The sequence below is a fragment of the Leucoraja erinacea genome, chromosome 28 (assembly GCF_028641065.1).
Source record: "Leucoraja erinacea ecotype New England chromosome 28, Leri_hhj_1, whole genome shotgun sequence".
NCBI lineage: Eukaryota > Metazoa > Chordata > Chondrichthyes > Rajiformes > Rajidae > Leucoraja > Leucoraja erinaceus.
In genome coordinates, this window is record NC_073404.1 from 21,204,110 (window position 1) to 21,265,506 (window position 61,397).

Genomic DNA, 61,397 nt, shown 5'->3' on the forward strand with positions numbered 1-61,397 from the left:
AGTCCATTCATTCTGCTCTACCATTCGATCATGGGAAATATATTTTTCTTCTTAACCTCGTTCTACTGCCTTCTCCTCATGACCATTGATCCCCTTACTAATCAAGAACCTATCAATTTTCACTTTAAAAATGCCCAATGACGGACTCCACAGCTATCTGTAGCAATGAATTCCACAGATTCACCACCCTCAGGTTAAAGAAATTGCTCCTCATCTCCATATCAAAGATACATTATTTTAGTCTGAGGCTGCGGCCTCTGGCCCTTGACTCTCCTACTACTGGAAATATCCTCTCCACATCCACTCTAACTAGGCCTTTCATTATTAGTTTTAGATGAGAACACCCCTCAATATTGGGATCATGAAATTTTCATTCTCCATTATCCTCTTAGGCACCAGGGCTTGTTTCAAGAGTGGCCATTCACTTTCAATTTCCTTTTTGTTCACAAGTGATCCAGAAACTATTTTAGGAGCATTTTCTGGTGAGCATGGATTCTTGGATTGGGGCTGGCAGGTGCTGTAAGTAATAGTTACAATGCTGTCGGATTGAAAGATAAACAAATGTGGACAGGTTTTAGAATGAGCAAACAGCGTAATTTAGTTGAAACATCCTAAAACAGGCACAGAATGTGTACCACAGAATATACATTTATTGGAGCCCTACTATATTTTGGCAGGTTGCCTGGACAATGAAAATTTGCCCATCACCATGCATCATTTTTCATAGTGCAAAATTTAGAGATCTTTTGAGATTTTGTACTGGAAAGCAAGTTGAATTTATTTCATTCGGTAGAAAGTGATCACATTTGGGAACAACACCAAACTAGGAGGGGCAATGGTATTAGAGCAGCCAGCTCAGAATCTACAGACGATTTGGGCATATTTCATATGTGGGTAAAATAATGACTGTGCAATGCAGACTAGTATAAATTATAGCAATTGCAATCAAAAATGTAGTGCACACCCACCACAAAAGATGTTGAAATAATTAAGGACGAACCAGAACAAAATGTATAAGTCACAGCATATTCAGCATTTGTCAGATCAGAAAATTAAGCAAGTCCATAGAATGTTAAATTATCCAGCCAAGATCTGTATCAGAGGATGTCTTAATTAATTCAAAAGCAAACAAAAAATACTGAATATGATGGAAATCTTAAATTCTAAACAAATTATGTTGGAAATACCCAGCTACACAGGCTGTGGAGAGAGTTAATGTTTCAAGTACCTTTATTGGTTCAACTGTGTGAAAGAGTAAGAAAGAAAAACTTAGTTAAATCACACCTTAATAGATTATCTCATTTCCCAAAGTGCTTTACAGTCATACATAGTTTTGTGATGTATTTTATACTGAGAAAGGGCTGCTCCAGCAAAATGTATCCTTCCAGAAATGATGCCAGCTCAAAATTTCCATCGACATCAGCTGCAAAGTGATTGTGTTTTGGAAACATTGGAATAAGTAAAGTCGTTAAGGTCATAACAAACATGCTTCTGAATGTGCACGTTAAAAACTGGATGGATATGTTATAAGCAGAAAAGGGAGAACTCAATAAACTGCTGGGAATGGGGATATTTTGATTTGAGGTAATCTAACCTGCTTCTATTGTTGGATGCGATCTTTACAGTTTCCCTTTGTTCTCCATTCTTCACTTCTTTAGGTGTTGTATTTACAACTTCAAATTACTCAAGAGGCACTTGACAACCCCCCCCCCCCCCCCCCCCCCCCCCCCCCCCCCCCTCCCTCCAATTGTAAAGGCACAGTAGATGCTGGCAATTTGATTCAAATCTTTATTTTCTCCTTGATGCACCTGGTCTGCTGAACAATTCCAGCATTGTTACTTCTCTTTCTCATCCGCTGGGAACTTGAGTGTTTAGCTGATGCAGTGATGTTTACCATGCAGGCCACTGGCCACCCAACAGTCTCGAACTAGGTCCATGTGCAAGTGCCTTTTGGCTGTTCATTTATTAACCACAGCTCTGGGTGTATATGTAGAGAGCAGGGAGAACGCAAGAGTACCTGGCAACTCGTTCCTATGATTTGTTGACACCATGCAAAATGAAATAACCTTTATTTTTATGTTGTATGTTGACATGTTGTGAAAGTGAGAAAATGAGTGATATTACCAATTCCAAACCCCCCACAATCTACATCTAGGGACATCATTGTTGACCAGATGGCTACAAGAGCGCGTCATCCCTTGACACCCTAAAGGCTTTTCCACCATGTACAAGAAACAAGTCAAGACTTCCTGGGAAAGTCTCCACTTTCCTGGAAACATGCAACTCTATAAACACTGTGCAAGCTTGACACCATTGGGACAAGGCATTCTGCTTCTTTGGCTACTGACCAACCAAATCTGTGGTCTATCCACCAGGTGGAACAAGGGCACCACCTCGTAGGCACATCATGACCTGCACATTTCCTTCCAGTGTCACATAATCCCGGCTTGGAAATAAGGTCATAAGGTCATTAGGGATAGGAGTAGAATTAGGCCATTCAGCCCATCTAGTCTACTCCGCCATTCAATCATGGCTGATCTATCACTCCCTCCTAACCCCATTCTCCTGCCTTCTCCCCATAACCTCTGACACCTGCACTAATCAAGAATCTATCTATCTCTGCCTTAAAAATATGCACTGACTTGGCCTCCACAGCCTTCTGTGGCAAAGAACTCCACAGGTTTACCACCCTTTGACTGAAGAAATTTCTCCTCCTTCCCAAAAGAACATCCTTTAATTCTGAGGCTACGACCTTTAGTCCTACTCTCCTATGTGAAAATATCCTCTCCACATCAACTCTATCCAAGCCTTTCACTATTCTGTATGTTTCAATGAGGTCTCCCCATCATTGTTCTAAACTCCAGCGAGTACAGGCCCAGTGCCGACAAACGCTCATCATAGGTTAACCTACTCATTCCTGGAATCATTCTTGGAAAATAGATCTGTATTCCTTTATCGTTAAACATTCTCTGTTCATAAGATCCCTCACCAACAACATTGTGGGAATAACATCAATAGAAGAAATGTACCATCAAGAAGGTGGCTCACCGCCACATTCTCAAGGTGCAAATCAGGATGAACACTAAATCCTGCAAAATATACATTAGTGGCATAAGATTCTTCCTAGCATTCTCTCCCAACTATTTGCTGTTTCTGTTATGCTGCTGCAAGTAAGAATTTCATTGTCTATCTGGGACATATGACAATAAAACACTCTGGACTTGATATTCAGCCAGTACCTTTGAAACATACATACATGATGATTTTCTTGAAAGTGCTGCCAGCTAGTGGCTGCACCTGCAGATGCAGTAAAACTATTAAACCAGGATTGTCAGATCAGCAGATTTTTGGGGAACTGCGTGCATTACAACTAATACTCTAAAACACTGATAATTCTCTTTCCCTTTAAATGTTAATCAGTGGTATAATAAATCTTCCATGCACCCAATAGGTTTAAAGGGAGACACAAAATGCTGGAGTAACTCAGCAGGTCAGGCACCATCCCTGGAGACATGGACAGGTAACGTTTGGGTCGGGACTTTTCTTCAGGAGCATAGGAACAACTAAGTGAGTTTAAATTGAGCACTGGAATCCGGGACCTGCTGCGTTTGAAGGGACCACAGGAACCAGTAAATTTCAAGGGAGCACTGGAACTGGGCACCTGGTACATTAAACTGAGTGTGTTAAAGAAACCATAGGAATTAGCAGATGCCAAACCATCAGGATTTCTGAACATAAACACAAAATGCTGAAGTAACTCAGCGGGACAGGCAGCATCTCAGGAGAGAAGGAATGGGTGATGTTTCGGGTTGAGACCCTTCTTCAGACTGAGAGTCAGGGGAAAGGGAAATGAGAGATAGAGGCAGTGGTGTAGAGAGATATACTGGTTGGTTTAAACCAGCATCTGTTCCTTCCTACACAGAATTTCTGAACAATTGGATCTGTTTTCATGTCAAAAGCCGCACTCAGAAGATGCAAGATATCTGAAATAAGAATCAAAAACAACTGCTGAAAACCATTCAATGTTTGATAGCATCTAAGGAGAGACAAACAATGCCAACATTTCGCGTTGTTGACTTTTTTTATAGTTCAGTCAAGCAAAGGAGGATGAGAGAGATGGTGGCAAGGGGGATGGGTTGTATATGTTGTGATGAAAGGATCTGTATTGATGGGGATAAATTCGGATTCGGATGAAAGGCTGGCAGCCTGATACATTGAGATGTACTCACCACAGATGCCTGCTTGACCCACAGAGTATTTCCAGCATATGCTGGTTTTAATTCATGTGAACAAGTATGTCCATAGAATAGTATAGCACTGGAATAGGTCCTTCAGCCCACAATGTCTATGCCAAACATGATGCCAAGTTAAACTAATCTCCTTTGTCTGAGTGTGTGATCCATATCCCTCCATTACCTACACCTCCATGTGCCTATCTAAAAGCATCTTAAAGGTCACTATTGTATCTGCTTCCACCACCATCCCTGGTAGCACGTTCCAGGCACTCACCACCCTCTGTGTAAAAAGAAAACTTGCCCTGCACATCTACTTTAAACTTTTACCCTCTCACCTTATTGGTATGCCCTCTACTTTTTCACATTTCCACAATGGGAAAAAAGGTTCCAACTCTCATTATTTAATATATTTCTATCAGGTCTCCCCTAAAACTCCATTGCTCCAGAGAAAATGATCCAATTCTGTCCAACCTTTCCTTGTAGCTTATACCCTTTCATCTAAACAACATTCAGGTAAATCTCTTCTGCACCCACGTCTGCCTCCACGTTCTTCCTGAAATGGGACTACCAGAAATGTACGCAGAACTCCAAATATGGCTTAACTAAAGTTATATGAAGAAGATAGAGACAAAATGCTGGATGAACTTAGCAGGACAGACAGCACCTTTGGAGAGAAAGAATGGGCGACGCTTCGGGTCGAGACCCTTCTTCAGACTCCGTTTCTGGTCGAGACTCTTCTTCAGTTTTATAAAACTGCGACTTACATAGAAACATAGAAAATAGGTGCAGGAGTAGGCCATTCGGTCCTTCGAGCCTGCACCGCCATTCAATATGATCATGGCTGATCATCCAACTCAGTATCCCATACCTGCCTTCTCTCCATACCCCCTGATCCCTTTAGCCACAAGGTCCACATCTAACTCCCTCTTAAATATAGTCAAGGAACTGGCCTCAACTACCTTCTGTGGCAGAGAATTCCACAGATTCGCCACTCTCTGTGTAAAAAATGATTTTCTCATCTTGGTCCTAAAAGACTTCCCTCTTTATCCTTAAACTGTGACCCCTTGTTCTGGACTTCCCCAACATTGGGAATAATCTTCCTGCATCTAGCCTGTCCAACCCCTGAAGAATTTTGTAAGTTTGACTCGACTTCCTGTCTTTTATACTCAATTCTCAGTGACCAGAAATGTGTGCAATACATCCAATGTGGCCTAACCAAAATTATTTTAAGCTGTCACTTATATTCAATGCCCCATGTAGGCATCATTGTTTTCTAAAAGAAGACATATGGGCAGGGTGGAATTTGTTTTTCTAGAAAAGAGAACAACCGCAGATGGGCAGGGTGGAATTTAAAGACATTTAGACATAAATGGAACCGCAGATTTAGGATTTTTAAAGGTCACTGGAGCGTAGAAACCCACGTGACCAAAATTCTCAAGTGGAGGACACTCGAGGGTTCGGTACATGTTAGTGGATGGGAAAAAACGCATTTTCCCACCCGTTAAAAACATAGAAAACGGCGAGGTTGTGAGCTGCAATTTACTGTGCCAGTCGGGGTGATGAGGCACAGCTACCTAGACAGGAAAAAAAAAAGATAGCAAGTAAGGTAAATTCAAGAGGGAACTGAAGGTGCCAAACCGGCGGAAATGAACAGCCGACATTTGCCGTGGAGGTTTAAAGATCCAAAATATCGGGAATTATCGCATTTGCTCGCTGAATTTTATCAAAAGTACGGCATTATTAACTTACTTTTGAAGGGTCTCGACTCGAAAATGTCACCTATTCTATTTTGGACCTCTAGATCCACGGCAAATGCGGCTGTTCATTTCCGCTGGTTTGGCACCTTCAGTTCCCTCTTGAATTTACCTTACTTGCTATCTTTTTTTTCCCCTGTAAATCTAGGTAGCTGTGCCTCACGGTCACCCCGACTGGCACAGTAAATTGCAGCTCACAACCTCGCCGTTTTCTATGTTTTTAACGGGTGGGAAAATGCGTTTTTTCCCATCCATTAACATGTACCGAACCCTCGAGTGTCCTCCACTTGAGAATTTTGGTCACATGGGTGCGGATCTACGCTCCAGTGACCTTTAGTGAAATCACCCTATAAGTGGCATTTTCAAGTCACCAGTTTGAAGAAGGGTCTCGACTCAAAATGTCACCTATTCTTTTTCTCTAGAGAAGCTGCCTGACCCGCTGAGTAACTCCAGCATTTTGTATCCATCTTAGACAAAGACATGGATAGGAAGGGTTTAAAATGAGTGGGGGACATGGGTTAGAGGTGAAAAGGGGCAAAAAAAATTAGATGGAGTATTAATTCGTGGAGGGGGGGTGGGGGGGGAGAGGGGTACAAAGGTAGGGGACGAGAGGAATGCTAATAGGAAAATGGGGGGGACGGGGTGGGGGAAATGGGCGCAGCCGGGTGGGAGGGTGATAGAGGAGGCTTGGAGGGTATAATGTGTAGGAAGGAACTGCAGGTGCTGGATCAAACCTAAGATAGACAGTCTGAAGAATGGAGAAACTCAGCGGGTGCAGCAGCATCTATGGAGCGAAGGAAATAGGCAACGTTTCGGCCCGAAACGTTGCCTATTTCCTTCGCTCCATAGATGCTGCTGCACCCGCTGAGTTTCTCCAGCTTTTTTGTGTAACCTTCGATTCTCCAGCATCTGCAGTTCCCTCTTAAACAGTCTGAAGAATGGTCTCGTCAGACATTCCTTCACTCCAGAAATGCCTGCCTGTCCCGCTGAGTTACTCCAGCTTGTTTGTGTCTGTCTTGGGGAGTAGAATGGAGAACTCACCCCAGCGGGAGATTCAGATGTGAGAGACACAGTTGGGCAGTGGAGTCATCAGACGGCGCCGGGAGGAGGAGGAGGAGGAGGAGATGATGATGATGATGATGCCGACGCGCCGGCTGCTGCTGCTGAGGGGCGGCCGCTGGGCCTGGGCCAGGGCGCTGGGGCGGCGGGAGGACAGTGGGGCAGCCGAGGGCAGGTGGGTGGCCGGCGGGGGGCAGGTGGGAGAGGGGAGGGATCTCGGTCAATGCGCCTCACGACTGGGCCGCGATGGGCCGGAGCGGGTGTCTGTCTGTCTGCAGGCAGTTGTGGGCCCACCTTTGAAGTGGCATCCCAACGCTGGAGTAACTCAGCGGGTCAGGCAGCATCAAAGGTTATAGAGGAGCTATAATCTTTGGGCAGCATCTCTGGAGAAAGATGGTCGAGACCCCCCTTCAGGCTGAGGGCCAGGGTAGAGGGAAACTGAGAGGTATGAAAAGGTACACAGATAGAACAAATTAGTGAAAGATGTGCAGAAAGACAGACCAAAGCCAGCAATGTTGATCAAAGAAAGGTGGAGCCAACAATGGACCACAATGATCTGGTATAAACATGTCCACCGTCCACACCAACCGTTGATCACCCGTTCACAATAGTTCTGTGTTATCATCCCACTTTCATATCCACGCCCCACATACTAGGGGCAATTTACAGAGGCCAATTGACCCACAAACCCACATGTGTTCGGGATGAGGGAGGAAATCGGGAGCATCCAGAGGAAAGCCACAGCGAGAACGTGCAAACTCCACACAAGCAGCACCCAAGGTCAGGATTAAATCTGAGCAGTTGCTCTATCATTTGTGCCACTGTGCCATCCCATTAACGTGGGACTATCCCATTGTTTATGAAACAGACAAATATATGGATAGGACAGGTTTGGAGGGGTTTGGACCAAGCGCAGGCAGGACTAGTGTAGCCGGGACGTGTTGGGCAGAAGGGCCTGTTTGCACACTATCACTCTATGATGTGAATGCTTATTCTCATTCCCTGTCTGATTTTGGGCACCATATCTGAAGAAGGATGTGCTGGTTCTGGAGAGTCCAGATGAGGTTTACAAGAATGAACCCAGGAATGAGTAACATATGATGAGCGTTTGAGGGCATTGGGCCTATATTCACTGGAGTTTAGAAGAATCAGGGGGACCTCATTGAAATGTATAGAATAGTGAAAGGAATAGAGTAGATGTGGAGAGGATGTTTCCCCTCGTGGGAGAGTCTAGGACTAGAGGTCATTACATTATTTAGGAAGAAGAGAAGGAATTTCTTTAGTCAGAGTGTGGAGAATCTGGAATTATTTGCTATAGAAATCTGTGGAGGCAAAATCAGTGGAAATTTTAAGGCAGAGATAGATAAATTTCATGATTTGCACGAATGTCAGCGGTTATGGGGAGAAGGCAGGAGAATGGGGTTAGGAGGGAGAGGTAGATCAGCCATGATTGAATGGTGGAGTAGACTTGTTGGGTCGATTGGCCTAATTCTACTTTTGTCACATGATCTTATGATTATAATCACACAGATTTGTGAGGTCTCCCGTCCAATGCTGTTTTCATGGGCTTGAAGTATCAGCGGATATTACGTTGTGTGATAGAGAATCCTTGCACAAGCATCAGTGAAAGTGATTGTCAGTATCCAAAGCAACTCTCTTAAGTGGCCTTGCGTGGTGAAATGGCGTTAGTGAAATGTTCTTAAGAGATAACGAAGTCTGATTACTATTGGGCAGTTATGTGTGAACTGGCTTTTAATTCCAAGACAGGTTCGAGTTTAATGATATTTTTGCGAGATTGTTCATATGTACAGGTGTCTGGTGTTTGTCATCTGGGGAGCTTCTAAAAGCCTCTTAAATAGCACTATCGTATCTGCCTCCACCACAACCCCTGCAAAGTGTTCCAAGCCCCATCTTGCAACAAAAAAAACTTGCCCCATTTAACTTTGCCCTTTTCACCTTATAGCTATGCCCTCTCGTGTTGGATCTTTCCACGCAAAGATTCTGACTGTCTACCCTATCTATGCCTCATAATCTTATATACTTCTATCGTCTTCCCTCAACCTCCAATGTTTCAGAGTAAACAATCCATGTCCATCCAACTGACTGCACCGGATGCTGGCATAGACCTGAAGGGTTGAATGACCTCTGATTAGCACATTCTTGTATTGTTGACCAGATGAATTTGGAGGATTAATTTGACTAAGAGGTTTGAGGAGCAGTTATTAGTTTGTAAAAAGGATTGCCAGTGTGCTGGGGTCCAAGTATTGGTATGGATTTGGCAGGCCTGTACAGAAGGTTTTATTTCTGCAACTCTCTAACAGCACATGCAGTATTTCTGCTTTATTCTGTTGATACATATTAATATATTGAGAACCATTTTCTTGCAGATTTTCTGCATGTTAACCGTATACTTATTGTTCTGTGTATTGTAGACCCGTGGACCTTTCCTATAATCTACTGGACGGCAGAAACACAGACACTCCCCTGGTCTTCCTGCATGGACTCCTTGGCAGTAAATCAAATTTTTATTCGATAGCCAAAGGATTAGTTCAGCGGACAGGCAGGACGGTGAGTTATGTGAGTTCTGAATTCAGTACTCTCACATTATTCATTTTTCCATTATAATGGGCAGCACGGTGGCGCAGCGGTAAAGTTGCTGCCTTGCAGCGCGAGAGACCTAGGTTTGATCCTGACACCAGGTGCTTGTCTGTACGGAGTTTGTTCATTCTCCCCGTGACCTGCGTGGGTTTTCTCCAGGAAGATCCCGTTTCCTCCCACACTCCAAAGAGGTACAGGTTTGTAGGCTAATTGGCATGGCGTCAATGTAAATTTTCCCTAGGGTATTTAGGATAGTGTTCATATGCAGGGATCGCTGGTGCGGACTCAGTGGGCCGAAGAGTTGTTCCCGTGCTGTGTCTCTAAACTAAACTAAATTAAATGAACCATCTTTTGTTCTAAAAAAACTTGCACTGAGACCTTTCAGTCTAACAGAATGATTTAATTTTTTAAATTGTGATTTAAGCAGTAAGACTAGAGCATTTCATCTCGGCAACTCCTAACCATTTTCTGTTATCCAACCAGGTGGTGACAGTGGATAGCCGTAATCATGGTGATAGTGGACACAGTCCAGTGATGACTTATGAAGCAATGAGTTGTGATCTTCAAAACCTGCTGGACAAGTTGGAACTCCCTAAATGTATTCTAATCGGACACAGCATGGGTGGCAAGACCGCAATGACAATGGCACTTCACTGGGTATGTTTGGTTGAGAGTGGGGAATGCAAGCAATGAGCTGTTTACCATTTTATTTTGTGTGTTAGTGGGAGTACAAGTTGTTCCAATGACTTAATGTGGGCTGACTCTGATCACTGCAACAATGAACTGTACAGAAATTCTGCCAAGTTATCTGATCTGGGCTGGTTTCTATTGGATACTTGGATTTGGAGGTCAACAAGAACAAATCAGTTGAGCTTTATAATCGGGAAAGGTGTGGTTGCCAGATGAAGTCTGATTTAGCGGGCTGGTTTACCGTGAAATGCACATACCTGCACTCCGCCATGGGGTCGTTTTTTTGTACTCATTTGGGACAGCGCTGCACACCGCAGTCACTATATTTACCCACTAACCTGTTTAATGTAGCTTAGGGGCTACAACGTGGAAGTAGGCCCTTCAGCCCATTAAGTCCACGCCGACCATCGATCACCCAGTTATACAAGTTCTATGTTATCCCACTTTCTCACACACATATGGGCTATTTTACAGAGACCAATTAGCTTACAAACCCACACGTCTTTGGGATGTGGGAGGAAACTGGAGCAATGAGAGGAAACCCACATGGTCACAGGGAGAAGGTGCAAATTCCTCATAAACACCACCCAAGGTCAGGATCGAACCCGGATCTCTGGAGCTCTGAGGCAGCAACTGTGTCACTGTACCACACTGTTGGAGGCAAGGGTCATCTTGAGGGTGTAAACCACAAACGGTAACAATGTTTGTTATCTCCACACAGCCGGGAATGGTGGAAAAGCTTGTGGTGGTGGACATCAGTCCGAATCGGTCCGTCTCGAGAAGAGTTTTTCCAGATTACTTTGCTGCCATGAAAGCAGTAACCGTGGACGCTGACTGGTCAAGGTCCACTGCACGCAACCGAGCTGAGCAACAGCTTCAACCATTCATTGAGGTAAAACACTCCATTCAGATTTAACTACTACAATCTACATTTAAATGCGACCAAAGGATAGGTTGGAATAGCAGAAAAACATTTCACAAGCATGGCAAAATAGACACTTCCAGCATACCTCATTGGTAGGTTTTGGATTACAAGTGATTGATGAATATTATAGAGACATGGTCATACACCACGGAAAAGGGCCTTTCGGCACTTTGAGCCTGCGCGAGCCATTGAGCACGCATTTATAATAATCCAACACAGATCCATTTTCTCTGCATATCGGCACCAATTCTATACCCCCCCCCCCCAGATTATACCACTTAACTACATATCAGGGACAATTTACAGTGGCCAGTTAACCTACCATCCTGCGCATCTTTGGGATCAGGTAAGAAACTAGAGCTTTAGGGGGAAACTCGCACGATTACCGAGAACGTGAGAATTTTACTGAGGCAGCGCAAGAAGTTAGGATTGAGGCCGGGTTGCTGGAGCTGTGAGAGTGTGACTTTACTAGATGCGCCGCTGTATCACCCTTATTATGCCTCACCTGCTTGTAAATAATGCCTGTGGCTGTTTCCCGCACAGCTTGTTTGCCTGAATCGGGGTGGGTTATTGTTTCATTTCAGTGGCCCCTATGCCCAGGATGTGGCCTTTCTTCTCCACAGTAGTTTCTCTTCTTTTGGTACATGCTGATTGCTGTACAATTTCACTGACATTGTTCACAACCTCACCTGAATGACTGTTCATCTCACTTGTTCCAGGAAGTGACAGTTGGGTGGTTATTTAAGAATCTGTAAACCTCTGAGTTGGGCTTAACTGTGGATCATTTGCCTGGCTCACTCGTGTTACCCCAGGGTTTGTGCATAAAGAATGACTGAAAGGCTGGGTATTGTAGAGCGCGCACCAGGCGAGTAATGGTCTTCTGATTAAAGTTATTGCCTTCCGGAGAATAGGGTAGATAAAAAATGCACCTCATGCGTGAGTGATGCCTGCATTTATCCTAGAAATTCTGTCAGAAATTAAGCTTTGGGAGATTAGTTTAGTTTAGAGATACATACCAGAAACAAGCCCTTTGGCCCACAGAATCCGCACCGACCAGCGATCCACACACGCCAGAGCTATCTTACACACATGAGCGACAATTTACAATTATACCAAGCCAATTAACCTGCAGACCTTTACACCTTTGGAGTGAGGAGGAAACTGGAGGTACCGGAGAAAACCCACACAGGTCACGGGGAGAACATACAAACTCCATACAGACAACTACCAGTAGTCCGGATTGAACCTGCATCTCTGAACCTGTAAGGCAGCAATTCTAACAATGCTTACGCAGTTAAAAAAAATTTTTTAACGTTGCTCTGGTGCCTTTCAATGTCATCAGAGTTATAACTAATGATAGATCACTGGTTTACTCACGTTTATCATCACCGTTCTGTCATTTATAGGATGCCCACACCCGGTGGTTTATCTTGAGTAATCTGGTGGAACGTAATGGCCGATATGTTTGGAGAGTTAATATAGAAGCTGTAACAAACAATATGGAGCATCTCATGGGCTTCCCAGAATTCAACACTCCTTTTACTGCCCCGACTATCTTCCTGGGTGGCGCCAACTCTCCATACATTAGGTAAGAAATTTGAATCGTCTTAACAATTTGTCAATGGCCAAGTTAATCGGTGGACTATACTTTGTTATGTAAGTCCTACTTGCATACCCTTGCTTGGGCTCTGAAAATTGATAATTTTAAGGATATTGATATAAAGCCTGTAAGAATAATAAGTTTTGTATGGTTGTGTAAATGTATAACATTATCCAATGCACTTTGCCATGAAGAAAGGAAGCAGGGAATCTTCCATACATAGGGTATCTTTAAACCAACCATCCAGTTTGAAACATGAACAGTGGGGTATACCTTTACATTCTTCGTAAATGAATGTGCAGCGTTTGAGAGTACAGGTGAGCCCGCAATACAGCCATTCATATTACAGAAATCCACCACCTGGAATTCACGAATCACCACCCAGAAATCTGAGATACTTATGCCCCTGTCCCACTTAGGAAACCTGAACGGAAACCTCTGGAGACTTTGCGCCCCACCCAAGGTTTCCGTGCGGTTCACGGAGGTTTTTGTCAGTCTCCCTACCTGCTTCCACTACCTGCAACCTCCGGCAACCACCTGCAACCTCCGGGAACCGCACAGAAACCTTGGGTGGGGCGCAAAGTCTCCAGAGGTTTCTGTTCAGATTTCCTAAGTGGGACAGGGGCATTAGTAAAATTTGCACTTGCAGATCTTCAAGAGTGTCTAATTGGCTGAAACAGAACAATGAAATTGTAATTTTTTTTTAAACATATATATATTCTTGCATGGTAGATTAATTTTGTTGACTAGCAGTTTTTCCCCCCCAAGAATCTTCAAGGTGATTGAAGTAGGGCCAGCAAGTTTAAATGCAGGCTGTAAACTTGAACGACCGTTGTTATTTGTTATAAGTTATATCATTAAATATATTTTACCTGTAATTGATATGCATTTAAATGTGTATGTCTCCTTTCTAATTGAAGGCTGGAAGGTGCCGAACATCTGCAGTTGCTTGTTACTAAATGCAGCTGCTAACCACTTACAAGATTTGTTTTGGAAACTGAGAAGCCAATCTCTTAAATGTCGTGTGTCCTCCTTGCTGTCATGCAAGATGTAAAACAGTCCCTAATCTAAATGGAGATGGACTGCAGAAAACTGCAACACAAGGGATTTGGAGTCCTCAGTTATGAAACAAAGAAATCTAATGTCCAGATAAGCAGCAGAAAATGAGCAAGACGTATAGAATGCTGGCTTATATTTCCCGGAGGCTAAATATAAAGCTGGTAAAGTCCTAGAGATGTCCAAGGTGCTATTGAGACCACATGATGAGAACTGGTTCCAGTTCATTCCCTTATTTAAGGAAAAATATTTTATCATGGCAATTCAAAGAAGGTTTCTAAGGGTAAACCTGGGATTGGAGTTACTTTTTTACGTGAAATGGTTGCGCAGGTAGGTTTGTATTGATTAGATTTTGGAAGAAGGAGAGGTGATTTTGCTGAAACATACTGGAAAGGTTGGGCAAGGAATGACAAATGGCATTTAACTCTAACAAGCGTGAGGTGCTTTACTTTGCCATGTCAAATCAGGCAGGACTTGCACATGTTAGCGCCTTAGAAGGTGTTGTGGAACATAGAGGTCTGGGAAGTCAGGTGCATTGTTCCCTGGAAGTGGCAAGTCAGATGGACAAGGAAGGGAATTGAGTACAAAAGTTGGGACATAATTATGCAGCTGTACAACTTGTTGGTGAGACCACACTTGGAGTACTGTGTGTAGTTCTGGTCACCTAACCATAGGAAGGATGTCAATGTTGGAAAGGGTGCAGGAAAGATAAACCAGGTTGTTACCTTGACTTGTGGGTTTGAGTTATAGGGAGAGGCTGGACATTTCTCTTTGGAGCACATGAAGATGAAGGGTGATTTTATTGAAGCATGCAAAATCTCTTGGCCATGGATAATGTGTTCACGCTGTTTTATTTTCCCAGGGTAAAAGATTTAATACTAGAGGGTATATGCTTAAGCTGAGTGGGGAGTGATTTAAGAGGGACCTCGGGAGCAATGTTTTCACTCTGAGGGTAGTCGGTATCTGGAATATATGTATTGTAAGATATATGGATAAGAAGAGTTTAGAGGGATATGTGCAAAATGCAGGTAAATGGGTCTAGCCCAGAATATCAACTTTGTCAGTATGTATGGATAGGTGGTCAAAGGGCCTGTTTTCATGCTATATTATTCCGTGACTCGATGACTCTAATTCCTAGAGGGTTTTACAGGTTAGCGATAGGAGGATATTTTATCCTAAGGGAATGGTCTAAGGCTAGTGGATATGCTCTCTGAATAAGGGGACATTCATTTAGGATTGAGACGAGGACATTTTTCTTCCTTCAAAGGAAGAAGTATCTGAAATTGTTTGCACCAGAAAGCTGTGAATGCTCAGTTCTTGAAAATAGTGAAAGCTGATTTTTTTTTTTTTTTAATTCAGTAAAGGAATCATGAGGATAAAATGGTAAAGTATACTTGAAAAAGTTGAATCAATTAACCTGACAGTCTCAAAGCAGACTCTGAGGGGTAAATGGTCTCACCAGTTGCTATTTGCTTTAGTTTTAAACATAGCTGAACCAAAAATTGGGATGCTGTATCAGCAGAAAATAAGACTTAAACTGGTAACATTTAGTCATAATTTCTTGCACCTTAGAGTAACGCTGGTGGTGTACTCTACGTAGAACATAAAGCACGTATATTAACAATGCTAACATTAGCTTCTCCATTAATTATTAATTATTCTTTTGTACTCTTTTCAAAGCCCCAAGGATTATCCTGAGATCAAGCGACTGTTTCCTAATTCTATTATTCAACATGTTCCTGAAGCTGGTCATTGGGTCCATGCTGAAAAACCTCATGACTTTATAAATGCCATCTGTGCATTTCTGGAAACCAGTTAGCAGACAACAATGGACAAAATAAAAACTCCCCGTGGAGATCTTCACCAGATTGTGATTTCTGCCAACTGTCCTCCCTGACGCTGTTTCCAAAGTCCGTTTTGCACTTTGTACAACTGATGTAAGTTAATGCGGAATAGAATGATAACTCCAAGACCATACTGTAACTTAATTACATGTCATGTGTTTGAACACAAAGAGGTGTGTGTGTTTTAAAAGGTTCTAAATGCAAGAAGTTGTTCACAAGTGGTCTGGACATACAGAAGCAGTAATTTAAGCAGATGCTGATATTTCCTTGCAATGAAGAGCTGCCTATGCTTGCTTCTTCCCCAATATGTGGTGTACACTTAACTGGAGTGACAATTTCCTCCAAAAAGCCAGCTCACAAGTAGTTGGCCAGATACCACACAATACAAGTTCTTCCAGTTATAAATAACATCAGACAGCAGGTTCAGAACAAACTCTCCCTTCACAGTGTCTTGAAACCGGTGAAGCAACAACCCCTGGCTGTTGAACTGTCTAAAGGTCTACGTCATCAACACATGTTCGCAAAAATAAAAAAATTCTTCACGTATTAGAAATGGTGACAAAATCTGGGCCTGTATCCAATTCTCCTAAACAGGCGGGAAGGAGCAGTAAAAATCATTGATCCTGAAGAATCCTGCCTGCCAGGTTAAGCAGGTTGTCAGTACCTTTTTGCTTTGTAGTTAGGGAATGGTGATCTTAGTGGAGACTGGGCTTGGGGTTTAAAGGGTAAGAAGTGTTGGGTTGAGGCATTGAATCCTTCGGCCCACCGAGTCCAAACTGACCAGCGATCTCCACACATTAACATTATCCTACATACACGAGGGACAATTTTACATTCATACAAAGCCAATTAACCTACAAACCTGGACAACTTTGGAGTGTGGGAGGAAACTGAAGATCTCGGAGAAAACCCATGCATGTCACTGGGAGAACACACAAATTCTACACTGGTAGCATTCGTAGTCGGGATCGAATCCTGGGTCTCCAGCACTGCTAGTGCTGTAAGGCAGCAACTCTACCACTGCGCCATCATGCCGCCCTTGTTGAGGAGATTAGAGGTTAGGAGTTTGTAGAGAGAATGATTTTAAGGAGTGGAACAGAGACGAGGAAACACTTTTTCTCACAGAGAGTTGTGAGTGTAGAATTCTCTGCCTTAGAGGGTGGTGGAGGCTGGTTCTCTGGATACTTTCTAGAGAGAGCTAGATAGGGCTCTTAAAGATAGCCGAGTCAGGGGATATAGGGAGTAGGCAGGAACAGGGTACTGATTGGGGATGATCAGCCATGGTCACATTGAATGGCGGTGCTGGCTCGAAAGGCCGAATGGCCTACTCCTGCACCTATTATCTATTGGTTAAAAATGGAAATAGGATAAAGTGTCCAGAGTCGGGATTAAGTTTGTCGGGGAGTGACTCCGGATGGATGATTTGAATGAAGAGGGGCACCAGGGCGGAGTGAGAGCAGAGGAAGTAGGAGTTGGAATGAAGTTAACAAGAAACATGAGCTGATTCTCAAAGAACAGTGGAGATGGATCTACATTTGAGTCAATGCTAGGGTTGGGGTTTGGGATACTGTGGCTGGAGAGTTTGGAGAGTAACATGTGGCACCATCAGAAATAAGGTTGTTTAAACAAGGCAAGAATAAACCAAGAAGATCACGATGGGAAATTATTTGGGAGAAGGTTATCGGATATAGACATCAGAGAGGGAGAGGTTGGGATGAATTGATCAGGATAAGAGAGTGGGTATAGGGATCAATGGAGGAAGTATGCCAAAATTAAGAGGCTGCACAAGGTTAACCTGGGAGTAGGAGATTGGATGTTAATTAAGAAAGAACTGAGTGTCAGGAAGTGCACAATAGGACATTAGGACACCTGCTTAAATGTTTATGTAACAGCTCCAGTCTGAAGAAGGGTCCCAACACGAAATGTCACCTATGCATGTTCTCCATAGATGCTGCCTGGCCCACTGAGTTACTCCTGCATTTTATTTCCCTGTAAAGTTAATCAAGAACTGGGTTGGAAGTGCAGATATTAGGGAAAAAATGACTGATTTGAAACCATGGAAAATAATGATTATAGTATGAATTAATATGAGCTATGACTTCAACTTGGGCAGGTTAGGATGGTTCATTGGTTTGGAAGAAGTTGGTGACCGGATCATTAAAAAAGGGAGATTAAGTTTTAAAGAAAGTGTTCACGGAAAGGACAAAGCTGGGAATGATAAATCGGATTAAGAGCTTTATTCAGTGAGCTATCTGCAGCATTTGTCAATTGCTTATTACAAGCTCAAATGGGAGGGATTTCTCCCGAATGCAAAATTGGAGTATGATGATTGAGGACTCAGAAGCCAAGGACAAGACTGCTAAATTAAAGTGCTGAATGTACAGAACAGATGGCTTGATTCTAACTACACAACACAGCGGCTGTGCGTGACATGGCGAGGCAACTTCAACAACCTGGGCGAGAGTAATATAATCAACTGGCGGGCGTCTCTCCCCTCGCTGACCTTTTATGACCCCGAGTCTAGAGGCACTACAAAGGCACGGTCCTCCCCCGCACTGTGTTGAATGCTACTCACGGTGGGCCGTTTGTTCTGTAGCCCCGGGCTTGCGGTATTTACCAAAGTGCCTTGATTGAGAAAGTTAACTGTTATTGAGCGCTCATAAAACCAGGAGGAACTACTGGATTATTAAAATCAAGCACCATTCAGAACCTCAGAAAAGGGACAGGCTTTCCCACTGGTTGAGTAATACAGCAGCCAAACTGGTCCAGGTATTCCCAAAACGTTAGGGAGTTTATATATTCTCATCAAACCTTTGAAGTCAAGTTTATCACTTGAATCCAGTCTACTCACTAATTTTTCCAATTTCTCTACCCCGCAAGGCAATGATACGTGGGCTCAAAAAGGTCCCTATTTCTGCGTGTGTTAAGACAGCGAATCAGCAGATAATTTCATGGACAGGTTATGACTGCTAAATCTTATTGCGTCTTATCATCACGTTTCCAGCCATAATAGATCACACTGAGCTCTGCAGTCTGCAGTTAAATACTGATTTCACTTGAGGCAAGTCGTGTTTGTACGTATTTCTGAGTGAAACCATTCTGATTGTGTAATTGTCTCAGGCGCTTATGGCCCCAATCCAATCAGCGGTCATATACTTAAGGCGAGAGGGGCAAGACATAATAGAAACCTGAGGAGCAACTTTTTCACTCAGATGGTGGTGGGTATATGGAATGAGCTGCCAGAAGAGGTAGGTACTAAAACAGTGTTTAAAAGACATTTGATCAGGTACATGGATAGGAAGAGTTTAGATGGATGAAGTCATGATGCAGCTTTAAAATACTTTGGTTAGGCCACATTCGCTGTATTGTCTGCAGTTCTGGTCGTCCCCATTACAGAAAGGATGGGAGGCTTTGGCAAGGGTGTAGAATGATGCTTGGATTAGGAGGTATTCGTTGCAGGGAAAGTGTGGAAAGAACTGCAGATGCTGGTTTAAATCAAAGGTAGACAAAATGCTGGAGTAACTCAGCAGGGCAGGCAGCATCTCTGGAGAGAAGGAATGGGTGACGTTTCGGGTCGAGACCTGTCTTCAGACTCTAAATGGGTGGCATTTCGGGTCGAGGCCCTTCTTCAAACTCAGTGATCCGAAACATCACACATTCCTTCTCTCCAGAGATGCTGCCTGTCTTCTTGAGTTACTTCAGTATTTTGTGTCTACCTTCGCTACAGGGAGAGGTTGGACTGACTTGGATTGCTTTCTCTGGTACTCCGGAGGGTACAAGGAGACCTGACAGAAGTATATAAAATTATGAAAGGCATAGAGATAGGGTAGATAGTCTGAACTTTTCTCACAGGTTTTCCAGAAATTTCAAATACTACAGGGCATAGCTTTTAAGTGAGAGGGGCAAAGTTTTAAGGGGAAGTGCCGGGCACGTTTTTATTTACACAGAGTGGTGAGTGACTGGAACGTGCTGCCAGGGATAGTGGTGGAAGCAAATACGATAGTGATGTTTAAGAGACTTTTGGGTAGGCATATGGATATGCAGTGAATGGACCGATGTAGAGTCATAAAACATGGAAACAGGTCCTTTGACCCAACTTGCCCATGCCAACCAACCCATCTACACTAGTCTTATCTGCCCGCGTTTGGCCCATATCCCTCTAAACCTTTCCTATCCATGTACCTGTTCAAATGTCTTTTAAATGTTGTTATAGTTTTTGCCTCAACTATCTCCTTCGGCAGCTCATTCCATATATCCACCTGTCTCTCATCCTATTAAATCTTTCCACATGTCATCTTAAACCTGCATCCATTGGTTCTTGATTCCCGTACTCTGAGTAAAAGACTGTGCATCTACCCTATCTATTCCAACACATCTGTAAAATCACCTCTCGTCCTATGCTCCAAGGAATACAGTCTTAGCCTGCCTAATCTCTCCCTATAGCTCAGGCCCTCAAGTCGTGGCAACATCCTCGTAAATCTTCTCTTCACTCTTTACAGCTTAACATTTGTCCTATGGCAGGGTGAGCAAAACTGAACACAATACTCCAACTGTGGCCTCATCAGTGCTTTGTACAGCTGTAACATAATATTCCAACTTCTATACTCAATACCCTGACTGATAAAAGCGAACATGGAAGGAAATGTATTACACTCTGGCAGATAGCAGTAGGGTTTAGCATCATGTTTGGCATATATATTGTGGGCCAAAGGCCCTATTCATGTATTGTACTGTTCAATGGGATATGGGCGAAATGCAGTCAAATTTGACTCGTTTAGATGGCGCATCTTTGTCGGCATGGATGAGTTGGGCTGAAGGGCCTGTTTCCGTGCTGCCGGACTCTATGACATCAATCATTATGCCATGCAAATTTCAGCCCACAAAAAACGTTAATTGAAGCTCAGAGCTCCACATGTTGACTACCATGATGTGACAATTAGGAATATTTAATGCAATTTTTTTTAGATTTAAAGGGACATTGGGACATTTGCAGGATATCTCTGAAGCTGACTGGAAATGACCCGTACACATTCCAGGATGTTCAATCTGTGATTAAAATTAACAACATACTTTTTTTTTGGGGGGGGGTGTAACATAACTGAGGGGATAGTAATGTTATGTTTGGCTCCATGATCATCGCACATGTAGCACAAGTGTGGAGATGGATGTGTGGACCAATATAGAAGTGTCTTTGCAGTTGTACATCTGGGAAGGGGATATGGAAATACATGATTGTGAACTCCCACTCCCACAGCCTCTTTTGGTCCATTGCAGACCATGCTACTGAAGTCTGCCCGTCGTGGGGTATCTTTAAGGACTGAGAGTCTTTCCCCATTGCTGTACGGGAAACTAGTGGCAGCAGTTTTACAATGATATTGCTCACCTTGGAAACATTGCATACACCACTTGGAGTGAAAACAATGAGAACAAATGTCTCCTCATATTTGTTTTTTCCAATGCTGAGATTTTTTGTAATGAATCCCTCTTACCACCAGAGTTACACAGAACAACGCTCGAGCTCACTGGAAAATATAGAATCAATGTTTCTAGACTAATGCATTTCAGCAGATTTCTGAATAGCTGTTAAGACAAGTACACACATTATAGATTGGCCTGAGGAGTTTAATTTAGTTTAGAGATACAACATGGAAACAGGCCCTTCAGCCCACCGAATCTTCACCAACCAGCAATACCTGAACATTGACACTATCCTACACCAGGGACATTTTTTACATTTATACCAAGCCAATTAATCTACAAACCTATACGTCTTTGCAAGTGTTGGGGGAAACAAAGTTCTCGGAGAAAACCCATGCAGGTCACGGGGAGAACATACAAACTCCATACAGACAGCAGCCTTAGTCAGAATTGAACCTAATTCTCTGGTGATGTCAGGCATCAACTCTGCCGCAGTGCCGCTGAGAGGAGTTTCCAGCAATTGGAAGTTGGGGGGGGAGGGGGGGGGGGGGGGGGGGGGGGGGGGGATCTACCCTAACTGTTCCAACACATCTGTAAAATCACCTCTCGTCCTATGCTCCAAGGAATACAGTCTTAGCCTGCCGCATCTCTCCCTATAGCTCAGGCCCTCAAGTCGTGGCAACTTCCTCGTAAATCTTCTCTTCACTCTTTACAGCTTAACATTTGTCCTATGGCAGGGTGAGCAAAACTGAACACAATACTCCAACTGTGGCCTCACCAGTGCTTTGTACAGCTGTAACATAATATTCCAATTTCTATACTCAATACCCTGACTGATAAAAGCGAACATGGAAGGAAATGTATTACACTCTGGCAGATAGCAGTAGGGTTTAGCATCATGTTTGGCATATATATTGTGGGCCAAGGGCCTGTTCATGTATTGTACTGTTCAATGGGATATGGGCGAAATGCGGGCAAATTTGACTCGTTTAGATGGTGCATCTTTGTCGGCATGGATGAGTTGGGCTGAAGGGCCTGTTTCCTGGCTGCCTGACTCTATGACATCAATCATTATGCCATGCAAATTTCAGCCCACAAAAAACATTAATTGAAGCCCAGAGCTCCACATGTTGACTACCATGATGTGACAATTAGGAATATTTAATGCTATTTTTTTTAGATTTAAAGGGACATTGGGACATTTGCAGGATATCTCTGAAGCTGACTGGAAATGACCCGTACACATTCCAGGATGTTCAATCTGTGATTAAAATTAACAACATACTTTTTTGGGGGGGGGGGGGGTGGTGTAAAATAACTGAGGGGATAGTAATGTTATGTTTGGCTCCATGATCATCGCACATGTAGCACAAGTGTGGAGATGAATGTGTGGACCAATGTAGAAGTGTCTTTGCAGTTGTACATCTGGGAAGGGGATAAGGAAATACATGATTGTGAACTCCCACTCCCACAGCCTCTTTTGGTCCATTGCAAACCATGCTACTGATGTCTGCCCGTCGTGGGGTATCTTTAAGGACTGAGAGTCTTTCCCCATTGCTGTACGGGAAACTAGTGGCAGCAGTTTTACAATGATATTGCTCACCTTGGAAACATTGCATACACCACTTGGAGTGAAAACAATGAGAACAAATGTCTCCTCATATTTGTTTTTTCCAATGCTGAGATTTTTTGTAATGAATCCCTCTTACCACCAGAGTTACACAGAACAACGCTCGAGCTCACTGGAAAATATAGAATCAATTTTTCTAGACTAATGCATTTCAGCAGATTTCTGAATAGCTGTTAAGACAAGTACACACATTATAGATTGGCCTGAGGAGTTTAATTTAGTTTAGAGATACAACATGGAAACAGGACCTTCGGCCCACCGAATCTGCACCAACCAGCGATACCTGAACATTGACACTATCCTACACCAGGGACATTTTTTACATTTATACCAAGCCAATTAATCTACAAACCTGTACGTCTTTGCAAGTGTTGGGGGAAACGAAGTTCTCAGAGAAAACCCATGCAGGTCACGGGGAGAACATACAAACTCCGTACAGACAGCAGCCTTAGTCAGAATTGAACCTAATTCTCTGGTGATGTCAGGCATCAACTCTGCCGCAGCGCCGCTGAGAGGAGTTTCCAGCAATTGGAAGTGGGGGGGGGGGGGGGGAGCTAGTAACTGTTCCAGGTATAATCTTTTAAAAATATATATTTCCGCAAAGAAATGCACCGTTTATTTAATAATGTCTGCTTGCTCATATTTAGAATCACTATCTCTTTCACTTTTTCCAGACTACACTCTACTTGTTATTTCTGCCAATTCTGACACTATTGGTACAGGATATTTCATGCATGGTGTGCAAATAAAGATTTTAATTTCAACCATAGGGGGGCAGCCTCCACACATGCAACACATGGCAGAAGACTGGTTTGATTTGTGGATTCATTTGAATTTCCTTCCAGCAGGGAACACATTTAGTCCAAAATTGAGCAACTAATCACAGGGATAGGAAATGATCTGTTGCTCACCTTTTGTCTGCACATGTAGTATTGATCACAGCCTATTGATCACATGTAATTCGTGGCACAGTAGTGCAGTATTTGTTGCTCATCCTTCACAGCCCCCGGAACGTTAGGTTCAAATGTGACCTCGGGTGGTGTCTGTGTCCTAGGTTCTCTGTGATTTCACAGGTTTGCTTCACGTGCTTTGGTTTCCGCCTGTACTCCAAATGCTTACTGGTAAGTTAAATGGTGACAGTGAATTATCTCTGAGGGTGGTTTATAGACAAAAATTATGTTGGGGGGTTGATGTGCATGTACTATATAGGGGTACAGGGAGAGATGGAGAGTGTGAAAAGTACTAATAGCTTTGCTCCCCCGGGAGATCGTTTGAATTTTCGAAAAAGATTCAGTGCTAAATGCAGATAAATCACTGGGCCCCCATGGCCTGTTTCCAAGCGTTTTAAAGAAGGTGACTATTGAGAGAGGGAACCCATCGGATGCAATGTTTTAGGGAGGTACTAAGAGACTGAAACCATTCAGTCAATATGATTCCCTTGTTCAAAATAAGAAGTAGAAAGACGCCAAGGAACTGTAGGCCAATTAGTTTAACATCCATCATTTGTCAAATGCTAATGTTGCCAAATTGCTAAAGAGGAAATAACTAATCATTTAGGAAAGCTGAAGATACTCAAACCTAGTCAACATCTATTATGAAAGATAAATCATGTTTGATAAACTTTCTTGAATTTTTTGAGATATTACAGGAAGAGTTGATACTAGAGGAAACTGTCAATGTCGTGTATTTAGATTTCCAAAAGGTATTTGACAAGGTGCCACATAAGAGGGTGGTGCGTAAATTAAGAGCCCACATTACCTGAAGAAATGTCTTAGCATGGATTTAAAACGGGCTGTCATATTGAACACAGAGTTCATGGGGGTCCCTTTCAAGCTGGAGGGATGTAACTTGTGGAAGATCTCTGGGATCTGTTCTTGAACTTAATTTAGAGCAGTGTCCTCCATAATGTTTGGGACAAAGACCCATTATTTATTTATTTGCCTCTGTACTCCATAATTTGAGATTTGTAATAGAAAAAAAATCACATATGGTTAAAGTACAGAGGCTACACTGCATCTTGCAATGTAGCCTCGGTATTTCTGTTCATGACATCTTCTGTGGACAGTGGTCATTGAAAAATCCACACCTGACTCCAGAAAAGTGTTTCTGATCTGTCAGCAGGTGTTTGGGTTTTTTTCTTTATAATAGAGAGAATTCTTCTATCATCAGCTGTGGAGGTCTCCCTTGGCCTGCCAGTCCCTTGGCGATTAGTAAGCTCACCAGTGCTCTCTTTCTTAGTTCCAAATAGTTGATTTTGGCCCTAAGGTTTGGCTGATGTCTCTAACAGTTTTATTTGTGTTTCTCAGACTCATAATGGCTTCTTTGACTTTCAATGGCACAACTTTGGTCCTCATGTTGATAAACAGCGATAAAAGTTTCCAAAGGTGATGGAAAGTGGAGGAAAGGCTAGGTGCTGAGAGCTCCCTTATACCTACATTAAGGAGGCAATTAAACACACCTGAGCAATTACAAACGCCTTTGAAGCCATGTGTCCCAAACATTATGGTGCCCTGAAATGGGGGGGGGGGGGGGGGGGCTATGTATAAACACAGTTGTAATTTCTACATGGTAAAACCAAAATGTATAAAAATACCCTTTATTAAAACCTGACAATGTGCACTTTAACCACATGTGATTTTTTTTTCTATTACAAATCTCAAATTGTGGAGTTCAGAGGCAAATAAATAAATGATGGGTCTTTGTCCCAAACATTATGGAGGGCACTGTATATACATTAATGACCTGGGGGAGGATAATTAAATGTAGCATTTCCAAATTTGCCACTGACTCCAAAAAAAAGATGGAATGGCATTTTGTGATGAGAACATTACAATTCTGCAATGTCATTCAGATAGATTGAGTGATCAGGTGACTACCTGGCAATTTGAATTTAATACGGGGAATTGAGGTCATTCACATTGGGAAGAGGAAACAAAAGGAGTGAGTGAAGTACAGAGGGATCTATGTATTCCAGTGCATGAATCACAAAATGTTGGCTGGCAGGATCAACAAGTAGTTAAGAAAGCAAACACCTTTGTAAAGGGAATGGAGTTTAAGAACAAGGAGGTTTTGCTACATTTTACAGGGTATTTATTCGTGAGGCCTCTCTTAGAGCACTGAGCACAGTTTAGGTCATCTTATATAACTCCAGGGACTTCATGATGTGTGAAGTCAGTGTCACCGGTCTGTAGTCAATGGAGGGGCTGGGGCACGTCCTCTTTGGTGCAGGAACCAGGCAAGATGCCTTCCACATCTCAGGAACCCACTTTGGGCTCAAGCTCAGGTTGAAGATATGCTGGAGTACTCCACACAACAGGCTGGCACACGCCTCGAGTACCCTAGGGCTGGCACCATCGGGACACGTGGCTTTACCTGGACGTAGTCTGCCCAACTCTTTCCTCACCTGCTCAGCCTTGATGGTCAGGTGTGACAAACCAAGGGCAGAGGAAGTGGACTAGGGGGATTGAAGGGGAGAAGGGAGGTGGGAGGCCCCACCATCAAATCTATTAAAAACAGGTTTAGCTCGTTGGCCCAGTCCTGGTTGCTTTATGCCATCCTTGAATGCCCAATTCCTTGATTTTTGAACGGCATTGGACAGTTTGGCCTTAATGATGTCTGTTCCCAGGGCAATTACATGATATTTTTAATTACTTTGGAAAATGTATAAAGATATATTAATATGTGAAAAAAAAAACCTGCTAGAATTTGCATATTAGCCACTAAACAAGGGAGATGACATACTTCCAACTGCTGTGTTCCTGTGGACTGAATGTTCCTACAAATTGTCCATGATAATCCGCTCATAGTTAGGACTCCACCAGTCTAAAGATGGTTTTGAGCGTGTCAAAATTGAAGTCATTCCTACTGCTGGGGCAATTGTCCCAAAATTACCTGAGTTGCTGCTCTGATGTTGAAGGGAACAAAGACATAGTGTTACCTCTAAAGTTTATATTGGCTTTGAAGTTGACAAAGAATTGTCAACATGTGAGTCATTTACCAAACTCGTCCATTGCGAATAACATATGTGTAGAGGACACATTATATTAAATGCACATGACCTCTGCGCTGGCCCCATAACATGCCTCTATCACTTATGCAATCATCCACAGTGCTCTTTGTAACCAGGCGCTTATAACTTCCTGCAACATTGCTCAATGATGGTTTCGGCCCGAAACGTTGCCTATTTCCTTCATCCCATAGATGTTGCCCCACTCGCTGAGTTTCTCCAGCATTTTTGTCTACCTTCGATTTTCCAGCATCTGCAGTTTCTTCTTAAACATTGCTCAATGATTCTTTAGTTAGCATGTATTCACTTTGCTTGTGATATATAATTAATCTGCAGTGAAATGAACCACAACTGATGTGGTATGTTTTTGATCTTTGGTCAAATAGGGGTTCCTTGGAATACAGTATTATACCTAGTGTCCAGGCATACAAAGGACATATTGGCTCCTATGAAGTTACAGGAATATAGGACCCTTTGCCAACTACTTCACAAGTTTTGGATATAGATGATTTTCTGTAAGTGAGGATAATGGTTAATGTGGATAGTGAATCCCTTTAAGGAGTTCTTCCAAGTCATTCAGCAATGTTGCATGAAAACCAAATGTCTGTAAGCCGCTCATAATTAACTAAAGAACTTGATAGTCCTTTATGAACTTAGGAGTTCTTGGACCTTTTCACGCCAATTTGCTTAGGGTTGCTTAAGAAGCATCTAAGTAAATAGCATAAATATTAGTTGCAGAGTCCTTCAGCCCACCAGGTCCATGCTGACTAAAGCACTCATTACATGACTCCTATTTTAATCTCATATTATTTTCCCCATGATAGTTAACTCCCCAGATTCTACCATTTACCTACACCCTAGAGCAATTAACAGTAACTAATCAACCTACCAACCTGCACATCTCAGGAACGAGGTGGGAAACCAAGACACCCGGTGAAAATCCACGGAGAATTGCAAACTATATACAGATAGCATCAGAGGGCAGGACAGAACAGAACCAAGTTGCTGGAGCTGAGAGGCAACAGCTCTACCAGCTGCGGCACTCTGTCACCTATTGATCAGAATAAAATCTCATAAAACTCAGGTGAAGTTCTAATTTATAATTGTGTCAACTTATATTAATGAATGATTCAATCCCGAAGAAAGCACTTGGTCCATCGAGCCAATGTTGGGTCTTTGAGGGAGGTTTATAATTAATCCCACTCTACCTAACTCCACAGGTTATTTATTTACAAATGTATTCATTTCCCTTCTGAGAGTGAATCTCTTACCCCCACTCTTTCAAACAATCCATTCTTTAGATTATAATAACAGGCTTTATTTTAGTTATATCTTCATGTCACTTTTGTTCTTTTGACAACCACTTTAAATTATTGTCTTCACACAATTGATCCTTTTGCAACTAGAAAGTGTTTCAGGTTAATGTCCGATCAAAACATTTCATGATTTGGACACTCCTAGCAAATTCCCCATTTGGCCTTTCATGCCTTCTCTGATGGTCAATAACATTGTCTTTATTTTGAGCCTAGCACCATTTAAGTTTACTCTGTAGATATTTCATGGCTCCTTTACTAAAAGCGTAGATCAAATATGCTTTTAAGTACTCCTAATGTTTCCTGCTTTATTCAGAAAATTGTACATTTGCACCTTTGAGTCTCTTTCTTCCCTTCCTACCCAAATTTAACGCTTCACACATCTTTGCATTAAATTTCATTGCTATATATCTATTTACCTCCAGCTCCTTCTGAAGCCTGATGCTACTGCTAATTATAATTTACACTTTTGTTTCTTCTGCATACTTTGAAATGATCTACTGTTCATGACTAGGCCATTAATTGTTACCAATGGGTAATGGCTGAATGCCACCCTTGGGGAACATCATTGCATTCTGTGCCCCTGTCTGAAATATTCATCATTGCTCTGTTTTAGCTAGTTTGTATTGAATATCTTTTCAATGTGCAAGATTTAATTATTTTATGGCATCTCCAAGAAAATATGTAAATACATATACCTTTGTCAGACCTTCATTATTTCATCAACTAATTCAGATTAATTTTCACAAATATATTTTATCTTAATAAACCTGTGCTGCCTTTTGTTTACCATCCCTCCCTCACCCTTCTTTACCGAATCATTTGGTATTGGATCTGTCTCTTAAAGCTTTCCTGGCTTTTTGTTGCTCGTTCATTCGCTGGATTGAATGCCCCTTGTAAGACCAACAATTGTTTCCTTTCTTCAATTGACCTTGGGATGATGATGGTGACCAGTCTCTTTCTTAAATCACTACAGTCTATTTTGTCAATATACTCCCACAGAGCTGTTTGGCAAGAAGATTTAATATTTGGATACAGTGCCTATGAAGAAATATCTGTTCAAGTCTCAATTGCTGTGAACTTCAGGAGAGTTTCAAGGTGGTGGCGTTCCTGTGTAGCTGTCGCCGAGTTCCCTCAAAGTAGCTGAGGCTGCTCATCTGGGAGGTACCGTCAAGGAAATGTTCATGAGTTACTGCTTTGCTTCGTGGAGATCGTGAAAGTTGTGGATGCAAATGGCAGGCTTGCTGTAGTGACTGTTTAAGGTGGTGAACAGGTACAGGCCAACCAGTCCGTGTGTCTGGACAGGTACAGACCAATTAGACTGGACAGGGACAGGCCAACCAGATTCCGTGGTCCTCGATGATGTAAAACTAGTGGTGGTTAGAGATGCACTCATGCAGAAAAGAACCTTCTTGATGCAAGAAAGATTTCAAGAAATCAGGAGGTGAGTTATTTGCCTCAGAATAGTTCCTGCCACCACAGTGCTCATTTGGTTTTGAATACTGGTTTACATCAGGCTAACTATGCCATGAGTCTGTGACCTTTTATTTTTCTGTAATTTCCTGACTACACACTTCAGTATCTTCCTATCAAGTGGTACCACATAGAAAACAGCAAATAACACAATGTCTCTTCTATAGTTCATAACATAGAAACAAAGAAAATAGGTGCAGGAGGAGGCCATTCGGCCCTTCGAGCTAGCACCGCCATTCATTGTGATCATGGCTGATCGTCCCCTATCAATAACCCGTGCCTGCCTTCTCCCCATATCCCCATTGATTAATTCTAATCAAATAGGGTCGGCCTTTCACCCTGCAACTAAATCATTCACTTTCAATGCTATTATGATTTTATTTTGATCAAAATTGGTACTAGTCTGTATTTCTTGAATATCTTGGAGCAATGAATATTGCCATCCTAATCTTTGATAGGCAATACCTAAAAAGATTGGATATAGGCCCAAAAAATGTGAAAAGCATGATTTTACAAAATGCTGATGCTGTGATGAGTAAACAGCTGCCGCAGTTTTAGGTGCATGCGTTAATGTGGCAGCACCAGTTGCTAACGTGCACAAATGCTGTCCTGTGCACAATTATACATACCTATTCATGTACAAAACGTGAATGGCAGCAGGCTTGCACACAGAGAGACGTGTGCCTTTAGAGGAAAATGCATAGCTTCATTACAAATGTGACAAGTTACATTGTGTACTAAATATTTTGACAGTTACCTGAAATTGGAGAATTCAATGTTCACACCATTAGGCTGTGGGCTACCCATGCAGAATATGAGGTGCTGCTCTTCCAATTGCACTTAAGTCATCTCTGTAAGTGGAGAAGGTCAAGTGCAGAAAGGTTGGTATGGGAGTGTTGTATCACCTGCAGTTTCAGGGGACAATGCCTGGGAAGAAGAGAGGGTTGGAGGGGAGGAATGTATGAACCAATGAGTCACAGGGAGAGAGAGGTCACAGTGGAAAGGGATGGGGATGGGAAGATGGAACTGGTGGTGAGGTCACATTAAAGTTGGTGGAAATGTCGGAGAATGAAGTATTGGTGCGGAGGCTGGTGGAGCAAAAGGTGAGGACCAATGGAACTCTATCCCTGTTCTGTCTGGAGGAGATGAGTAAGAGCAGAAATTCAGGAAATGGAGGAGGCATGGTGCGGGATTCATCCACACCATGAGATGAAACTATTGCTTACTGAGGAAAGAGGACATCACTGGTGTCCTAGAGTGGAAAAAGACTCATCTTGAGAATAGACTGAGAGGCTGCAAGAAAGGCATGTCATCCTTGCACGAGGCAGTGTGTGGGTGGGTGTGGTCAATGTAGTTGTGGGAGTGAGTGGGTTTATGATAGATGTCTGTGGATAGTATATCCCTTGTGATGGAGACAGAGATCGATAAAGGAGAGAGAAGTGTCAGAGATGGCCCAAATGAATTTAAGGGCAGGATGGAAGTTGGTGGTGAGTTTGATGAAATCATAAGTTCTGCATGGGTGCAGGAGACAGTCCCGATGTAGTCATTAGTGAGTGGACAATGTTGGGGAGTGATGCTGAGGTTAATCTGGAAAAAAGTGTTCAACAGTGCCAATGAAAAGGCAGGTGTAACTAAGGTTCAAGTGAGTGCCTGTGGCTGCAGCTGGTGAGGTGAGAGAAAGTGAAGAATTAAAATAAAACTTGTTGCATTTGGAAATAGAAAGGTTGAGAGCCAGTAGGAGGCTGGCAGAAGGTGTCCAACAGATGGAGGAGTGTTGGAGATGGGAGAGGGGATCATCAAGGTGGTGGGTGGGTGTGCTGAAGACTCCTTGCTAAAGAAATAGGCACAGAGGTGGGGGGTAATGGAAGAAGGCCTGGTATCATGAGGGTCGGGTGGTCGTTGAGGTGTGGGTACTGGGGTGCAATGGTGAGACCAGTGCCGACTGATTTAGAGATGGGAAGGTCACAGCGGTAGAGCAGTGCGTACAACGTCAGAGACCCCGGGTGAATCCAGACAACGGGTGCTGTCTGTACGGAGTTTGCACGTTCTCCCCGTGACTGCGTGGGTTTTCTCCAATATCTTCGGTTTCCTCTCACACTCCAAAGATGTAGAGGTTTGTCGGTTAATTGGTTTGGGTTTGTATACTTGGTATAAGTGTAAATTGTCTCTAGTGTGTGCGGGCTTGTGTTAATGTGCGGGGATCGCTGGTCGGTGCGGACTCGGTGGGCTAAAAGGGCCTGTTTCCACGCTGTATCTCCAAAATTAAAAACTAAAGATTAGAGGAAAACGGAAACATAGAAAATAGGTGCAGGAGGAGGCCATTTGGCCCTCTGAGTCAGCACCGCCATTCATTGTGATCATGGCTGATCGTCCCCAATCAATAACTCGTGCCTGCCTTCTCCCCATAGCCCCAAGAGCTCTATCTAACTCTCTCTTAAATCCATCCAGTGATTTTGCCTCCACTGTCCTCTGTGGCAAGCAATTCCACAAATTCACAACATTCTGGGTGAAAAAGTTTTTTCTCACCTCAGTCTTAAATGGCCTCCCCTTCATTCTAAGACTGTGGCCCCTGGTTCTGGACTCACTCAACATTGGGAACATTGTTTGTCTAGCTTGTCCAGTCCTTTTATACTTTTATGTTTCTATAAGATCCCCCTCATCCTTCTAAACTTCAGTGAATCCAAGCCTAGTCTTTTCAATCTTTCCTCATATGACAGTCCCACCATCCCAGGGATCAATCTCCTGAACCTACGCTGCACTGCCTCAATCACAAGGATGTCCTTCCTCAAATTAGGAGACCAAAACTGTACGCAATACTCCAGACGTGGTCTTACCAGAGCCCTATACAACTGCAGAAGAACCTCTCTACTCCTATAATGAAATCCTCTTGCTATGAAGGCCAACGTTCCATTAGCTTTCTTCTGTGAAGTGGTGAAGACTAGGCTGGGGTTGGTGTTGGAGTCTGACACAAGGATGCTGTTGGATACACCAGGCTTACCATTGTGTCATTTAAGAGGCTTTTGGTTATGAATATGGATATGCAGGGAATGGAGGGATATAGATTACGCGCGGGCAGATAAGAGATGGTCTTGGCATCATTGTTCCGCACATACATTGTGGGCCGAGGGGCCTGATCTAGTGCTGAAGATAGACACGAAAAGCTGGAGTAATTCGGCGGGGCAGGCAGCGTCTCTGGAGAAAGGGAATAGGTAACGTTTCGGGTCGGGACCCCTCGTCAGACCCAGTTCTTGTGCTGTACTGTTCTATGAGAGTGTGGAAGATTTCAGACTGTCCCAGTGTGCGATTGGTTTCCCCGCAGGGAGTGTTTTGATGACTATTTTGAAGGCGGGATGAGGTTCCTCCACTCCGTCACTTTATCTTTCGGACGCTCTGTGGGCGTCGGCTTGAGCGCGGCTGTGTTTGCAGGTGCCACCACACTGCTTGTGCGAGTCTCCGAGTCCCCGAAGCGATTAGTTTCTTTCAAGTCACTCACGAACGCGGAACTCCCATTGAAAGGTGCGGGGTTCGAACGCTAAACACATCTCCCGGGCTGATCTTATCCTTTATTTCTCCTGCTTCCCTCACTCTCCACCATCTGTCTTCTCTGGGGAAAGACGCGGTGCTAGCGACGCTCATTTCCATCGGAGCCAGCCTATAAAAGTCAAAGCCCCAAAACACCCCGGACAGCCCGGACCAAGAGCAAACTTCACGCAGACTTTGGTTGAACGCGGTTTGCAGCCACCGACTGGGACCGTCCTGAGCCTCGTCCACTGTGCCTGCTGCTGGGCTCCTGGAGATGAAATCTCCACTGGAGGAGGACCGCTTCCCCTTCGCTCGGGACCGCATAAGAGAGGTGTCGGCGTTCGTAGACACCACCGACCTGCTCTCCCTCCTCAAGCAGAGGGAGAAGGAAGTTCACGTGGCCGCCGAGCTGGGCAAAGCGCTGCTCACCGAAAACCAGGACTTGAAGAAGGAAAAGGACAGGTTGGAGGAGGAATACAGCCAAAAGCTGGAGGTGAGAGACCACCCACGGGCCCATGTCCCAGTGTGTGAGCATCTGTTCTGTCCATCACTGAACCTCGCTTGGCAAGGCAGTTATACTTGCTCATTGCTAGCCCTCACTTTCTATACATGTGAACGTGCATTAGAGTTTATGTTGTGTCCAACTTTTTAGTTCCGCTAGTCTCAAAGATTGTCTTGGGTCAGGTATTTTCTCACGACTCGCCTAGTTTGCCCCAAAACGGATTAAATCTTTTTCGCAAACGTTGATGATTCAACGAGTCCAGTTGACCCCATCCCGGCGACTTGCTGGTTGATTGATGCATGAAAGATGTTAGGTTGATAGTTTTTGATCGTTTTGGAGGCCGGGCAACTGGAAGATACTCGGTTAGTGTCAAATGAACTGTTAGTGTAATACTAAGAGTGCATTAGACCAATTGGGCAAAAGCAACTTTGGCCCCATGATGTGGTGTCTCCTAAGCCACCAGCTATTCATTGTAGATATCAGATACATACGTGTAAAAATGTAATTGATCAAAAAGGAGTTACTCGAATTTGAGTGTTTAAGAAGGAACTGCAGATGCTGGAAAATCGAAGGTACACAAAAATGCTGGAGAAACTCAGCGGGTGCAGCAGCATCTATGGAGCGAAGGAAATAGGCAACGTTTCGGCCCGAAACGTTGCCTATTTCCTTCGCTCCATAGATGCTGCTGCACCCGCTGAGTTTCTCCAGCATTTTTGTGTACTCGAATTTGATCTGAATATGTTTCTATTGGGTGGCTAATGTCACTTCGCAGATAGTGTACAATGAGAGAATTCGGGCCAGCCTTGATTACTCCTGCGAGGCGATAACCTGCCAAAACTGCATATAAAGAATAGAGAGAGAGAGTCGATGTAGAATGTCACCTCACCCTAGCTCGACGGAACAGGCAAGGGAATGTTTAACTTCAAGAGGACTTTGATTTCCGTGGACGAAACAAAACGCTTACATATAAAACGAGCATCACAATCTCTGTTGAACAAAGGTTGAAGCTGGGCGATAGGGCAGTGTGTCTACAACAAGCTCACACAAATAGAAATGTAATCTTCACCATCCAACTTGCTAGGGTAACGTTAAAATACTGGGCAAAGCTCTAGGATAAAAAATCCCCATGTTCTCATCCAAAGGAAGACCTCCCCCCACACACACATATACCTCCCCAAGCCAGGGCAGCACAGCCTCAATCCTACAGCTGGAGTGAGAACCCAGAGATTTTACGAAGTCTCAAGAGTGAGACAAATCCACAGCCCTCTGAGCCAGACACAACTATGCTACCAACTTAGTCACAGATCACAACATTATATAGTCCCATGGAGTCTAATTTCACATAGGAATTCGATACATTTATGAACTATGTCCATTCGAATTATTTTTAAAAAACAGGGTGATTTGGTATATTTTAGTCCATTGAATGGAGTCTTGGCAAGATTAGCACCCGTGTTTTATTTGGTTTATTTTTAACTTAAAAAAAAAAGAATTGAAGATCCCATCAAACTGCAAAAAGTTCGCAAGGGGGTTTCCAGAAGTTTAAATTAGAAGATGGTCAAATGTCAAGCGTCTGGGGGGGAGGGGGGGGATCTTGTTAGTAAAGTAAATTCAAAGAGACAGGGGAGGGCTGTGATCTTGATCAACCAGCAAAAAAACAAGTTAAACATGTAAGGGCAGTTAAAATACGAGGAAGAATGAGGACATAGAGGTATTTGTATCAGTGCTTGGAAGAAATAAGAGACTGAAGTTCACAATAAAGTATAGAAAACATTAATTTAATATAGGAAAAGGTTGGGGTTAGAGCTAAGTGTAACAGATTCCCTTTATATTTTACATATGTGCTCAGTGTTTAGGAATCTGAGGGGAGAAATGTATTGGAGCAGGCAAGCAGCGTTTAATTTTAGTTGAAATATTTTAAAATCCTTTGAAGGCAGAGAAACCCTTTATATGAAAGAGAAAACTGATCTTCGTATAATCGGACATCCCTATGGAAGAAACAAGGAAATGCAATTGCTGGTTTATCGAGGAAAGACACAAAATGCTGGAATAAATCAGTAGGTTAGGCAGCTGAACATGGATAGGTGATGCTTCAGTTCAGGACCCTTCTTCAGACTGAGTGCAGGGGTGGGGAGCAGTCTGACAAAGGGTCCTAACCCGAAGCATTGCCTATCCATGTTCTCCAGGAATGCTGCCTGACCCACTTAGTTACTCCAGCACATTGTGTCCAGCCCAATGGAAGAGATGTGCTCATTCTATCTGACATCACAGAGCAAACGTACGATGACAGTCTGAGACGTCAAACGATAAAGCTATCAGGTAGATTTGAGAAAATGTTAAACCTGATGCATCAGTGTTTGTAAAATCAAATTAAACTATATTCAGTTTTTCAGGTATTAGCTCTGAAATATTAATAAAGACTTTTGATATTCTGAAGTTTTCACCAGGGACAATAGTGCTTGAAAGTGCAACCCTGGCCCTAGCATTCTGATTACCTCCAATTCCCTTCCCTGGTTTGGTGGAAGAGCAAATAATGCAATCCACATTCGTATCAAAACTTGACCATCCGTGCGTGTTTTCTGTCTGAAACACACACTGGAAATATAGGCATTGTTTTCACTTAGATCAAAACTTATCACCAACATCAATTCCTTGATGCAGACACACTTGGTACTGTTCTCCAAGCCTCTAAGGATTGTTGATCTCAGTCTCTTATTGGCAGAATAGACTCAAGTGTCGTCTGTCAATGTCCTTCCACAGGTGAGTTGACCTGCTCAGTTCCTCTGGCAGTTTATTTTTAGCCTCTAGGAGAGTTATGCCCCTGTCCCACTTAGGAAACCTGAATGGAAACCTCTGGAGACTTTGCGCCCCACCCAAGGTTTCTGTGTGGTTCCCGGAGGTTGCAGGTGGTTGCCGGAGGTTGCAGGTAGTGGAAGCAGGTAAGGAGACTGACAAAAACCTCCGGGAACCGCACGGAAACCTTGGGTGGGGCACATAATCCCCAGAGGTTTCCGTTCAGGTTTCCTAAGTGGGACAGGGGCATTATAGACTAAAGTGTATGATGAAAGCATCATATATTAACACAATGGGGTCCTGTTTCTCCTCTTGCATCAAATGCAGATTTGCTCTTGTTAATTGCAGAGAATTGAAGCAGTTTAAATGTTAACTAATTTGTAGAATAAGGGGCAAGCCATTTAGAACGGAGACGAGGAAACACTTTTTTCTCACAGAGAGTGGTGAGTCTGTGGAATTCTCTGCCTCAGAGGGCAGTGGAGGCAGGTTCTCTGGATGCTTTCAAGAGAGAGCTAGATAGGGCTCTTAAAAATAGAGGAGCCAGGGGATATGGGGTGAAGGCAGGAACGGGGTACTGATTGGGGATGATCAGCCATGATCGCATTGAATGGCGGTGCTGGCTCGTAGGGCTAAATGGCCTACTCCTGCACCTATTGTCTATAGTCTATTAACTGTACAGCATAGAAACAGGCCCTTAGGCCCATCTGGTCCACATTGGCATACTGGCCTAGTCCCATTTGCATGTATTTTGCACATATCCCTCTAAAGCAATACCATTCATATATCTGTCTAATATAGTATTGATTAGTTCTTGGCTGAGTTCAACATACAATTCTGTTAATTGTGGGTAGGATATCTTTCTGCTTGAGCCAATGCAGAGGAATGTTGAGGTTGGGCTGAGAGTTGTGATTACTGCCCACCATGAAGCAAGGACATATTCTGGCACTGGAAGCTGTGAAGAACAGAACCACGTCTGATCTCTAGTTAGATATCTGCCTTGTGAGACAAAACTTGGACATCTCATTTAAAAGAAAGAGAGATCTGAGAGATGAATTTACTGAAAGCAGCTTAAAGGAAAGGAAATCATAAAATCCATAATCAAATTCTGAGAGTGGGTCATGGAGACCTAGATATGTTTTAGTAAAAATATAGTTTAAAGAATCATATTAAGAAGTTCTTCACATAAAGAGCAATCTGGATCTATAACAGACATCCAGATAGAAGCACACGGATGACCAATTGCTAGAATGGGAGAATGGTGCAGTCTTTCTGGGTGAATGGATTATGATGAGCCAAATTGTACTCCTTGTTCATAATTACTTTATAATTAATAATTGGTGCTAAGAATTTGTCCATGGCCTCTTCCGGTGAAAGTGATTTCCAGAAACGCATGATACGATTGCTTCAGCACCAATTACACATGTGGTGATAGTGTTGTCATTTGTTTCAACCACTTGCATCTGTACTTCCCGTAGGAGCTTGAACAGGAGAAATATGCATTACGTCTGAAGTACGAAGGGAGGGAGAGTGAGTGGGAGGCTCGAGTAGCAGAACTGGAAGGAGATCTGCAACAGTTGCAGCTGGAGATCCAGAAACAGCAACACTACCTGCGCGAGGTTGAAAAAGTCAAAGTTGACGTGGAATGTGATCTAAGTGAACAAAACCAGAAACTGGTGGATCAACTGAGAAAAGTAAGACCATATGAATTAAACAGAACTATTGTTATCTCCTGGTTAATTATTGTAACTTTGACCAACCAATTCATCAATGCTGTCAATTATTGATTTGAATTCTGTGACAAGTCTTGAGGAGGATTGTGGTAGATCTTTGCTAATAATTGTATTTTCTAATTCTTGCTAAACCAACCACTGTGGTTTTCAGTGAGAGTGAGGCAGGTATATCAAGGTACCATGCCCTGTCCTCGCCCTCTATTATTCAGGGGCACATTCTTTTTCAGGATAGATGCTGACACTGTGGGGTTCTCAAATTCAGTGAAATTAGGTGAGGCCAGCCCTTCGAGCCTGCACCGTATATCATGGCTGATCATCCAACTCAGTACCATGCCTGCCTTCTCTCCATACCCCCTGATCCCCTTAGCCTCACGGGCCCTCTACTCCCTCTTAAATTCAGAACTGGGCACACTACCCTCTTTTTCAGAGATACCATGCTGAAAAACAGATCTGTTCTAAAAGGATTTCCCCCTTATCCTTAAGCTGGGAATCCTGGACTCAAATCAGCAACCCCTTAAGAATTTAAGAACCCCTTAAGAATTTTGTAAGTTAATAGATGATGACTTTAGCTCAGAGGCTCCTGGATCTTCAGAACTCTCTGAACCTGAAAAAAAAATGGAATATATGCAGGACGGAGGTCAGTGGATTATGTAAGTGAATTGAAGACTGCAAATCCAGCAGAAATTGGGCTAGGGATATTGGATCAGCCATGTCTTGTGTAGATAGGGCATGTTGGTTGGTGTGGGCAAGTTGGGCCAAAGGGCCTGTTCTCATGCTGGATGACTCTATGATCTTATTCAACAGTGGAGCAGGCTCAAAGGGCCATGTTCTGCACTCCCAACTTCTGTATCTTGTCTCTCAATGAAAGCAGCTTGTTGGAATGACTTTCCATGTTTCCTCCAACATCCGCCCAATTTGTGAAACACCTTGGGACATTTTTCATGATTGAATAATTAAAAGTAGAGAATGCTGGAAATATTCAACAAAGTAGGAAGTGACTCTGGAATGAGAATAGTTCTGGTTGAAATTTCATCTATCTGAAACATAATTTCTATCTCTGCACTGTTTTTAATTTCAGATTTCCAGCACCTGCAGTTTTTTTTCCTTTTCAGTTATGTAAATACACATTGTCCTCTGATCTTTCTACAAATTCAGCTAATACTCATTTATTGCCCTTGTTAATATATTTATTAACAGGCCACTGCTATTTACTTTCTCTTGTCTATACAGCAAACTGGACTCCACAATTCAAGTCTTTCCACCCGCATAGAATGTTGTACATTGCAAGACGGGGAGAAATTATTTTTCATTGTCTTTGATCATATCTGAGTTCCTAATTAACCTCACCAGCTGGTATCTTTGTTCTGAGGAAACACTGTGCATAATTGTTCTGTATTGGTTTCGGAACATTCTGTGAACAGACCAGAGTTTAATCAATAAACGATAGGAATAAACATGTAGCTTGCACATTGAGAAAAGGGTAAATAGTCTCTGTTCCTTTAATGGTCAGCTTGGTCCCTGACGGATCAAATGGGTGAAATCAAGCGTGCTGGAATAATAGGAACATAAGAAAATGTGCTTTAATTAAGTGCATTCCAGTGCAGATTCAATCATTAACTCCCATTAGGGAATGGGCACTTTGAAGTGAATTATTCTGCTCTCATGCTGGCATCATGCTGGCAGTTATGACTGGCCAGCTAGACTCTCACGACAATTTGTTGTGGTTCTACTCGTGTTTCATCTAAAGACGTAAAGTCTACCATGTGTGTTTGCGCAACATATTATTGACCAAGAAAAGTTCAATAACGTCATGAATTCTTTTTAGTGTGGATTAATTCTGCAAACGTCATACCTTCTGAAGCTACAAAGGTTACATTCCCCACCCACTGTTTATATGTAAACTGCCTCCAGGAAACAATCTGATTCTTTCTAACACGCAATTTATAAATAGTGTAGGTGGGGCTGCTGCGTAATTTTCATGAGGTTCAAGAAGTCTCTAATTGCTGGGAAAATGAACCCTTTACTCGCTGGGATCTCTTTAGCTTTTTCCAATACCTTTTTACTTAATTTTAACCTTACTGGTTGACACTGTTCCTGGTAAATTATGAGCAAAATAGCAACTGCAAAAGCAAAGGACGTTAACAGCCAAATAATTCATAGCACAAGAACTCATAAACATTTGATGTTGAAACACAGAACAACGATGATGTTGGCTAGTGAGATCTGAACAATGGTCTCACGTCACGTACCAGAGATGTGGAAGTATTTTCTAATAGCTCAACACTCTAGAACACCAGAGCTTTGCAGTTTTTTAAAATAATTTAACACTTGTATGATGTCAGATGCCTTGTTAACTTGCTTTTTGTACTTGAACGTCCATGAATACTTGTGCACAACCCAAACGTTGGATTCAAAAAAGAGACCAACGCTGAGGCCACTTTTTGCAAGTAAATCAAAAGCAAGCACTATCCCAATGTTTTATTATGATACATTCAAACTTAAAATAAGTATAAATGGACAAAGGTAAACAAAGAGTTGGGATGCCAGGAAATATCAAACCAATTTTTTCCTTTGTTATTAAAAGTTTCAGTACATGTTACAATCACTCCTGCACTTCAGGTAAACTGTGGTTAGAATCTGGAATTGAGGAAACTCTTGAGATTGAGAGCATATGCGGGGCAATTTATTTTACACAGAGTGTGGTGGGTACTTGGAACATGCTGACAGGGGTTGTGGAGGCAGATAAGATAGTGGCATTTGAGCAGCTTTTGATAGGCATATGGATGTACAGGGAATGGAGGGATATGAATCATATGCAGGTGGGGAAATTAGTTTAGCTTGCCATTTTGTTCGGCAAGGACAATGTGGGCATAAGGGCCTGTTCCTGCGCTGTTCCATATTCTTCAATTTTTAGTGTGACCAAAAAATTTCTTTTTTTTCTATGGATGTACGGAAACTTAATAATTGATTTTAAATATGCACTTTAGTTTCAACGCGAGTTGGTTTAAACGTGCTATATAAATAAAATGTACTTACTTACTCACTTACATAAATGCAAAAAAGATACAGAGCATGTTTACATTCAAAAATTAATATTGCACCAACTAAAGGTAGACAAAAATGCTGGAGAAACTCAGCGGGTGCGGCAGCATCTATGGAGCGAAGGAAATAGGCAACGTTTCGGGCGGAAACCCTTCTTCAGACTGAAGGATTTCGGCCCGAAACATTGCCTATTTCCTTCGCTCCATAGATGCTGCCGCACCCACTGAGTTTCTCCGGCATTTTTGTCTACCTTCGATTTTCCAGCATCTGGAGTTCCTTCTTAAACAATGCACCAACTAAAAGTAAGTTAAAGATGCCCAGAAATCACCATGAACTGAAAATATAGGATCAAGGATACTCGGCCTTGTTTTTTCTGTAAGTTCTTATTTAGACCCACTCTGGTGTCAGGTTGGGTTTTGTGTAGTTTTGGATTGTATCTCCACTTTGTGTAGCAGTTGTCATACTATTGCAGTCAGATGCTGCCATGACCTCCTTTAATAAACTCTGTAATGAAGAATAAGTAATAGATTTAAGCTGAACAGAACAGTACTGCTTTTCTCCTTCATCTCCTGATTCACGTAATAAATGTGTAAGCCTTATGGTGTTCACAGTGAGAATGATCTATAGTATTAGCAGAAGACTGTAATGTGTGCATTACTTTCTGTGTTGAATCAAGCACTTGCGGTACCCAAATTGAGTTTGACTTGATGTTCTCAACCAAATTTGTGCTTCACTTACTCTGCCTGTAATGCTTTCTGTGCTGTGCCCAGTACATACTGTGCCTGATGAGTGTTATGCTAAGTTAGCATGTGCCATACTTTATTTTAGTGTCACTCTGAATGTACGATGTCCTGCTTTACTGTACCCAGCATGTGCCTCGCTTTGTATACCGTGACCAGTTCTGTCTTGTACCGGCTGCACAATTATATCAGGACAGGTCTGTTTGTGGCTCAGCTGTCTTCCCTTTCAGCTCAGTTCACCCCTCTGTCTCTCTGGTTGTGCATTGATGCTCCACTTCTCACATTTTAACCTCAAGATTGGGAACTTGAGTCACCCCTATGTGCAAAGCCTTGTGACAGAGGAGAGTGCAACAGTGAGGGTGAGAGAGCTGCCAAACCCTGTTAATTACATTGAGTGAACAAACGCTGCAGTGCCAGACTGCTCCCCAACTCTTTGTCTTTCTGAGAATCAACTCCAAGGTTACAAAGCTTTCACAGTTGATTGCTTTGTGTAAAAATAGTTGAATCAGGCAGTGGCATTCTCTCTTAGTCCAATTGACAGGGCTTAGTGTTGTTGATGCCTCTTGAGTATTACGTTCATCTCTTTCATAAAAGATTTAGACTTGTTTCTCTAGTTAACTGAGTTTATTTGGATTTTGTTTTGGTGAGTTGGAATCATCTTTCAGTAAATGTAGCAACTTAATGTTCCAGATCCAAATCTTTTTTGTAAATAGGAAATACTAACTTAACCTCAAAGTAGAGAGAGAGAGAGGGCAGAGAGAGAGAGGGCAGATAGAGAGAGGGCAGAGAGAGAGGGGGGCAGAGAGAGCCCCCCACCCCCCCCCCCCCCCCCCCCCCCCCCCCTCTCTCTAGCTGGGCCTGCGGAGTTGGGGCCTATGTGTGAATGGATAGGGTGGAAGTTGGGTTAAAATGAGCGAATTAATAATATTAATATAATATCGGGGGGGGGGGGGTTAGTGTGTGTGTGTGTGTGGGGGGTGGTCACCCCCCCCCCCCCCCGCAAACGTGCATTGAGGGGACGGGACCCAACGGGTCCCACTTGGTCTAATATTTAACAAAGGAGCGAGTGAGAAAACAAGCAACTATTGACCCGTTAGCCTTCTGCCAGTAATTGGGAAAATATTGGAATCTATAAGGCAGGATGTGATAACAGAATGCACAGGAATAAAATAATCCGATTGAGCAGGGCCAGTTTAGGTTTATAAAAGGGAAGTCAGGTTTAACTAATCAGCTGTGGGTGTTTGAGAATATGAGTTGCAAAAGGAAGGAAACCATATATTTATGAAATTGGTCAATGAGTTTGTGGAGTTGAGGTTAATACACTGACGTGGACTTAGAATTGGGAATCCGATATGAGTCTCTCTCAGGATGGCAGGCTGTACCTTCTGGGATACTGTAGGAATCAAACTATTCACCACCTATGTCAACAGCTTGGCTGAGGGCACCACATATCAGATTTCCAAATTTGTTAATGATGCAAAACTAAGTGGGATTATGAAGAAGGAGGAGGATGCAAAGTGACTTCAGAGGAATATATTCATAAGCTGCGTGAATGGGTGAGAACGTGACAGATGGAGTAAAATGTGAAGTGATCCACTTTGGTGCACAAGGCAGTAAATTGTTCCCGATGTTGGGGAAGTCCAGGACTAGGGGTCATAATTTAAGGATAAGGGGGAAGTCTTTTAGGACCGAGATGTGGAAAACTTTTTTCACACAGAGAGTGGTGAATCTCTGGAATTCTCTGCCGCAGAAGGTAGTTGAGGCCAGTTCATTGGCTATATTTAAGAGGGAGTTAGATGTGGCCCTTGTGGCTAAAGGGATCAGGGGGTATGGAGAGAAGGCAGGAACAGGATACTGAGTTGGATGATCAGCCATGATCATATTGAATGGCGGTGCAGGCTCGAAGGGGCGAATGGCCTACTCCTGCACCTATTTTCTATGTTTCTATGTAAAAGCAGAATATCTTTTAAACAGTGAGAAATTGGGTAGCGTTGATGATCATTGGCGTCATTGGACACGTGACTGAAAGGCAAACGCCCGGTGCTGTAAACATTGGGGACTGAGGCATTTTGATTTAACATTTTCATTTTGGGAGGAGCTGCATGCAACAATAAAGATGCCTTACTGTAATTATATGGGGCCTTCTATGAAATCATATCTGGTGGACTTTGAATAGTTTCATTCTCCTTAACTTAGAAATAATGCCCTTGCCAAAGCGTAGATGTGGACAAGGTTCACCAGACTTGCTCCAAGGATGGCGGATTTCCCGTAAGAAAAGCGATTGAGAAGACTAGGCCTGAAAATCAGAAGGTCTTCCCTGACTCAGGAGTCTAGAATCAGAGGCCACAACTCCACAACTAAGGTTAGGCCATCTAGGTCTGAGTTGGAACAGGGAGCACAGAACGGGACAACACAAGAACAGACCCTTTGGCCCTCAATATTTGTGTTGACCATGTTGCTAATTTACACTGCACAATTGCCTGCATGTTCTGTATTCTCCATTCTTTGCTCGTTTGTGTATCTGTCTAAATGCCTCTGAAACATTGCTATCATATCTACTTCCACCATTTTCACCAGAAGCATGCTCCAGACAAGTACTGCTCACTGTGGAAGAAAACCTGCCTCCTAAATAGAGTCAAAGAGTCCTACAGCACATAAACAGGCCCTCAGCCCAACTCACGTGTGCCTACTAAGATGCCTCCTTGAGCTACTCCCATTTACCTGCATTCGCTCCACAAACCTTTCCCATCCACGTGCCTGTCTAAATGTCTTTGTTTTTGTACCCGCCTATTGCTTTCTCTGGCAGCTCATTCCAATATCCATCTGACCCATAAATTCGTTTTTTTTCCTTTCATCTTATTTATGCCCATGATTTTGCATACCTTTTTTTAGGTCAACTCTCACCCTCCCATGCTCCAGGGTAAAAAGTCCCCACCTATTCTGTCCCTCCTTATTGCACAGACTCTCCAGTTCCGGTAACATTCTTGTGAATCCTCTCTGCACCCTTACCAGTTCATGACATCCTTCGCCCAACTTGGTGACCAGAACGTGATACAAATCTATCTTAAACTTTCCCCTCTCACTTTAAAGTTATGCCCTCTAGTTTTGCATTTCCAACCTGGGGAAAACAAACTCTATATACTCTTTCTATGCCTCTCATAGTTTTATAAACTTCTATCAGGTCCCAGCCTCCGTAGTTCCAGCTAAGCAATCCAAGTTTGTCCAAGCTCTCCTAATAGCCAATGCTCTCTAAATCAGGCAACATCCCGGTGAACCATTTCTACACCCTCTTGAAAACGTCCACATCCAGTAATGCAATGATTAGAAACTGCACACTGTGTTGCCATTTTCAAAGAACTAGGAACTTGCACCCCAAGATTCTTGTGTGCATCTATGTTCCTGAGGTCATTTACTGTCGGCTTTCCTCTTACATTTTACCTCCCAACGTGCAACCCCCTCAAATTTGTCCAGATTAAACTCCATCTGCCATTCCTCTGCCCATATTTTTTATATTCTGATGAATCCTTTGACAACCTTCCTCACTATCCAATGCTAAGAGAAATGTCTTCACTCAGAGGGTGGTGAGCATTTAGAATTCACTACCCCAGATGACTATGGAGTCTCAGTCAATCAGTTCATTCAAAACAGAGATTGATTAAAACTAGTAATAAGTGTATCAAGGGATAATGCTCGAAATGGGAACTGAGGCCGAAGATCAGCCATAATTATGAATGGATGCAAGTTGTGCTGGACAGGGTCTGGAGGAGACTCTCCAGTGTATTGCCTGCATGGAGGACTTTAATTATGGGGAGAGATTGTAAAGGCTGAGTCCTGATGGAGGTTTATAAAATTTTAAGAGGCATCGATAGGAAAGACAGTCAGAATTATTTTACCATCAGAATCCAAATTAAAATCAGAATAGTACTCTATTTGCCAAATATGTTTTGCAACATACGAGGAATTTCATTTGCCAAGTCCGTCACCATGGTAGACGTATCAAAAATAAATGGGCAAAGGTTTAAGATGAGTGGAAGGAGTTTAAAGGGGATTTGAGGAGATAGGTTTTTATGCAGATAGTGGTTGATATCTGGAACTTGTCAGAGGAGGTGGTGGAGTCAGATGTGATCGCAATATTTAAGAATAATTTATGCAGGCATCAAAATGGCCACAGAGTGCAAGGATACAGACTGAATGCGGACAAATGGGATTAGTGTAGATGAGTTAAAAGGTTGACATGGACGTGATGAGTCAAAGGGCCCATTTTGTGCTGTACAACTCTATGACTCTGAATTGCCAAACAATTTCAATAGATCAGCCATGATTGAATGGCGGAGTGGATTCAGTGGTCCGAATGGTCTAATTCTGCTCCTATGACTTACGAACATGCGAAAATGGCCCAACCTGGCTCCTATCGCTTATGTACTTCTGTTGAAACAGGAATTGGGATTCTGTGATGTTGTGGGCCAGAGCCAAAGAAACATGGTGCAGGGACATGCCATATAAGTACTGTAGTGGGTATTCTGCATGGAAATACTGACTGCAGTTATGGGGGAGTTATGGGGGAGTCCAGAACCAGGGGCCACAGTTTAAGAATAAGGGGCAAGCCATTTAGAACAGAGATGAGGAAACACTTTTTCACACAGAGAGTTGTGAGTCTGTGGAATTCTCTGCCTCAGAGGGCGGTGGAGGCCAGTTCTCTGGATTCATTCAAGAGAGAGCTAGATAGTGCTCTTAAGGATAGTGGAGTCAGACATGGGGAGAAGGCATTGAATGGCTCGATTGGGGATGACCAGCCATGATCTCATTGAATGGCTCGAAGGGCAGAATGGCCTACTCCTGTCTATTGTCTATTGTCTATTGTATCAGTAGTTATAGAAACACTGGACCTTGCCTCTCCAACAGCAACACCATACATTGGAGGAATTACACAACAGGATAGGCGAGAACATCATTTGCAGATTGCCTGCCTGAAGAACAAACAGTGCAATGGAACCGAGTTGGGATTGATCCATTCCTGGTGCCGCGATAAGATGTTCTAATGTAATCTTGAAAGAAAATAAAAACACACTCTCTAGTTCTCCATTAGATGATGCTTATATTTATAAAACAGACTGATCCTTCCTTGCTTCCTTCCTTTCTTCCTGTATCACTTGCCCTGCCTTTCACCAGAACCACCCACTTGTGTCCTGCAAGTAAAGAAACATGTTGTCCTGATGACAACATAGAATGAATGTGCTTGAATGAATAGAAAGCCACTCAGACTGGATGCTGTTGTTATCTGTATTAAAATATTTACGTATGAGTAATGTAGTCATATCAGAAATATTTATGGTGTTGTCAATTGGCAGCACTGTCCTGAGGAGATAATAAAGGCGGGTGAAGACTCTTTGCGTGTGCATCAGATGCTGAGATGATATCGAACGACAGGGTTGGGAGTAATTAAATCAGTACCAACAGTGCCTAAAAAAGAATCAACACAAGTGATTGCTTTGCATGTGTTGCTTTCGTAATGTCAGAACACAAGGCCCTTTACTACATTAGGCAGCGCCTTTTGCATAAGAGCTGTCAGGTAACTTTGATCTGCTGGGGTGAATCTTATTAGGGATTGGCAGCACCCACTTTCAGCCATTGTAACCGTGCAATGAATCCAAGACGTATCGAGTGACGGATATGCCCTTATGTACCAACTCTGGGCTCCATGTCGCGTCCAGTGGCAGGTAACAGTCTTGACACAATGCCCCAGCCTGACACTGGAAAGTTGCCTTTAAACGAGGTCTTAAACGAGTTGATCTTAAACGAGTCCATCTTAAACGTGGTCTTTAAACGAGTTGATCTTAAAGAAGGTCGGAACTGACATGGGATCATTATTCTCAATGGAGATTCTAGACCTGTGGATCAAGTGGTGATGATGGGGGGTGGTTACTAATTAATTTGCTTTATTTTAATGTTTTAATTTATTTCTAAGTGTTACGTGCTTGATTTCTGAATTGTATAAAACAAAATTTTTTTCAATGATTTACTTCAATTGTAATAGTGATAACGAACGATAAAGACACCCATTTTGTCGTCTGTCAGAGGCAGGGTCAAGAGTCAAGTGTTTAATTGCCATATGTCCCAGACAGAACAATGAAATTATTTCTTGCAGCAGCACACCAGAATATGTAAACATAGTACATATTGAGTTGAGTACATTCTGTTGAGACACTAGAGCCAGGTGGGCATTGGGGCCTGACGCCCCTTTTGAAAGCACAGCGTCCCAGCGAGGTTGGCGCTCCAGCTTAGGCGTGCAGCACAGTGGGGATTGCGGGCATCGATGTTGGGCCGCAGACTCTGATCTCGTCCTTTTATCTTTAGTAGGTTTTAATATTTAGTTATTGCTGCCAAAGATCAATTTTTTTGCATAATGGGAATGTGTTAAGAGCTTGCACCCATGGATAAGCAGCCTTTATATTTCAGCGTGTTTATGCCTTCATCTTCTCTCTCCTAAACTGCCCTCATTAACCCATTGACCACATGACCTCATTTATAACTTAACGCTACAGCAACCCTGGGGTCACCCTATGAAAGATATCCCAGTCGCCCTATCTATCCCTACCCCGTTCTCCCTGATACTTATCTTCTCTCCTTCCCAATTCTAATGAAGGAGCATTGACCTGAAATGCTAACTAGTTCCCTTCTTGACCTGCTATTTCCAGCATTTCTGTTTTTATTTCAGATTTCCAAAATTGCATTTTTTTCTTTCATTTCATATTTAATTTGAACCATGTGACTCTAGTCTAGCACGTGCATGTTGAGTTGCTTCATGTGCAGAGGAATAGATCTGACAAGCGTGTGCCCTTCAGTAAATAACTTGCTTCCTTCTCCAGGCGACTAAAGTGGAGCAGACCCTTGCCCATGAGATCCACGCGCTGAGGGGCATGTTTATGGGAAAGGAACTCATACTGCATGACAATGCCACAAGAGCACAGAGTCTTCAGGCTGAGGTGAGCACAGATGCTGGGTGTGAAACTGATGTGACTGCCTTTTTAAAAATGATCGAGTGGGATACATGCAATTTAAACCAAAAGGGAATTGTTTAACCTCTGACTGTTTTTGATCCCATCCATGTGATGGTTTAATGATCCAAGAAACCCTGTTAATAAACAAGGCCTCATCATGACAGAGCATGTCTAGTGAGTAGACTTTACTATTACACTTACAGATATACAATGCGGAAACAGGCCTTTCGGCCCACCAGGTCCATACAACCAGCAATTCCCATACACTAGCACTATCCTACACACACTAGGAACAATGTACAATTTTACCAAAGCTAATTAACCTACAAACTGTACGTTTTTGGAGTGTGGGAAGAAACTGAAGCACCCGGAGAAAACCCACACGGTCACAGGGAGAACGTACAAACTCTGTACAGACAGGATCGATCCTAGGTCTCTGGCGCTGTAAGGCAGCCATTACCCCACTGCGCCACTGTGCCGCCCCAAGAATTGAATTAGTTCAGCAAATGTTTCATTGCTCATTTTACTGGCAATGATATTTCAAGCTGCCAAGATGCTCATGTTCCCATGGTCAGATACCTGATGCTGCTGCTGAGTATTTGGACAACTGTAGCTCAGGCAGAACCACGTATGCCAAATGACCGACAGGGACCCATTCCTACACTGGGTGAACGTGGGAGAATATTTGTTCCTTCATCATTCAAGCATCACCAATCTGTCATCTCCATTTGCTTATCAGAAGCGGAGCTGTAGGATCAGACTGTTCTGGCACTACAACATAAACAAAGCAAACAGGCTCACACAGAGGGAAGTGAGCTAGAGCCAGGGACTCGCGTACACTGAGAGCCATGTATGAATCTGTAGATGGGCAAGTGGTAGCAGGCTCGGTTGGGAAAAAACCCTTACTTGATCAACATCTTTATCAACAACTTTTAGAAAGTGTTCTCGAATTTGCGGGTGAAACAGTTCATAGGAATTTAAAAAAAAAATATTTACAATCTTGGTACCGAGAATCAAGACTTGTTGGATTAAGTGAACCGATTTGTAAGGAGGCTCTTTGAATGGAGCGGTCAAAACATTGTTCATTGCCTCGTGACAGATCACTCTACTGTCGGAACAAAAAAGTAACCTGGAGCAGTGGATGGTTACGATGGAAATGGAGAACCAGTCACTGAAGAACAGCCACGATTCGATGCAAGTACAGTGCTCACAGCTGCAGCAAAAGAACGAGGATCAGTCGTTGAAGGTAAGGCCCACAGGACTTCTGCAGTCTTGCAATGTCATTGCTCAGGTCTAAAGGAAAGGTTCAGTTAGCAAATCAGAGTCAATAATAAACGAGAAAACAAAAGATGAAATTTATTGCCACAGAAGGTTGTGGAGGCCAAGTCAATTGATATTTTTAAGGCAGAGATAGATAGATTCTTTATTTGTAAGTGTCAGGGGTTATGGGGAGAAGGCAGGAGAATGGGGTTAAGAGGGAAAGGTAGATCAGCCATGATTGAATGGGGGAGAAGACTTGATGGGCCGAATGGCCTAATTCTGCTCCTATCACTTATGAACTGCAAATATTGGAAATTTGTAATAAAAACAGAAATGTCTGTAAATATACTCAGCAAGGCAGGCAATGAAACAGCAATGATGTTTCATGTCTGAGACTCTTTATCACAACATGGAAAGAAAGAAAACAAGTTAGTTTTCTGCTGCGGAGAGGGTGGGGAAGAGGCAAGTAGGTAAGTTTATCTCAGATAGGGTGACACCAAGTCAGTTAATGCAGCAGATTATACTCCTTTATCTGTGTTATGTTACTATAGAGAGCTGTGGATCAGGCCAGCAGGTCGGGCTGTAACAATGAAGAGAGAAAAACAGTCAAAATTTAGACAGTCGGGATCTTTTTCCCAAGGTGGAAATGTCAAAGACTAGAGGGCATAGCTTTAAGGTGAGAGGGACAAAGTTTAAAGGAGATATGTGGGGCAAGCTTTTTACGCAGGAAGCGATGAGTGCCTGTAGCACGCTGCCAGTAGTGGAGCAGATATGATAGTGACATTTAAGAGGCTCCAAGATAGGCAGGTGGACATGCTGGGAGTGGAGGGTAGGGATCATATGTACGCAGTGGATATTAGTTTATCTTGGTGTCATGTTCGGCATGGACATTAGGGGCTGAAGGGCCTTTTTCTGTTCAGTTCTTTTCTATATTCTGTGCTCAATGGTCCATAGATTACCTGAAGTTGAAGAAATCAATAGTGAGATTGAAAATCGCCAATTCACCATGGCAGCAGATGAAGTGTTATTTCTCAAGTGGGTATTGCAATAGTGCAGGAGGCCACAGACAGACAGGTTATTGTGGTAATCGTGGGCTGGTGGGATGTTGAGTCATTCCTTTAGACCAAACGCAGGTGCTCAACACAACAACCACACAATCAGTGTATGGTTTCTTCAATGTAAAGACCACATTGTGAACACCCAATGCAGTACACTAGCTTCGGAAAAAGTGCAAGTGCGTTGTGCTTCAGCTGGAAAGATTGTTTAGGTCCTTAGAATGCAGGAAGGCAAGTGGTGAAAATGCAGCTGTTGGAAATGCTGTAATTCCATGGGAAAGTGCCATAAGATGCGGAGTAGTTGGTGTAGAGGGAAGTACAGATCAAGGAGTTGTGAAAGGGAGCAATCCCTTCAGATGGGTTAAAGGACAGGGATTATGTGGTGGAACATTGATGGAGCTGGAAGAAATATTGAGGGAGTCCAGAACCAGGGGCCACAGTTTAAAAAATAAGAGGTAAGCCATTTAGAACGGAGATGAGGAAAAACGTTTTCACACAGAGGGTGGAATTCTCTGCCTCAGAGGACGGTTCTCTGAATACTTTCAGGAGAGAGCTAGATAGGGCTCTTAAAGATAGCGGAGTCAGGGGATATGGGGAGAAGGCAGGAATGGGGTACTGATTATGGATAATCAGCCATGATCACATTGAATGGCATTGCTGGCTCAAAGGGCCGAATGGCCAACTCCTGCACCTATTGTCTATTGTCTATTATCTATAAATTGCAATGGATGATCCATGGAAAGTGAAGTTGGAGGATTGGTAAGTTAGGAGCAGAGGAACATTGTTCTTGTTCTGAAGATAGACACAAATTGCTGGAGTAACTCAGCGGGACATGCAACACCTCTGGAGAAAAGGTATAGGTGCGTTTTGGGTCAAGACCCTTCTTCAGATGTTTTTGATTGTTCTTGTTCTGTCCAGGAGAAAATGAAATGCAAGCAAAATCACAACTAGTACAGGGTTGTACTCGCATGCCTACATTTATATGCGCTGCGCGCAGGAGCTCATGTAGCTATAGGTATTGTCTGTTTCGAGTTTCAATGCTTTCTGTGTGATTGGGAGCACCCACATTCCACATGCCAGAGATGGGCTGATTAGCAGGTTAATCATCGATTATAAGTTGCTCCTTGCGTAGAGGGCTGGTAAGAGAATCAGGGATGTAAAACGCACATGAGTGGGGAAGATAGGTTACATGGAAATAAGTAAAGGAATGGAATTACTGGTAATAGCATTTTTCTGACTGCTAGCATAGACCCAATGGGCTGAATGCCCCCCTTTTGTAGCGAAGAAAAACATATACAATCAACATAAAATAACTTGGCATACATACGTATCTACATGCAAAAACACACAAACGTGGATACACACAAAACTGTTCATTGGTGTTGCTGATTAGTTAGAGCCAGCTAATTCTCTGGAGAGGAAATGGGACTTTCAGAAGTTTCCACATTTCCACATGCTGAGTGCCTTCATTCACGTTCCAGGCAGCTCTTCCTTGTACATCTGTGAGCAAGAACAATTCTTCATGTAGAGCTCAAAGGTGAGGACAAGCGATTTCTCAGTCGATATTTATTCAGTATGAATATGGTTATGGTTATGGCTATGGTTCCTTGCTGTGTGGTTGAATGGTTTGAATTTATTTTGCCTTCTGCAGTAGTTGGTAATAACGTGAGTTAATCTTGATGAACTCAATCAAAACAAACTGAATAAATCCCTAGTTAATGACTGAACGTGTGGTTGTTACAAACACTATGAAGTTGAAATGCACCACCCTCAGTCCAGAATGGGTGCTGCAGTGGTGGTGAAATGCTTTGTTTCCATTTTGGAAATCAGAGAATATGTCTTTGGGGAACTATTTTAGGAGACTAAATGCAGATGCCATGATCTGACAGTAGTGCATATTCAAGGTTATTTGTTGGTTCCAAGTTGGCACCTTATGTGACAATAAAAGTCCCAGGTTTTAGCATTGAAGAGTATTGCCAGCCTGAAGTGTTTGCTGTAGTTTTACTGAGCTCTCCTAGACTGGAAAGAAAGGACGGCAATCTCAGAGTGATTCAGTAATGCCTGCTGGAATGTTAAATACGGAAAGCTTTGATCCTCGTGTTGCGGCTGAAACTGAACCGTGGACCCTTACTGGCTTTGAACACCAGGAATAGTCACTTAATTCTGGTGCCTTCGTCGCGATATCCCTCCGATAACACTTAAGGACACAAAGTGCTGGAGTAACTCAGCAAGTCAGCCAGCATCTCTGGAGAACATGGATAGATGATATTTCAGTCTGAGAAACAGACTCAGATGCTGCCTGACCTGTCGTGTTACTCCAATACATTGTGTCATTTTGTGTGCTAACCAGCATTTGCATTAACCAGAAGCTTGTTTCTACCTCTGAAACACTTTGTGGTTTATAGCATGGGGTTCAACGGTACTTTATTGTCACATGTACCGAGGTACAGTGAAATTCATTTTTTGTATACAGATCGGTACAATTATCACTATACATTAGCACTGAGGTACATCAGCATTTCAGATACAGTACAAGCGTATAGTGGTGGTACACGTAGCCTCCCTCTGAATGTCGCTGATGTGCTTACCTTCCCTCCCACCACCAGCTGACCCTGTCACAGGAGGACTTCAGCGAGGTGCAGACACTGAACCGACAGCTGCTGAGCCGAATCCAGGAGTTGAGTGAGCAGCAGATGATGCAGGAGTCCACAAGCTGCAATGCTTCCCTGCTCTCGGAAATAGAGCAGAGTCTGGAGACTGAGACCTGGGAGGCCGGGAAAGATCAGGTAGAGTTGGCCACTGGACCCTTCCACACGAACGGGTGAAAGTGCCTAATTAGCAGGGCTGACATGTGGCGGAGTGGCTGAACTTGTTACTTTATTGAAGAGATGCGTCTTTCTTTTCTTCAATCCAGATAAAGAATGAAATTGAGAAAATACATCAGGAATTACTGACCTTGATGGGTGTGAACTGCTCTGACAGCTTGACTGGATGTCAGACTCCAAGCCTCCAGGCAGCCCTCTCACACCTGAAGGATTTGGTGCACAGTCTGGTGCATGGCCCTGATGCACAGGTAATGAAATTCTTACAACCGTCATGCAGTCTATTTCATTTGTTCGACCAGGATTGACCAACAGTTACAGGTCACATTCAGAGAGTCATGGGCCCTTTGCTTCTGGGAATGGAGTTTGAACCCAGCTTGACTAAGGAATTAAAGTCTTTAATGTTTACTGGCTAGAAAGGGAATCTCAACAACTTCTTTCTGGCTCCTGGTGGGGATGGGCTCACACATCAGAAGACTAATTCAGTATTATTCTTACTTGGAGATGAAATTAGAAACTGGAGAAGTCCCTCCATTTATAAGGATGTTGCCAGAGTTTGAGCTATAAATGTCCTGTTTGGGCAAGCTAGGACATATTCCTTGGAGCGCAAGAAGCTAAGGGGTGGCCCTTAAATCATCATAGGGATTTACTGGGTAAATGCATAGAGTGTTTTATCCAGGGTGGGGAATCAAGAACCAGAGGACATAGGTTTAAGGTAAGAAAGAAAAAAAAATAGGAACCTGAGGGGCAACTTATCCACTCAGAGAATAGTGGGTATATGGAACGAGCTGCCTGGAGAGATAGTTGAGGCAAGTACAAGAACAACATTTAAAAGACACTTGGACAGGAAAGATTTAGAGGGATATGGACCAAATACGGGCAAGTGGGACCAAGTGTACTCTATGACTCCACCTGGGTGATTGCTCTGTTTCTGCTTATGAATAAACTGGAAAAGCCAAAACAAAGTATTTGTGTCGGAAGGTTACAAAAACAAGCAGAGACAAACACACCCATCATCTGCTGCTGATAGTGATCAAAAGATCCAGGTTAAGCTCATGAGGCAAACGGACATTATGGTCAACAGGATCCTGGGATGAAGGGCTGGGTGCTGGAGAAGAATAATCTGGTGAATCAGCTGAGTATGAGTAACCATATTGACCAGCACAACTACCGTAGAATATGCAGGGGTTCAGCAATTTATGGCTATAGATTGAACAGTTCCATTCCTGTAGCCTCACTGAACCAATTTAATGTTGTGATTCATGGCCACTCTCAGCATGACTTCCTGGGGTGGCAGCTCGCGTTACTTTTGACTGGCTGCTATGTGATAAATCCTCTTCCTGCATTTTGATTATTTTCTATCATTTTTCCAAGTTTATCCCAGATGGTGAGCAGATGATCCAGGAGAAGATGAAATGGCAGCAGCAACAGTTACAACAGGAGCAAGCAGCGAATCAAGAAAAGCAGCAGAAGATTGAGGAGTTTCAGAGACAGGTACAACTGAGCAGAGAATGGGGTGATGATACTGTGCGGAGAATGGGGTGATGATACTGAGCAGAGAATGGGGTTGTGCTGGATGAAGCATCTGCATAGGGATTTGCCTGGACAATGAGCATTGAGACCAGGCGATGGGATGCTTTCATGGCTGATTTCAAGAGTCAGGATTCAAGAGTGTTTTATTGTCATGTGTCCCAGATAGAACAGTGAAATTCTTACTTGCTGCAGCACAACAGAATATATAAACATAGTACACTTGAGAGGCTGAATGGCTTCCTTCTGTGCTATAATCATACTGAGATCCTGTGATTATGATGTTTGAACCTTAGACGGAACAATATCATGTTTGAGGCGATTACATATACCGCAGTGGTTGGGTGTTGGAATAAATATGAGCGCCAGGACTTGGGCTGGATGTTAATTCTATACCTGAGCAGACCTCTATTTGAAGTGCCGAAAACCACCTCACTTGCAGTTAACATCTAATCAATCTTGAACGAGGAAGAAAAATCCTCAGCTGAAATATTCCTTCAATTAAGCTATTATTAACATTTAAAATTTAATTGTAGCTTTTATTTCTGTTTAGAAAGCTAGTTTTGGGGACTGTAGGGTGTGTCTGGGATAGAACATTTGGGTCATGACTCAGCTGATAGAGCATAGAGTCATGACTCAGCTGATTTGCTTTGCATGGATCTAGTGAGGCAGTGTTCGATGCTTAGAGTCAAACAAGTCAGGTATGAAAAGCTCAGGTTATGTTTTCACTCAACATCAGTTTATGATTGAATATTTAGGTGCAGTTGCAGAGCACTGATCTGATGAATCTCAGGAAGGAAAATGATGGCCTGAGATGCAGCCAGCAGAACTCTTCTGATGACCAACATCTGCAGCAGGCCATTCGTGAACGGGACACTGCGATTGCAAAGTGAGTGATGGAGCCTGTACTTCCTCTGGTCAGAGTTTTATCCTGCTACATGGGTCCTTATCCTGGATATAGCAGAAATGGACATTATCTGTTTTGGTGTCATACCCGATCCCAAGTAATAGCCCTGTCCCACGGTACAAGTTCATTCCAAGAGCTCTCCCGAGTTAAAAAAAACCAAACTCGTGGTAAACACAGAGAATAAACGTAGCGGGTACGTCAGAGCTCGGGGACGTCTCTTAGCGGCTCGTACCGCTAACAGACTCGCTAACAGCAGGTAAGCACGGGAAGACTCGTGAAGATTTTTCAACATGTTGAAAAATGTCCACGAGAGCCCTGAGTACCGACGAGTGGCCTTTACTGTAAATCTCCGAGTTCGAGTCAGGGCAAACTCAGGAGAGCTCTTGGAATGAACTCGTACCGTGGGACAGGGGTTTTAAGCTTCCAACTCACACCCATGTTATTTAAGACCATTGAACTTAACCTCTCTAACACTGCCTGACTTTGTCCCTGCCTCATCTCCTGCTGCCAGAACTTTAATCAACGTCTTTGTTACCTGTGGACAACACTTTCATCCACAAGTTCCCATAGCATGAGGTCAATTAAAACTGCTACCTATGTCTAAGTCACTCAGTCCCATTCACCCTTCACCTTTGGTGTTCATTCACTTACAGGGACTCCCAATTGTCTTTACTTTATAAAACTAATTTCATTTTCAAGTTCGTCTTTAGCCGTTCCCTCCCTACATCTATTTTCCCTCCTCCCTGAGATTCTCTCATTTTGCCATGCCTCATGTCCCGGTTTTTCCTTCACTTCTACCGGCGATGGCCAAGGGGTCTGGAATTCCCTCTTTGAGTCAAATTCTCCTTCCTCATTTAAGGTACAGCTTAATCCCACATTTTGGCCAATCAACTGATTTGTCGTCAGAATTTGCTTTCTACTTTTTCCCTGAAGCACCTTGTGTTGTTCTTTTCTGTGTATGTAAATATAACTATTGTTTGAAGATATTAATTCAGTTATTGCTCTGTACAGCCTCAGAGCCAAGGTGTTTATAGCATGGATTCAGGCCATTCAGCCTCCACATCCATGTTGACCATCAAGGTCTATTTAACGATTCCGACTTTTTATTCTCCCCACCTTCCCATCAACCACCCCAGATCAACACACACTAGGGGCACTTTACTGTGGCTGACTAACCCACCTTATGATGTGGGAGTTAACCAGAGCAAGGAGGGAAAATCCTACATTGTCACAGAAAGAATGGGAAAACTCCACATGGATAGCACGTGAGGTCAGGATTGAACCAAAGTAGCTGGAGCTGTGAGGCAGCGGCACCTCTGCCGCCACAGCCATTGGATTATCTTTTATTTGGTTTCAGTTGTGTCACTGTGGTGATTGTAAGCTTTATGTCTATTAAGATGAACAATGGAATTGGATGTGGCCCCAGCTGTGTTGTGAGAGACACAAGGATTGGTGGCTTGTTTTGTTGGTAACTGGAATGAACAGCAGACACTTCCATAACTTGTAATGCCATAATCATAAAAATGAATAATGGATTGTGTTTTCCAGGAAAAATGCAGTAGAAGTGGAGCTGGCCAAGTGTCAAAGAGACATGAAGTCGTTGAACTCCCAACTTCTGGAGACTATTCTGCAGAAAGTGGACTTGTCACAAGAGCTGGAAGCTTGGCAGGTACGTACAAAACCATTGTAAAGGATGACAATCTAGATCTTGGGGTCATGAGAGATGGTGATCTCCATTGCTTGTTTTCACTCACTAAGAGTTGATTGAAAATGCTAGAAAACCTCATTTTACATTGGGAATTCTCTATCACAAGCCGTTGGCAAAAGAGTCAATAAATTATTGTAATAAGAATTACTTGATAAAATAAGGAATGTTGATAGGAAAATTCACAAATATTATGGGCAGTGAACAAATTAGGCTCGGAGAAATATTCAACATGATCTGTAGGGCCAATTATGTATTTTGTTCCAGTGTCTAAAACTGTGCTAAAATGTCCAGTGTATTGAGAGACCTTTATGAGGCCACAATTAGAGGGCCACCTGTATGAACAAGCACTAAAATATTTTTTTTGATGAATTTCACTTTTCGCTGAATTAATAATGAAATGACATTTCACTGGATTAAGTTGGAGAAAGAAGGATGTGGGATGAGGAATTGGGAATGGAAAGATCACTAATGGGATTTGAGATATTGAAAGAGGAACTAGTTAAGGTACAAGGGAAGGGCACAACTCAGGAGAGCAACACAATATGCATGGGAGAAAACAACAATACCTGGGCTGGGATTGTGAAATTACAAACTTAAATTTAGCATTGGTAAATCTGGAGAGAAACGGATGGAATGGAAAGATGTTGTAGGAGATTGATTAATGTTGATTAATATACAGGTCGAGTAATCTTGCATCGTTTTCTGAGGTAATAGATAGAAAAAATGACGGAATGACAAGGCATTTTTTTTAATCATCCTCGAGGATCTTTTTTTCCTCTTTTTAGTTTAATATCTTGTGGCTGGATTCATAGATAAGTAGATGTATTGATGCAAAATGAATTGAAAGGACTAATGGGCCTGTAGATGTTGTGTCCGGTTGCTTAATTTTTGTTGTTTGCATTGTTATTCTGCAGGATGATATGCAATTTGTAATAAACCAGCAACTGAGAAGCCAGCAGCAAGCTGAACAAACCTGGATGGCTTCCACTGAAAATCCAAGTGAGAACACGGATTCTAAATCTCATCTTTCCTTTCTCCGAAGAACCAAGAGTCAGATTACTATTGGGAAAGGCTTCCTTTCATTGTTTAAGAGGTGAAAGCTACCTTGACGTCTATCCTTTCTTTAGACATTCGTGCACCAGTATTGGATTTCACCTATTTTTGGTGCACAAAAACATTGTTGCTTGCAACATTAGTGCCATTTTGGGTCCCTCCCTTAAAACATTGTTAAATTGGATGAAAAGTTCTCTGGAAGTGTGCTTTTGTATTTTTTTTTTACCTCAAATGAAAAAAGTTTTGAGCTGCATGTTTCCCAATGGGAGCTGCATGGATGAGTCTATACTGCCATAGCGATCACTAGGGAGACTTGTTAGATCTTAAAAGGAACCCTTCCCCACAGCAGCCATGGACCAGTTATGTAACTGGCAGGGTAATACATGGGGAACGGGGTGAATCAAATTTATGAGACATGATCTCCCACACACAAAAGCACGCTGACTATACCTAATCACCCCGTCTTTCCAAATGTGTGTGTATCTTACCCTTCAGAATTCTCTGCAGTAACTTTCTTACCACAGATGTTGGACTTACTGGCCCACAGTTTCCTGTTTTTTTCTTAGTAGCTCCTCTTGAAGAGAGGCACAACATTAGGCATCTCCCAGCCTTCCGCCCCTCACCCACATCTAACAATCATTCATATATCTCAGCCAGGCCTCTGCCGTTCCATCTCTAACTTCCCACAGTGATCTTGGATACACCTGATCAGACCCAGGAGATTTATCTACCTTCATATGTTTTAGAACATTCAGCATCTCCGTGACTACAATACAGACTGTCCTCAATCATCTCCATTAACTTTCCCTAGTTCCCAGGTCTCCATATCTTTCTCCGTGGTACAAAACAGAGGAGAAATATTCATTGAGGAATTTGAGCATTTCTTGCAGCTCCACACATCGATGACCACTTTGGACCCTATTCTTTCTCTAGTTACTTTTATCCTTAATATACTTACAAAAACTCTTCGGATTCTACTTAATCTTATCTACAAAAGCTATGTTATGCCTCATTGTCAAATACAGTATATTGCACATTAGATCTTCTAAGCTACCAATCAGCTTTGTTGGAGGTGCTCAATACTATTATAATCTAAGATTATTGAAGGCTTTATTAAAAATAATAGAGTTAGGTGTTCCAAACGGTAATGTGTAGTAAAAATATGAACAGCTGGCACTGGGCCACCGCTCATTCACCACATGTAAAGAGAAAAGAACATTTAGATTGGATTGTAGAGGCTTTGTTGGAACCTCAAGTATATACAGGGACAACTTAAATGTACTGATTTATACGGATGTAATAAGGTTATTATGTACTTCTAGGTTTGTCTTAATTTCTAATATTTGTTTTTATTTTTATTGTAACTGTAATATATATATAATATATATATATATATATGTAATGTAGTGAAAGCACAATCCACACTTTCTCCAGTGCCAGTACGCTGCTATTTGATATTCATTAATAAAAATGTTATTTATTACTCTAGAGATATTCATTTTATTATAATACAAAAACACATTGATGGCTTCTAATATCATTCCATAACAGGTCTATAGTAATTTACACTGTACATAGTGTGGAGACATTCCTATATTCTTTTCTGCATTAGAAAGTTGAGTGCATTAGTGTAACGTCTAAGTATAATAAGCATTAGTGTAAAGGCAGTTTACATTTGGTTCCTACTGTCTGTAAGATTATGCAATGCCTATTATTATTTCTGATGTCTATAATTGAAGAACATATTTACACTCTCTATTGCAGACTGTCTGCAACTCACACTGCTTATAAATTGGTCACATGCATGGTCTATAATAGATGGTCACGTAGGCTGTTCTTAAAAAAAGTTAAGACAATGGTTAGTTTGAGGAAATAAACAAGAAACTGGATAAACTGGAGTGGAGCCAAGTTTCCATGACAAGGTAGTGACGTGATCACTCAGGGTAAGGCTTGGCTCTGACTCCCTGGTTTAGGAGCACATCAAAGAACTGCAAGACCTAGTAACTAACATTAAAAAGGTAGAAGCAAAGGCAAAAGCCAGATTTTTGTTAAAAATAAAAGACACAAAGTGACTTAGCGGGTCATGCAGCATCGGGTTGGGACCAGTCTGAAGAAGGATCCCGGCCAAAAACGT

General features: G+C 42.7%; 2 protein-coding genes across 3 annotated transcripts; both read left to right on the forward strand.

Annotated features, from left to right (window-relative positions):
- The first annotated feature begins 7,068 nt into the window (after nt 1–7,068).
- Nucleotides 7,069–15,931, forward strand: abhd11 (abhydrolase domain containing 11). 2 transcript variants are annotated; one of them, XM_055657991.1, is made up of 6 exons: nt 7,069–7,223; nt 9,481–9,625; nt 10,130–10,303; nt 11,058–11,228; nt 12,668–12,849; nt 15,598–15,931. In XM_055657991.1, the coding sequence occupies exons 1-6, from the start codon at nt 7,114–7,116 to the stop codon at nt 15,734–15,736; spliced, it is 921 nt and encodes a 306-aa protein (XP_055513966.1). In that variant the 5' UTR covers nt 7,069–7,113; the 3' UTR covers nt 15,737–15,931. The 2 variants fall into 2 exon arrangements, with proteins under 2 accessions (XP_055513966.1, XP_055513967.1); XM_055657992.1 differs by lacking the exon at nt 7,069–7,223 and adding an exon at nt 7,317–7,503.
- Nucleotides 15,932–32,995: 17,064 nt separating this feature from the next.
- LOC129710761 (BICD family-like cargo adapter 1) lies at nt 32,996–60,637 on the forward strand. Its single transcript, XM_055657993.1, has 10 exons — nt 32,996–33,616; nt 37,894–38,109; nt 48,797–48,913; nt 50,028–50,174; nt 53,850–54,029; nt 54,158–54,316; nt 55,440–55,559; nt 56,354–56,484; nt 58,051–58,171; nt 59,125–60,637. Exons 1-10 carry the CDS (start codon nt 33,398–33,400, stop codon nt 59,305–59,307), a joined length of 1,593 nt encoding a protein of 530 aa, XP_055513968.1. The 5' UTR covers nt 32,996–33,397; the 3' UTR covers nt 59,308–60,637.
- The last annotated feature ends 760 nt before the right edge of the window (nt 60,638–61,397 follow it).

What these genes read in the sequence shown, in the direction of transcription:
- abhd11 (XM_055657991.1), top strand. Translation starts at nt 7,114, where the DNA reads ATGATGATGATGATGATGCCGACGCGCCGGCTGCTGCTGCTGAGGGGC. An exon ending in CAGGCAGGACGGTGAGTTAT is followed by an intron (nt 9,626 to 10,129) that starts GTGAGTTCTGAA and finishes TTATCCAACCAG; the next exon opens with GTGGTGACAGTGGATAGCCG. An exon ending in GCCAACTCTCCATACATTAG is followed by an intron (nt 12,850 to 15,597) that starts GTAAGAAATTTG and finishes CTCTTTTCAAAG; the next exon opens with CCCCAAGGATTATCCTGAGA.
- LOC129710761 (XM_055657993.1), top strand. Translation starts at nt 33,398, where the DNA reads ATGAAATCTCCACTGGAGGAGGACCGCTTCCCCTTCGCTCGGGACCGC. An exon ending in TGGTGGATCAACTGAGAAAA is followed by an intron (nt 38,110 to 48,796) that starts GTAAGACCATAT and finishes TTCCTTCTCCAG; the next exon opens with GCGACTAAAGTGGAGCAGAC. An exon ending in CACAGAGTCTTCAGGCTGAG is followed by an intron (nt 48,914 to 50,027) that starts GTGAGCACAGAT and finishes GCCTCGTGACAG; the next exon opens with ATCACTCTACTGTCGGAACA.